Source organism: Nerophis ophidion, linkage group LG01, assembly GCF_033978795.1.
Source record: "Nerophis ophidion isolate RoL-2023_Sa linkage group LG01, RoL_Noph_v1.0, whole genome shotgun sequence".
NCBI classification, from domain to species: Eukaryota; Metazoa; Chordata; class Actinopteri; order Syngnathiformes; family Syngnathidae; genus Nerophis; species Nerophis ophidion.
In genome coordinates this window covers 29,118,624-29,181,623 of record NC_084611.1, presented here as the reverse complement: position 1 = coordinate 29,181,623, position 63,000 = coordinate 29,118,624, and the positions used below count along the sequence as shown (strand labels likewise).

The following is a 63,000-nucleotide window of genomic DNA, read 5'->3' as shown; positions in this document are numbered from 1 at the left end:
CCTTTACATACTGATGTTTTTTTTTTTGATGCAGTACCGCCCGAGGGATCGAAGGTCACGGGCATTCAATGTTGGTTTTCGGCTTTGCCGCTTATACGTGCAGTTATTTCTCCGGATTCTCTGAACCTTTTGATGATATTACGGACCGTAGATGGCGAAATCCCAAAATTCCTTGCAAAAGCTCATTGAGAAATATTGTTCTTAAACTGTTCAACAATTTGCTCACGCATTTGTTTACAAAGTGGTGACTCCTCAGTCTTTTTTGTCACTTGTGCCATCAAATTCCAAATGAGCTAATACTAGAAAAAATAACATTCTCTTGTTGGTTTTCAGCCTTGCCGCTTATACGTGCAGTGATTTCTCCAGACTCTCTGAACCTTTTGATGATATTACGGACCGCAGATAACAAAATCTTTAAATTCCTTGCATTGGCTTGTTGATAAATGTTGTTCATAAACTGTTCGACTATTTGCTCGCGCTTGTGTTCACAAAGTGGCGACCCTCGCCCCATCCTTGTTTGTGAATTACGGAACATTTCAAGGAAGTTGCTTTTGACACCCATTCAAGGCACACACATGTTCCCAATTAGCCTGTTCTCCTGTGGGATGTTCCAAATAAGTGTTTGATGAGCATTCCTCAACATACTCAGTCTTTTTTGCCACTTGTGCCAGCTTTTTTAAAACATGTTGCACTCAGAATAACATCTTTTACACACTAATGTTGGTTTTTGATGCAGTACCGCCTGAGGGATCGAAGCTCAAGGGCATTCAATGTTGCTTTTCGGCTTTGCCGCTTATACGTACAGTGATTTTTTCGGATTCTCTGAACCTTTTGATGATATTACGGACCGTAGATGATGAAATCCCTAAATTCTTTGCATTAGCTTATGGAGAATTGTTGTTCTTCCACATAAGTGTTTGATGAGCATTCTTCAACTTACTCAGTCTTTTTTGCCACTTGTGCCAGCTTTTTTAGAAATATGTTGCAGGCACACTAATGTCGGTTTTTGATGCAGTACCGCCTGAGGGATCGAAGCTCACGGGCATTCAATGTTGGTTTTCGGCTTTGCCGCTTATACGTGCAGTTATTTCTCCGGATTCTCTGAACCTTTTGATGATATTACGGACCGTAGATGGCGAAATCCCAAAATTCCTTGCAAAAGCTCATTGAGAAATATTGTTCTTAAACTGTTCAACAATTTGCTCACGCATTTATTTACAAAGTGGTGACTCCTCAGTCTTTTTTGCCACTTGTGCCATCAAATTCCAAATGAGCTAATACTAGAAAAAAATAATATCCTTTTCACACTGATGTCAGTTTTATGATGCAGTACCGCCTGAGCTATTGAAGGTCACGGCATTCAATGTTGGTTTTCGGCCTTGCCGCTTGTACGTGGTGTTATTTCTCCAGATTCCCTCAACCTTTTGATGATATTACGGACCGTAGATGATGAAATCCCTAAATTCCTTGCATTAGCTTGTTGACAATTGTGGTTCTTAACTTGTTCGACAATTTGCTTGCGCATGTGTTCACAAAGTGGCGACCCTCGCCCCATCCTTGTTTGTGAATTACGGAACATTTCAAGGAAGTTGCTTTCGACACCCATTCAAGGCACACACATGTTCCCAATTAGCCTGTTCTCCTGTGGGATGTTCCACATAGGTGTTTGATGAGCATTCCTCAACTTGCTCCGTCTTTTTTGCCACTTGTGCCAGCTTGTTTTAAAACATGTTGCAGCCAGATTATCATCCTTGACACACTGATGTCGATTTTTGATGCAGTACCGCCTGAGGGATCGAAGGTCACGGGCATTCCATGTTGGTTTTCGGCCTTGCCGCTTATACGTACAGTTATTTCTCCGGATTCTCTGAACCTTTTGATGATATTATGGACCAGAGATGATGAAATCCCTAAATTCCTTGCATTAGCTTGTTGAGAATTGTTGTTCTTCCACATAAGTGTTTGATGAGCATTCCTCAACGTACTCAGTCTTTTTTGCCACTCGTGCCAGCTTTTTGAAACATATCGCAGGCAGAATAACATCCTTTACACACTGATGTCGGTTTTTGATGCAGTATTCCCTTAGGGATCGAAGGTCACGGGCATTCAATGTTGGTTTTCGGCCTTGCCGCTTATACATGCAGTGATTTCTCCGGATTCTCTGAACCTTTTGATGATATTACGGACCAGAGATGATGAAATCCCTAAATTCCTTGCATTAGCTTGTTGAGAATTGTTGTTCTTCCACATAAGTGTTTGATGAGCATTCCTCAACTTACTCAGTCTTTTTTGCCACTCGTGCCAGCTTTTTGAAACACGTTGCAGGCAGAATAATATCCTTTACACACTGATGTCGGTTTTTGATGCAGTACTCCCTGGGGGATCGAAGGTCACGGGCATTCAATGTTGGTTTTCGACCTTGCCGCTTATACATGCAGTGATTTCTCCGGATTCTCTGAACCTTTTGATGATGTCACAGAGCAAAAGCTCATTGAGAAATGTTTGCCGCCTTCTTGCGTGAAGCCCAGCAGATGGTTATCTGCTGCTGCTTGGTGGGACGCACATGCAGAAGACAGAAGACGTGGTGCATTGGACGGGATGCTGAGGCTGCGCAAGGAGGCGAGAGGAGGACTCCGCACCGAGCTGCAGGAGTGAAGGTGACTTGATGCGGAGAAGAGGCATGCATCCTCCTCCTCTTCCTCCTCCTCCTCTTCCCGCTGCTGCTGTTCACCGTTTCTCATCCGGGCGCACATCTGGCGCCGCTCTCGGGAGGTGCAGCGAGGGAGGGAGGGGGGGAGGTCGACTGCCACAGAAGCCACGAGCGAGGTGCGAGTCCGGGTGAGTCGAGGGGAGGGACGGTTGTGAGCGTGGTGGAGTTGCGTGAGGAGCGGAGGGGAGGTGTGGCGGCGGTTATAGGCATTTAGAGCAAAACGGCGTATTACATGCGTGTGTATGCATGAGTTCTGCGTCGAACGGGCGCAAAAACCGCCCCAAATCGGCCGGGAACATCTTCCAGATCAGCAAGCCTCTGTACCGAGACCCCCAGCGGAGGGAGAGCACGGAGAGCAGCCGCAGAGCCCAGCGCGCCGTGGCCGACTGCAGGATGGTAGGTGGCGGACTCACTTCCACGCCGTGCACGGTGCTCATGCATGCACTTAATGACGGGATCATATCTGCACGCACGCCACTGTCTGTGTGAAATGTGACGTGGGCTTACTGCTGCAGTGGAGTTTCTGGGATGGTGCATGGATGAGTGTCAGGGCTGTGATGATGACAAACGCACAAAAGCATTTTAGCCCCTGCATATAGAGCAGCTTTTTTTGGTCAAAGTCAACCCAGTAATTGTAATTAAAGCATTCTCTGCACGGCAACTCATTGCTCATTTCGTCCTTTGACTTGTTATCATTGTTTTTCACAACTGGCCGCTCTGCACGTTCAATTGTGGGATTTTATTGCACTGTTTTTGTCCATTTTTTTTTTATTCGTACCCCAGTGTGAAGGGGAAAAAACCCAACCTGCACAATGAGAACAGCTGTGATACCAATAATTTGATTTATTTTTTTGTTGTTGTCATTATTATTTTTGGTACAGCTATTTTTTTAAGGGCAGCACGGTGGAACAGGGGTTAGCCTCACAATTTGAAGGTCCTGAGTGGTCCTGGGTTCAATCCCGGGCTCAGGATCTTTCTTTGTGGAGTTTGCATGTTCTTTCCGTGACTGCGTGGGTTCCCTCCGGGTTCTACGGCTTCCTACCACCTCCAAAAAACATGCACCTGGGGATAGGTTGATTGGCAACACTAAATAGGCCCTGGTGTGCGAATGTTGTCTGTCTATCTGTGTTTTCCCTGCGATGAACTGGTGACTTGTCCAGGGTGTACCCCGCGCCTTCCGCCCGAAGCAGCTGAGATAGGCTCCAGCGACCCCCCCGCCACCCCAAAAGGGACAAGCGGTAGAAAAATGGATGGATGAATGGATATTTATTAGTTATTTTTTCTATCGTATTTTTTTTAATTTACTATTATAACTATCAATAATATTGATATTACTTTTCATTATTTTATGTTGTTGTTTACACAAAAAATCAAGTCACAGCTTTCTTTCTTTAGTTTTATTTCGACCATGAACACACTTACAGCATAATTCATCGCACAATTTCCTATTATTTATTTTTAAATCGTGTCCGAAAAGGAGTAGGAAGAAGCAAAGCTTATTTAATCCTGCCCCTTTTCCCCCTGAGAGCGTTTATAAATACACACGTTCAGTACAATTCTACAGTACTATTTTGAAATGTATAACATATGTCTCTCATTTTATATGACAACAACTACTACTGATAAAATTACAATTTATTTTGTTCTTTTATGTTATTATTTGTTTATAAGTTGTTTGACTAAAGCGAGTTGTCGTCTTACATGCAACTTATTTGGAAAATATTTAAAATATTTTATGTAATATTTTTACTATACCTCAACTACTATACAACTAATACGATAAATATTATATTTTGTCGTTTTGTATGTCCCTATTACACTTTTTCAGAAAATACTGATTTCGGAGCCTTGAGTATTCACCGATTTAACCCGGTACGAAACTTACATACTTTTGTTTTTTTGTAGAGTGAAATGTTCATAAAGGTTTGGTCATGTGAAATTATTCAAACAGAGATTCATGGTAGGTATAAAAATCGCCAACCTATTTATTATGAACTGTCTGGAATGGACGTATGTTGTCTGTAAATTGAAGTGGAGTGGTAGTTTGTTGTTTGGTGGCACCGAGTGGCCAGAATAATTTCCTAAATTGAGCTCATGACGCAGTAAGTTCAACGATGTGGACACATTTGTTACTGGATACTTTCTAATACGCTTCTGCCCTGGACATTTTATTTGTAAGTAATATGCAAATATGAATATTTAACATTGGTTTGTTTAGAAAAAAATTGTGATTTAGTCTGCAATATTGCTCAATTCAGGACACTTATGACATGTGTCCTTGTGTGCTTAGCTGTTGTGTAGCTGCTAGCAGAAACTAGCTGTCCAGCTTTGCACAAGTACAAAACCCAAAACCAGTGAAGTTGGCACGTTGGGTAAATCATAAATAAAAACGGAATACAATCCCTTTCAACTTGTATTCAATTGAATAGACTGCAAAGACAAGATATTTAATGTTTAAATGGAGAAACATATATATATATATATATATATATATATATATATATATATATATATACATTTTTTTTAATTTATTTATTTATTTATTTAAATAATCATCAACTTAGAATTTAATGGCAGCAACACAGTGGGAAAAAGTTGGCACAGGGGCATTTTTACCACTGTGTTACATGGCCTTTGAACAACACTCAGTAAATGTTTGAGAACTGAGGAGACCCATTTTTGAAGCTCTTCAGGTGGAATTATTTCCCATTCTTGCTTGATGTACAGTTTAAGTTCTTCAACAGTCCGGGGTCTTTGTTGTTGTTTTTTAGGCTTCATAATTCGCCACGCATTTTCAATGGGACACAGGTGTGGACTACAGGCAGGCCAGTCTTTTTACTTCCAAGCCAGGCTGTTGGGACACGTGATTATGTATTGTCTTGCTGAAATAAGCAGGGGCGTCCATGATAACGTTGCTTGGATGGCAGCATATGTTGTTCCAAAACCTGGGTGGACCTTTCAGCATTAATGGTGCCTTCACAGATATGTAATTACCCATGCCTTGGGTACTAATACACCCCCATTCCATCCCAGAAGCTGGCTTTTGAACTTTGCGCCTACACCAGTCTGGATGATTAATTTTCCTCTTTGGCCTGGATGACACGATGTCCACAGTTTTCAAGAACAATTTGAAATGTGGACTTGTCAAACCACAGAACACTTTTTCACTTTGCATCAGTCCATCTTAAATGAGCCCGGGCCCAGCGAAGCCGGCAGCGTTTCTGGGTGTTGTTGATACATGGCCTTCACTTTGCATAATAGAGTTTTAACTTGCACCTAGAAATGTAGCGATGAACTATAGTTACCGACGGTGGTTTTCTGAAGTGTTCCTGAGCCCTTGTGGTGATATCCTTTATACACTGATATCGCTTTTTGAAACAGTTCCACCTAAGTTGAGTTGAGTGTAGTTTGAGTTTATTTCGAACATGCACGCCGACAACACGATAAATCACATTTTACCAGTTTCACCAGTTTCTCTAACCAAGGGATTCAAGGGATCGAAAATCTCTCGGGCATTCAATGTTGGTTTTCGGCCTTGCCGCTTTCGTGGAGTTATTTCTCCAGATTCTTTGAAACTTTTGATGATATTACTGACTATAGATGGTGAAATCCCTAAATTCCTTGCAATAGCTGGTCGTGAAATGTTGTTCCTAAACTGTTCGACAATTTGCTCAAGCATTTGTTCGCAAAGCGGTGACCCTCGCCCCATACTTGTTTGTGAATGACTGAGCATTTCATGGAACCTGCTTTTATACCCAATCATGGCACCCGCCTGTTTCCAATATGCCTGTTCACCAATGGGATGTTCCAAATAAGTGTTTGATGAGAATTTTTTTTAACTTTGTCAGTCTTTTTGCCACTAGTGCCAGCTTTTTTGAAACATATTGTAGGCATCAAATTCCAAATGAACTAATATTTGCAAAAAATAACAAAGTTTACCAGTTTGAACATTAAGAGTCTTGTCTTTGCAGTCTATTCAATTGAATATAAGTTGAAAAGGATTTGCAAATCATTGCTTTCTCTTTTTATTTACGTTTTAAACAACATGCCAACTTCACCAGTTTTGGGTTTGTAAACACACCACAGGATTACTTATATCGGAGCTTATATCAGGTAGTTTTGATGCAAGCCAATATAATCCCTTTTTTTTCTGTAATCGGACCGATATCAGAAGTCATAGTTTTATGTTCACAATTATTGTTATTCACAACTGTCATGTACTTATTTCCGCACATGGTGGAACAGTTTTAAATGTGTGGGTTACAGGATGTGCACCACATCATCCATCCATCCATCCATTTTCATCATATAGTTTCTGATATCATGTGTAGCAGCTAAGAACAGTCAAAATTGAGCAAGGATATAAATCAGGCCTGGGCAATTATTTTGACTCGAGGGCCACATTTAGAGAAAAAAATGTGTCTGGGGGCCGGTATATCTATTTTTAGGAACACTAGTACAAAACCTCACAATAATGTCTGATTGAATGCTAAAAACGGTATGACAGACCGCCTTAAAAAACGTGTTGGAATTTTACATTTTTCTTTGAACAATAAAACACAGAATATTGACAAAATATGAACGTCTCACCCCATTTCGATCGACATATTTTACAATCAAGTGAAACGCAACAAAAATGCAGCAAACACAGCGAAATATGAAGGCAAATAGTACAAAATAAACCCACCTACAATCTGATAAATCTGATACATCACTAAGCTTTAGAACTTTGTTGTGAAAATCTCCTACCGCGTCTGTGGAAACGCTTCCCACCCACACTGCTTGGTGGCTCGTCTGAGCTACTGTGACGTATATGACCATAATAACTAATTAGAATACCAAAGTAACTAATTAAATTACCATAGTAACTGGTATATCATCCAAAAGCGCAGATTCCAACCATTTCAATACTTTGTATAGTTGAAGACTTACGGTCATTAGAAAACATCACTGCATATCATAATGGCAGCTACTCTTTCCATTATAAAGATCTAAAAAAAATTATTTTGGAATGTCTGGCAGGCCAGATTGAAAAGCTTAACGGGCCGCATGTGGCCCCCGGGCCTTAATATGCCCAGGTTTGATATAAGTGCATTGGATCTTATTAAAAGACAAAACATGAGATAACATGTTAACAACCGCTATACGATTTGTATGGTGTGCTTGTCATAAACCCAGATCGTCCAAGAGTTCAACACACTGGTGGCGCTGTATCGTGAGCTGGTCATCTCCATCGGCGAAATCACAGTGGACTGTCCCATTTTGCGGGCCGAAATCCTGAGGACTCGGACCAAAGGATGCGAGATGGCAAGAGCTGCCCACCACAATCTGTCCATGATATCAGGGTGAGTGCTTCCTGTCATTGTATGTACAGTAGCTGTATAGATTTAAAACCACAATGTATGTGCGGTATGGCAGGAGGAGTAATGAGCTTAAACATTTGGAAGAAATTAATGGTTTTTGCTCTTGAGGCGTTGTAGTGTAAAATTTCAAATACTCCGGAAAAAACAGCATGCATTTATTTCAATATATCGTCCTTACAGTGACACATCAACAGGGTTTTGAAGCTGTTTACTCAATGTACATTATTTCCTATTGTTTCTTTAAGCTGCACCTTCTGACCCATTCCACTCAATTACCAAAATATGTTGCTGTGGAAGACTTCCTCCCTCTGGGTTTCTTGGACCACCAATGATGGACATGACTGGAGCAGTTTTGTGACTTTGTCTATTTCTCAATACACCTCAGTGCAGGTCTGGTCGCTTTTCAGCTCTTCCTCTTCCAACTGCTCGCTCTTTCGGTCGCTTTTCAGCCTCCCCAAACGTCGTCTGTGTCTCGCTCTTTGTCGCGTTCGCTCGTCATGCACCACTGGCTCTCCAACTCCTTCTCCCCCTCCTGCATCTCCTGCTGCCCTTTTACACATTGTGAGGTGATTACATAACTGCGCCCAGGGGGGCCATCTACGCACCTGACGCCCATCTCGGAGCCGGCCCCGGCGCTCCCCGCCTCACTGCAGGTCCGCCGGCCACGCCTCTCCAGAGACCTCTTCCTGTATAATATTCATTTTTTAGTAGTACAGTAGTTGAAGTATGGTAAAAATATGTAATAAATATTTGAAATATTGGCCCTGTGATGAGGTGGTGACTTGTCCAGGGTATACGCCACCTTCCGCTTGGGGGCGGCATGGCGTAGTGGGTAGAGCGGCCGTGCCAGAAACCTGAGGGTTGCAGGTTTGCTTCCCACCTATTGACATCCAAATCGCTGCCGTTGTGTCCTTGGGCAGGACACTTCACCCTTTGCCCCCGGTGCCGCTCACACTGGTGAATGAATGATGAATGAATGTTTGGTGGTGGTTGGAGACGCTGTAGGCGCAAACTGGCAGCCACGCATCCGTCAGTCTACCCCAGGGCAGCTGTGGCTACAGATGTAGCTTACCACCACCAGGTCTGAATGAATGATGGGTTCCCACTTCTCTGTGTGCGCTTTGAGTATCTAACAATAGAAAAGTGCAATATAAATCTAATCCATTAGTATTATTATTATTATTATTATGAATAAATAATAACATAAAAGAAAAAAAGAAATAGTAATTTTATCAGTGGCCAGGTCCACCGGCCACGCCTCCTCAAAGTCACCTACCCAAAAACTTCTGTAAATCCATCCATCCATTTTCTACCGCTTATTCCCTTTCGAGGTCGCGGGGGGCGCTGGCGCCTATCTCAGCTACAATCGGGCGGAAGGCAGGGTACACCCTTGACAAGTCGCCACCTCATCGCAGGGCCAACACAGATAGACAGACAACATTCACACTCACAATTTGTAAATATATTTTCATATTTTTTCAACTTTGAATGTATTTTATAATTATACTTATATTGTATGTTTGGACGTTTTAACAATTGAATGTCTGATAGTTGAGATAGTGTTACGTCTTAGCCCGCATTGTTGCGGTGGTCATGTCCCCAAGATGCAGAAAAGATGGCAGAAAATCAGCATGCAGATAAAATGCTTCTTTATTATCAATAAGCGTGTCAGAGTTATTTGTTGATGAACCCCAAGATGCAGAGATGGAGGCAGGCATTGGATATGAAGACATTATTTAATATAAATGATAGAACAAGAACAAACAAAAAGCACGCACGTGGGCGGAATAACAAACTAAGGGAGCTAGCACTGGAAGCTAGAAAACAAAAAGGAACTTTAGCATGGAAGCTAGAGGATAGCAAACAGAAAAACTGGAAATAACTAATGGCTAACAAGAACAGCTTACCGCTACGACGACCAGGAAAAAATGTAGCACGACAGGTAATAGCTGAAAAGAATCACAGACACGACAAGAGCAACAAATGGCAACGACAAGTCCCAATGAAAATACAATGATCCAGCAACTGACACAAGACAAAGCAGGTACAAATAGGAGCGGGCTGATTGGCCAATCAGCCGCAGCTGAGGAGGAACACAGCACTCAGGGAACAAGACAGGAAGCTGACAAAATAAGAGCACTAGACAGGAACTAAAGACAGGAGATACTAAACACAGAGGACACAGACAAATGCAAAGGAAAAAACTAAAACATAGACAAACTGTCAGAGGAAAGCCTGACAAAGCGAGGAGAAAAATACCAAAAAGGGAGACCTGCCGGTGGCACGGGAAACTTGAAGCTTTACCCAGGAACAATCAAAAGGCTAGTGACAAGTAGGAGAAACCAAAATGGCAGCTGCCGCATGAAGAGGGCAAGAGTGCCAGAGAGAGTGTGGCGCTAAGCAGGAATAGATAGATCTCTGATTAGTGACCGGGAGTAGGTGAGCATCTTGACCACTAATCGGAGGCAATGATGAAAATCAGCACCTTTGGCAACTAAGAAAACCAAATAAGGTTGCTGAAACAGAAACAAACAACAACTAAGGATATACTTAATTCAACATGACAATACCACCTCCTTAAGGGACGGATTCCAGACATCCCAAACTGAAAAAAGTCTATAGTCACAGGAGAATGGAAGGAGGACATGGTGGCGGGTCGCCTAGTGTCCCCGAAGCTACCGGGGACTAGTCAGGTGGCGACGGCGATTTGAATGCCGCTGCAACTGGCGAGGCAGGCGACCACAGAATGGTCATAATTGTGGCCGATGAAGAGGTAGATGTGAGCGGCGCCAGAACCTCAGCAGCCGATGAGCCTTATGCACGAAGTGGATCCTACGTTTCCAGCCCAACCAACACCTTCCGGCACCACTCATCCATCCACGCCACACTGTACCTCTCTAGAGCGACACCGGTAGATTGTGGTGCTGGAGCAGTACGCGGCTGGGCTAGCAACGAGGCTGCATGGGCAAGCTTGGCTGAAGCGGGCGTCAAAGCTTACCTATTTGGAGGCATGCATTGACTAGCTGCATTAGACTTATTAAAAATGTCCCAACTGTCAGCAGTCTTTGACTTAATGTTCTCAAGTGAAGGCTGCCTGGGAGACATCCATCCATCCATCCATTTCCTACCGCTTATTCCCTTTTGGGGTCGCGGGGGTGCTGGCGCCTATCTCAGCTAAGGTGAAAGAAAAAGTGACTGAATGACTTGTGAGGTCATTAAAGCGGGACGTCCTCGCGCTGTGACGGGTTCGAGTCCTGGCTAAGAGCCCACAAGGCGAGGGGGTAGAGGCCATCCGTTTTATTCTTCGATCCATGAAAATAATTGGTGGCTGACGAGTCGAAGCCGCTGAGGAGAGCACCCGCCTAGGTCGACCCGCACGGGATTGCGATGTGTTGTGGTGCCTGGGACAAACAGTGTCATTAAGGCTCAGGGTACCATCAGGACCCCAAATCAACGTCTCGTTGTCCTCTGAAGAAGGATGAAGGCTCTCCACCTCCATTGCTTTCAACACCCGCCGAATCCATACCTTCATTTTCTCCACGGTCAAGTCCTTGGTATTGCTTTCTGCGGGTAAACTTCATCCTGGCAGTTTCCTGTTACGTCTTTGCCACATGATTGCGATGGTTCTGGCGCCAAGATGCAGAAAGGACGGCAAGAAAGCAGCGTGCAGGTAAGATGCTTCTTTATCATCATTAAGCGAGGGACAAAAAATACAAAAAAGGGCACGGGAAACATTGGCAAAGCTTAACTCAGGAATGATCAGAGGCTTGTGACAAGTAGAAGAAACTAAAACGCAAGCTGTCGCATGAAGCGACCGATACTGCCAGACACAGTCTGGAATAAATATCTCTCTGATTAGTGACTGGGAGCAGGTGAGCATCCCGACCCCTAATCGGACGAAGGTGACGAAAATCAGCACCAATGGCAACTAAGAAAACAAACAAGGGTGCTAAAACAGAAATAAACAACAAGTAAGGATATACCTAATTCAACATGACACAGACAACGGATCATGACAAAATCCCCTCCTTAAGGGATGGATTCCAGACGTCCCAAACTGAATCAAATCTCTAGTCACGGGAAGGTGGAGGGAGTACATTGTGGGAGGTCACCAAGCCAAGTGTCCCCGAAGCCACCGGGGACGAGTCAGGTTGCGATGGCGAGTTGAACGCCGCTGCAGCGGGCAACCACAGAACGGCCATAATTGTGGCCGATGAAGAGGCAGATGTGAGTGGCCCAGAACCTCAGCAGCCGATGAGTCTTATGCCCAAGTCCCTGCTGATGGGGCAGAGAGCTGAAGGTCTAGCTGACTGCAGAGCCAAAGAGGAGTCGTGGAAAGACTCGCTGGAGACGAGGCGATTATTGTATTCTACATTTGACACACTTCCTTGTGGTCTAGAATGTATTGGATATGCTTTGGTGTAAATGTGTTTATTTTGTGTATACCAGGGTTCTACGGTATACCTGTACTAATAAAGTACCGTGATACTAATGAATTAAAAGCGGTACTATATTGCATCTGAAAAATACCGGTTCCTTTTTTTTTTACGGACATAACACCGCGCTTCCATCACGTCGTGACATTGCTGGTTTTACGAGCAGAGGAGAATGTTTGGCAACGCACACGCACGGAGTACTTACAGGCAGGCGCAATGTGTAAACAGAAAAGGGAGAATGAAGGTATTTTTGGCTAAAAGCTAATGACATAGGTGAAGCTAAAACACTGAAACGTCGCTCAGCAAGAGGTATTTTAAAACACAGCTAGCTAGCTAGCAGCTAACGTCCGTCCGAAGTCGGCAGTTTTTTAGCTACTTCTAAATCACTAATCCCCGCCTCAATGGCGACAAATAAAGTACTTTTCTTACAAGTATCATCCCTGCAGGACGACGAATAGCTAAACATGCTTCGCCGCAAATTGGAGGAGGAGACAATTGCTCACAGCTAACGACAAGCTAACGCTCCGGCATGTAAACAAATGCAATGGGTGGATCCACACCTAACATCCACTGTAATGATACCAAGTACAAGAGAATATCTAGTCAATACTACAATGATTACATTGATATTTTTTTATTGAAAAATTCATATTATGTTTATAAACTCAGAAAATATGTCCCTGGACACATGAGGACTTTAAATATGACCAAAATATAATCCTGTAACTACTTGGTATCGATTAGAAACCAAAATTTGTGGAACTAAGGTAAAGCATCCAAATAACTGAAAAATAAGTGTTTACTACTGTAAAGGTTGCCCTCTAGTAGGTTCTTCAGACCACTATACACTGCCCGGAGAGGCCTGAATTCTGGTTATAACACTGTTTTTTTTTTTCTCCAATCGTGGAAAGTATTTTGCTTTTCAGCAAAGTGTCTTTCCTGCGTCTGTGTCTCTCAGCAGCCCCTCCAACTCCAACTACTTGCCTCATCACGGCTGCTCCTAATAAAGGCGACAGGTGATTAGATAACAAGGCCCACCTGGGCCATCCACGCACCTGTCGCTGACTTCGAGGCCGGTCCTCACACACGCCGTTCCGCGGCAGACTAGCAGGCCATGCCCCCCTCCACAATCAAATTTTAACAGAAGATTAGATAGAACATATTCAAAAAGAAAATAAGCAGATATTAACAGTAAATGAACAAGCAGATTAATAATCAATTTCCTGCCGCTTGTCCCTCATAATTTTGACAATATAATAGAATGACACAATATGTTACTGCATATGTCAGCAGTCAAATTAGGAGCCTTTGTCTCCTTACTACTGTATGTTTAATGTACCGTAGGATTGTTGGTTAAAATAAATCCAATAATGCATTTTTTATGGGTGCCTTTATTTAGAAAAGTATAAAAAAATATCAAAATAAATTTTGGAAAAATATTGGTATTGGGGCAACCCTTGTGTATACTGGCTGTCACCATGGAGACACTCATTTAATGCACACCTGTTGTGTCATATGCTGCGACATTTAGTGTTTTGTGTTGCTGTGAAAAAAAATCCAGCACAAAAATATAATGTGTACCATCTTTTATGGGCTTGATAGAAGCCGGATCAAGACAACAAAATCTTGTCACATTCTAATTTCGCGAGATCTTGCCAAACCCCTACCAACGACCGATTCTGAAACCAAATCGGTACTTTTGAAATGGTACCACTGCTTAAATGATGGCTGAAGCAGCACTTACAAGATGGAAAACATAAAAAATATAAATACTTTTTTTTTTTACAGAATTTTGGGACATTCAGTTTGAATGGCTTTTGAATAAATTATTACGTTATTATTACGTTCAAAAATAAGAAATACACTCATTAAAATTGTTATAATTATTGCAGCAAAACCAGACACAATACAGAAACACAGAGAATGTGAAAAACGAAACAACTAGTTTGTGCTGATGGTCACAATTCTGGGGATTATAAATGCATCTCCCTTGCCTTGACAATGATTGGTGCATAATGAGGAACTACTTTGTGTTTATTGTAGTTATTGATGCGATGACATTGTCATCCTCTACGGCAGCTGTTGAAGTTGTTGGCTTTTACCCACATTTTTTATTTTGCTGAACAGTCATAGCCTCGTTCCATCTTCTGGAAATTTCACATGCATTTATTTAAACAGGTCAAAGGTGAATGTTACAGCATTGGTCTCACTCCCACAAACACATTGTTGATTGTGTATGTAAGCGTGTCCATGGTCAAAGGGTGTTCACGAGGGTGGGGGGTTAGTTTATACAAATCAGGCTGATGACAAATGAAGGAGTGGTTCAGTATATTTCTACAGTGATACCATATAAATAAACGGACGATATCAGGTCAGAGATATTTTACTAAAAATTAAATAAATTAAATACCAAAAAATATGATTTCAACCATAAAGTGTACTGAATTGTTCATCAAAAGTCAGGCTTTTGTCCGCAACGTCCAGCAGTCAGTAAGTCGTCCTGTCAGTAAATGATGAATTCGTTAAGGTCAGGTGATTACTTTTATTTTAGTTGTTTTTTTGTTTTGTTTTTTAATTTAGTTTATTAAGGATCCCCATTAGTATACACCGCAGTGGAGACTATTCTTCCTGGTGTCCAGGCAAAAACATCACACAATCACAAAACAAGAGATTACAATGCAGTACAACATGATCCAATAATAAAATGTTGTAATACAAAAATAGCAACAACAAAGAACCAAACAACTAATAATAACTTTGAGTTTACATAATAATGTTCATACCAAAGATGAAAAGAGCAATATATATATATATATATATATATATATATATATATATATATATATATATATATATATATATATATATTTATTTTTGGGCAAAAATAAAACAAAGAACCAATGACCTAAAATATACACATTAGTGTACCAAAGACAAACAATAACTTTTGGTCCATTTCAGCTATAAAAAACATTATATATGAATTATAAATGTCGGCGTTTATCTCACGCCGACAATATTAACACATTCGCTTTAGTGTTAGCTTGTTGGCGTTAGCATTCTGTTTACTTGGTTTGAGGCTAATAACTACACAAATAAAGTCTCACTGACTACTTTTACAAAGTGTAATAAAGTAAATTGTTAATATTCAATGTTATTCACTAGAGATGTCCGATAATGGCTTTTTTGCCAATATCTGATATTCCGATATTGTCCAACACTTATTTACCGATTCCGATATCAACCGATACTGATATATACAGTCGTGGAATTAACACATTATTATGCCTAATTTTGTTGTGATGCCCCGCTGGATGCATTACACAAAGCATTAAGGTTTACCAAAATAAGAGAAGAACTTCAACTCCAGTTATGGAAAAAAGTGCCAACATGCCACTGCCATATTTATTATTGAAGTCACAAAGTGCATTATTTTTTTTAACATGCCTCAAAACAATAGCTTGGAATTTGGGACAACCTTTCGCTGAGATAATCCTGATACCTATTACAACTATGAGAAATACTATACTTGGACTTTCACAAAGTGCATAATTTTTTTTTTTTTTTCAAACTTGCCTCAAAACAACAGCTACAAAAACAATGAAGGCACACAGCTTCAGTCCAGAGTATACTAGAGTAATAGTAAAGTACACAATAACATAGTCCTCCTTTAGTGCAAGACTGCCTGGTATAATGTAAAACAAGAAATTATAAACTGGGCTCAATCTGCCCTGCTCTAATGTATTTGTATGAGTAACACAAATTTGCTGCAAACTGGTGGTGAGTGCTTGAAGTGGCCTACCAGTCAGCCAGATCTTCTGAAATGCTGCGATGAGACAGGGCAGCTCCGCACACTGCAAGCTGCAAAGTGCGCCATGCAGGGCAGACTATTCACACCAAACCACCGTAGTTTTTGCCATATTGCGTGGGCTTTCGCCTTGGGGTGGCTATTGTTGTATTTTTGTTTTTTCTCGGCGGAGTCTTTAAGTGACAACTGTGTGGTAATATTTTTTTTCGGTGTTTGCTTTTCATCCATCTTCCGCATGTATTCATCGTGTATCTCCTTATGATTCTTGAAGAGGTGGGAGATCAAATTGCTCGTATTAAAGGAAGACGTCTTGGTTCCTACTCTCATAACCAACTTTTTGCAGTCATTGCAAATTGCCAGTTGTTTATTCGTCGGACAAACTTTGAAATAATCCCAAACCATATACATGGTGTCATTAGTTAGTCACCGAGCGAGCTCGCTTGTTAGCCAGGCTACAGCACCGGTAACAACACATTCTTGTTGTTGTTATGCTGTGCTCGCCGCTGTTTGATGAACATCAAGCGTCGCCAGTAAACCTCTCATGCTGCAGTCGTCAACTCCTGTGTTGTGTGTGGGAGAGGGGAGAGGTGAGGAGCTGCTGACTGGGAGACGCAACAGCTTCTCCCTAAATCCGTGTTTTATCAGATATATACAGCGGCATTTTAAAAAGTCATTAATTTTACTTTTTGAAACCAATACTGATCATTTGCGATATTATATTTTACAGCATTTATCGGCCGATAATATAACATCTCTATTATTTACCTTCGTCCCACCGTCAACATCACGTCATGACATTGCTGGTTTACGAGCAGACAAGCATGTTCGGCAGCACACAATCATGGAGTACTTACAAGCAGACAGTGTGTAGACAGGAAAGGGAGAACGGACGCATTTTGGCTTAAAATCTAACGATAAAGGTGAAGTTATAACACTGAAACACCCTCAGGAAGAGGTGTTTTAAGACATGGCTAGCTAGCTAGCGGCTAACGTCCATCCCCGGTCTGCAGTGTTTTAGAGACTAAATCACTAATCCTCGCCTCCATGGCGACAAATAAAGTATGTTTCTTACAAGTATCATCCTTGCAGGACGAGGAATAGCTAACATGTTTCACTACACCTCGTAGCTCACCGGCGTCAAAATGTAGACAAACACCATTGGTGGATCGACACCTGCCATCTACTGTAATGATACCAAGTACAGGAGCGTATCTAGTCGATACTACTATGATTGCATCGATATTTTTTTTGCATCACAAAAGCTTTTTTGTTATTGTCCCTGGACACATGAGGACTTTGAATATGACCAATGTATTATATGTAACTACTTGGTATGGGATTGATACCTGAATTTGTGGTATCATCCAAAACTAATGTAAAGTATCCAAACAACAGAAGAATAAGTGATTATTACATTTTAACAGAAGTGCAGATTGAACATGTTAAAAGAGAAAGTAAGCAGATATTAACAGTAAATGAACAAGTAAATTAATAATTCCTTTTCTACCACTTGTCCTTAATAATTTTGACAAAATAATAGAACGGAAAAGGACACAACATGTTACTGCTTATGTCAGCAGACTAATTAGGAGCCTTTTTTTGCTTACTTACTAATAAAAGACAAGTTGTCTTGTATGTTCAGTATTTTATTTAAGGACAAACTTGCAATAGGAAACATATGTTTAATGTACCCTAAGATTTTTTTTGTTAAAATAAAGCCAATAATGCAATTTGTTGTGGTCCCCTTTATTTAGAAAAGTACTAAAAAGAACTTAAAAGCATTGAAATACTTTTTTGTACCGGTAGCAAAATATTGGTATCAGGACAACACTAGTCAGTAGGGCTGCGAATCTTTGGGTGTCCCATGATTCGATTCAATATCGATTCTTGGGGTCACTATTCGATAATATATCGATTTTTTCTTTTCGATTCGATTCTCGATTCAAAAACGATATTTTTCCGAATCATAACGATTCTGTATTCAGTTAATACATAGCATTTCAACACGATCTACCCCAGTCTGCTGACATGCTAGCAGAGTAGTAGATTTAAAAAAAAAAAAAACTTTTATAATTGTAAAGGACAATGTTTTATCAACTGATTGCAATAATGTAAATTTGTTTTAACTATTTAATGAACCAAAAATACGACTTATTTTATCTTTCTGAAAATATTGGACACAGTGTGTTGTCAAGCTTATGAGATGCGATGCAAGTGTGACACTATTGTTCTTTTTTTTTTTTTTTATAAATATCTAATGATGATGTCAATGAGGGATTTTTAATCACTGCTATGCTGAAATTATAACTAATTTTGATACTGTTGTTGATAATATTCATTTTTGTTTCACTACTTTTGGTTTGTTCTGTGTCGTGTTTGTGTCTCCTCTCAATTGCTCTGTTTATTGCAGTTCTGAGTGTTGCTGGGTCAGGTTTGGTTTTGGAATTAGATTGCATTGTTATGGTATTGCTGTGTAGTGGTTTGTTGAATTGATTTAAAAAAAAAATAGATTTAAAAAAAAAATGAGAATCAATTCTAAATCGCACAATAGATTTTTTTCCCACACCCCTACTAGTCAGGATAGTACATCACTACATTAGGATGTTACTTGTATAATATCACCGATGCTGCAGCAGAATGCAGGTCAATAAAACATAATCCGATGGGATTTTATGCAATTTTATGTGGTATTATTCAAATGATTCTAATGCATGAAGTAATATGGAGGTGTAGAATGTTTACCACATAGCTACTTATTTGTTGATGGTATTTTTTGACTGAAATAATGCGTGATTATGCATTGTTTGTGCTTCAAGGCCAGAGGATGGCGAGATCCACCCTGAGATCTGCAGACTCTTCATCCAGCTGCAGTGCTGCCTGGAGATGTACATCACCGAGATGCTCAAATCTGTCTGCTTGCTGAGCTCCCTGCAGCTCCAGAGGAAAGGTATTAAATGCACACACAGGCAATTCTGATTTCTTTCTCATGTCCCTTGCAGTTGTACATATATATATATATATATATATATATATATATATATATATATATATATATATATATATATATATATATATATATATATATATATATATATACATCTTTGTGGCGCCCCCTGCTGGTTTTGTGCTCCAGGTAAAGAGACTTGCAGCCCCTCCGCAGTGGACAAAAAAGCAGAGGAGAGCTCAGACATCCCCATCCTGCAGGACGACACATCCTCCTCGCCGACTGACTGCCCTCAACTCTGTTGGCTGGTGGCCACAGATATAGAAAACATAGAAAAGTAAGTAAAACTGCACTTTTTGAAATTTGGGTATAGTGTTGTTTTGTTTTGCTTTGTAAACACTGACTGTACATTACACAAAGTGGTGATAAATAGAGTGCATTTGAAAAAGTATTCATTTTTTTCCACATTTTCTTACGTTCCAGCCTTATTACAACATGGAATAAATTTGTTTTTGTCCTCAAAATTCGACACACAATACCCTATAACGGCACTGGTTATTTCTACAGATTTTTGAAATTGTATTTAAAATGAAAAAAAACAACAACGAAGAAATTACATCTACATAAGTATTCACAGTCATTGCCATGAAGCTCAAAAGTGAGCTTAAGTGCATCCTGTTTCAACTGATCATTCATTGAGATGTTCCCACAGCTACATTGGAGTCCACCTGTGGTAAATTCAGTTGATTGTACATGATTTAGAAAGGCACACACTCTGAATATAAGGTCCCACACTTAGAGTTAAGGTTAAAGTACCACTGATAGTCACACACACACTACATGTTGTGAAATTATCTTCTGCATTAGACCCATCCCCTTTTTCCACCCCCTGGGAGGTGAGGGAACAATGAGCAGCAGCGGTTGCTGCGCTCAGGAATCATTTTGGTGATTTAACCCCCAATTCCAACCCTTGATGCTGAGTGAGGTCGTGAGTCCCATTTTTATAGTCTTTGGTATGACTCGGCCGGGGTTTGAACTCACGACCTACCAATCTCAGGGTGGACACTGTCAGGTTCAAACACTGATGACATCTATTAAACAGGGCAAGAAGCAAAGAATCAAACACAGACAGAATTAAATTTGGCTCAATTTGAGGAGAGACGCATGGACACTGTACACTCGGCACGCTCTGCCAAAAGATTGTACGCCTTCTTCTTTTATTTGGACTTTCCCTGACCACGTGGCAACAGCTGCTTCCAAAGGGACAGGGTCGTAAACAGCCATCGCTTTTGGTTACAAAACAGTCAAAAAGAAAAGGTCGGTTCAAAAAAGAGGTCGTAAAAGAGTTCAAAAATGCGGTCCAAAAGAATTCGAAAAAGAGGTTCGTAAAAGAGTCCAAAAAAGTGTTGCCTGGAGGGGAGTCTGATCCTGCTTCCTCTTTGCTTTTGTAGTTCTTGGGTCAGATAATATCTTTCTGTTGATTACAATACATGAAAGAAACAGATACACCTTCATTTTGTTTCCCCTCCCATACACAGTGGAGTTTTACAAGTCTTCTTCTTGGTAGGTTCAAAGACAGCTTTTGGTCTTATTGCTGTGAACTCATTTGAACACAAAGTTTTTGTGATAACTTAGATACAATTATTCCAAAAGACACTCTAACCACAAGGCCACTGGGCAGGTGCTTGACAGTGCATGGCAGAGCACAAACCAAGAATGAAGTCGAAGCAATGGTCTGTAGACTTCTGAGACAGGATTGTCTTGAGGCACACATCTGGGGAAGGGTACAGAAAAAGATCTGCTGGCTTGAAGGTCCAAATGAGCACAGTGACCTCCATCGTCCGTAAATGGAAGACGTTTAGAACCACCAGGACTCTTTCTTTGGTCGGCCCTCTAAACTAAGCAATCGGGGGAGAATGTCTCCTCTCAGGGAGGTGACCAAGAACCCGATGGTCACTCCGTCAGAACTATCCATCCATCCATTTTCTACCGCTTATTCCCTTTGAGGTCGCCGGAGGCGCTGATGCCTATCTCAGCTACAATCGGGCGGAAGGTGGTGTACACCCTGGACAAGTCGCCATCTCATTGCAGGGCCTGTCAGAACTACAGCATTGGTTATCTACAGAGAAGATAACCTTCCAAGAGAACAATCATCTATAACAATCTACTAATCATGCCTATTTTTTATTCTATCATTATAATGTAATGTGTACATTTTATCATCAATCAATCAATCAATCAATGTGTTTATATAGCCCTAAGTCACAATGTCTCAAAGGGCTGCAAAAGCCACAACGACATCCTCGGTTCAGAGCCCACATAAGGGCAATGAAAAACTCAAAACCCAGTGGGATGCCAATGTGAAGGACTATGAGAAACCTTGAAGAGGACCCCTCGAGGGGAGACCGGATGCAATGGACGTCAAGTGAGTCTAACATAATATTGTGAAAGTCCAGTCCATAGTGGATCTAACATAATGGTGAGAGTCCAGTCCATAGTGGATCTAACATGATAGTGAGAGTCCAGTCCATAGTGATCTAACATATTAGTGAGAGTCCAGTCCATAGTGGATCTAACATAATAGTGAGAGTCCAGTCCATAGTGGATCTAACATAATAGTGAGAGTCCAGTCCATAGTGGGGCCAGCAGGAGACCATCCCGAGCAGAGACGGGATGATCTCCTGCTCATCAGCTCAGCTGATCATGCAGGTGTGCAATTTTCTTAGACAAATAAATTATTGAAAATAATAATAATAACAATGTGCAGTGCATAAAATATATGTGTATGTTTATGGTCTGATTAAAAGTGTTATTCTATATTATGTGTAACTACAGTGAGTGTGCACAGTAATTTATTATTATTATTTTTTGCCTCAGTCCTGTGCAAATACAGCAACCAGTGTTATGCAACTATATATTTCTCACAAATATGCGGCATCATGGTCTGCTACAAAAGTAAGTATTTATCCATTTTTGGACATGTGATAGAGTCTTGCTCCTGCTCTACCATCTTTAATAGTAATGGTAATTCAGTACATCCATCCATTTCCTACCGCTTGTCCCTTTTAGGGTCGCGGGGGGGTGCTGGAGCCTATCTCAGCTGCATTCGGGCAGAGGGCGGGGTACACCCTGGACAAGTCGCCACCTCATCGCAGGGCCAACACAGATAGACAGACAACATTCACACTCACATTCACAAACTAGGGCCAATTTAGTGTTGCCAATCAACCTATCCCCAGGTGCATGACTTTGGAAGTGGGAGGAAGCCGGAGTACCCGGAGGGAACCCACGCAATCACGGGGAGAACATGCAAACTCCACACAGAAAGATCCTGAGTAGAAGTAATTTCTAAATGATAGCATTTGCCTACCTTCTGTTGCGTAGATGTCCCGAGTCTGCATGAGGTGCTTCAGGTTTGTAGTATTTTTCCTAAGAAAATCGAGCCACGGGGTTCACAACCTGTTTTGTTGTCTACCGCGACAAATGTGAAGTGCATACTGTATGTCTTCTCTTCTCTTTCTTGTATTGATGTCTTGTATTGACTCTTGCTTTTCTTGGTGAAAAATCAAAACAGTGAGTCTTACAAAGAGGCTAATTCTGATTGGATATGCATTGTGCATTTCCTGCATGCACCTGCTTAGAACCAAATTACACATGATTGGGTTTTGTCTCCGACAACATTTTTGTCTCGTTTTAATTTGTTGACTAAGTTGTCAATTAATTTGGTCACTGTTTTATTCAACGTGCTTTTGTTTTTTTGAATACGAACATTTTTAGTAAACAGAAATAACACAGTTGCCAAACACGACCCAACGGTAGGAGGTAGGTGAAGTGCCGTGACTAGAATGGCGGAAGCTGGATTCGATCAAGGGACCCTCAAGTTCCTGGCACAGCCACTCTAACATCGGAAGCACGCTGTTCTCAGTAATTGTCCTGGAATGCTGTTCTAAAGCCAACAATTATTCCAAATAAATATTACAATTCTGGTTTTAAGTACCAGTAGAAATTGCCCCCCCAAAAATTATAAAAATCAACATTTGTTTTTTGCCTTTTTAGTGATAAACACATAAAAAGTTGCCCAATATACAATTATGTTGTATGTCATCCATACTGTATGTCTAATGTCCTAAAAATAATTACCATATATATATATATATATATATATATATATATATATATATATATATATATATATATATATATGTATATAGTCATACCAAAGACTATGAAAAAATGGGACCCATTGCCTACCTGCTTGGCACTCAGCTTTAAGGGTTGGAATTGGGGGTTAAATCCACATAAATTATACCCGGGCGTGGCACCGCTGCTGCCCACTGCTCCCCTCACTTCCCAGGTGGTGATCAAGGGGATGGGTCAAACGCAAAGGACAAATTTCACCGTGTGTGTGTGTGACAATCATTGGTACTATAACTTAATATATATATATATATATATATATATATATATATATATATATATATATGTGTGTGAACTGATATTTTATAGTTATAGCCTCTGCAGGTAGGTAGGTCTTTATGACTTTGCACAAGTACAGCAAAACTTTTTTCTCAGCACAAACCCGTTCAAGATTAGACAAACAAATAGTGTTCAGGGTTACAGAACAGGACCGCTGATGGGTCGCCGCAAGGTTTCCCGTAAAAGATGGGAAAAAGGTCAACGCTGCGGGAGGATGGGTAAAAAACTACCCAAGGGGGGCCAGTCTGGCATGGGAAAAACACTTCCATAGCAAAGCAACATACAACTCGAGACTTGCAACAGAGGGGAGGGAGTGGGGGCGACGGTAAAGGGCTGCAGCTCTTCAGGCGCGGCCCAGTTGTCCATCACGCCTAAGGGATTCTAGTCAAGGGCCTTGGATGCGGGGTGGGGTACGTGTGTGTGGCGTATATTTTTTGTGGATGCATGTGTGTGTGTAAGCCTGCCGCGTGTCTCTGTTCCACGACTTTGGCATCAGTCAGTCCAAGGTCAACAACAACAGGTGTGTGTCCTTGAGAGACAGGAAGGGGGTTTGTTGCGTCTTCGCCGAAGCCAGGGAAACAATCCAAGTTATAATATTTTATATGCGAGTGAAATAAAATTGTCTATGAGTGGTCCTCAAATTCATCCGGCAGGGCAGATGTTATCCAAAACACAGAGTCTCCACAGTTCTGCCCGCATCCTCCGATCATTTGTGGCATTTGTAACTCAATGACTCATGGACTTTTAGGTGTAAACACACAACCTAAAATGCAAAATAACCTTTGCCATAATATATTTATCGTGTGGGTCTTTTTTGCAGGGATATGAGGGACATGAAGAACCTTCTTAGTAAACTCAGGGAGACAATGCCTTTACCACTGAAGAACCAAGGTAACAACTTAACTTATACAACTTTTAAATGTTGCAACATAAAAATAAAATATACCTCCCGTGTGTTTTTAGATGACAGCAGTTTGCTCAACCTGTCTCCCTACCCACTAGTCCAACAAAGGAAGAGACGCTTCTTCGGCCTCTGTTGCTTGGTGACCAGCTGAGGTCTCGTGGAAACAACGAAACATCGTCCACTGTCCTCCACCACGTGTCTCCCTCCCCCTATTCTGCTGCCATTTTTCAGATTGACAAATTGCCCTTTTTTTTATTTTGTTGTACAATTAAAATCTATTGCATAATCTGTATTGAGCAACTATCGGGGTATAACAAAAAATATGTTAATGTAAAAGAGAACCCTTTTTGAGAAGACTGTATTTCCTGTGATAAACCAGAAGACAAAAGAGTGTAACTGTCTATTATGTCAAAATATTGCCTAAAATTCACCTGATTGTGAAAGGATGGCAAAGACAAGGACGTCATTTTTACATAGTCTGTTCCCCCCCCCCTCGGTGTACCTAATTTAGTCTTCCATAAAGGATAAATCTGTGTTCACTTTCCGGCTTTCAAAGTGCAATATTCTGTATGATACAATATGGAGAACTGTCTCTGCACACTCTCTCTCTCTATATATATATATATAAATATCTAACTTTAGACTTTATTGTGTCTGCCCTACGAATTGTTAGGTTATTGGTCGGTGCTCAGCATGGCGCCCCCTTGTGGTTGATGCTTGTTATTAGTGTTTAGGGCCAGGTGAAGGCTGATGATTTAGATCATTTTGCATTGTTAATAAAACTTTTGTTATTGAAATCAATGGACTAGTAGTTTTTGTTTGTATTTTAATCACATGCAGTACTATTAAAATCCTCTAGATAGAGAAAAATCGTCACAAGACATCCATCCATCCATCCATTTTCTAACGCTTGTCCCTTTCGGGGTCACAGGGGGTGCTGGAGCTTATCTCTGTGGGGCATAAATCGATGCAACTCATAACAAAAAATATATTTTTAATGTAAAAAAGTATTTATTTAATTAATAAAGTTATTGTACCGATATATCTTATTTTCTTCAAGAGGCCGAAAGAGAAATATTATATAAATCTGTCAAGACTCAGACTATGGTGTGGATTGTTTTCCAGAGGTGCGAAGCAAATGGCTCGGACATGGCGTGAAGGTAATGACATCTTTTAATTTTACACTCAAAAGTACTACAAAAACAAAGGGTATGAACAAAAACTCGCACAAAGGGCAGAACTATGGACATAAAACAAAACTTGCAAACTATGGCATGAATAAAGGAAACTTACTTGGAACGAGAAAAGAGCATGAAAAAGAGCAGCATGGATCATCAGCATGAATAACAAGGGTGTATAGAGCAGGGGTCGGGAACCTTTTTGGCTTAGAGAGCCAGGAATCCAAATATTTTGAAATATATTTCCGTAGGAGTCATATCATCTTTTTTTCAACACTGAACACAAATAAATGCGTTAATTTTTAAGTAAGACCAACATTTCTAGAGTATAGTAGGTCTCCTATTCCTTGTAAATAACATTGTTATTCTGAAGCTAGCTGTGGAGGGGGCGTGGCCTGCGGGCCTGCAGTGAAGCGGGGTGCTGCCAGGACCGGCCTCGAAATCAGCGACAGGTGCGTAGATGGCCCACCTGGGCCTTGTTCTCTAATCACCTGTCGCTCTGTTATAAGCAGCAGCCAGGAGGAGAGTAAAGGGTTAGGGCTGGAGCCAGAGCGCGAGCGAGAACAAAAAAAGAAAAAGACAATTGCTGGAAAGTAACTGAGAGACTTGTTGAAAAATAAAACAATCTTGTAAACCCGAAACAGGCTCTCATGTCGGTGCTTGGTGGTCTGAAGAACCCCCAGGTGGGCAAGCCCTACCCTAACCAATAATAAATAAATTACTTCTTACCCTTAATGCAACTTCTTGAACAGGTGCGGTAGGAAAAATGGATGGATGGATTAAAAATGCATGAAAATGTTTTATATTTTGAACGTTATTTTTAACACTGTGATAACAAGTGGAATTGTTCATTACTTATCGTGTCAAGCAATGTCAGCTCAGATTTATCCGAGAGCAAGATGCAGTAATCAAAAGAGCCACATCTGGCTCGCGAGCCATAGGTTCCCTACCCCTGGTATAGAGGGTGATGTCGCCAGGCTGACTGCCTGGCACCTATAGGCTTAAAGGCCTACTGAAATGAGATTTTCTTATTTAAACGGGGATACAGGTTCATTCTATGTGTCATACTTGATCATTTCGCGATATTGCCATATTTTTGCTGAAAGGATTTAGTAGAAAACATTGACGATAAAGTTCGCAACTTTTGGTCGCTAATAAAAAAGCCTTGCCTTTACCTGAAGTAGCAGACGATGTGCGCGTGACATCACGGGTTGTAGGGCTCCTCGCATCCTCACATTGTTTATAATCATAGCCTCCAGCAGCAAGAGCTATTCAGACCGAGAAAGCGACAATTTCCCCATTATGCAACCATCATTCGCCCACTCCGCCGTTGAGGTCTTTTTCGACGAGGTAGACGCACAGATTCCAACATCACTTCTTCCCTGTGGGGTGCTGTATCCGGTGGCAAAGAAAACCCAGGACAACCGGCACCTCCTCACACCTGCAGGAGGACCGCCTATGGTGCGCTTACCAGCACTTGCTTTTCTCTCAGGGTGTGAGTCCCTAACCTTTTGTCTTCCGAGACTAACCCACAAGGCAACAGGGGCTGCAAACAACACTCTCAGCTTGTCACACTAAAACCCATTCTTAATACCAACCACAACCTTAACACAAACCCTAACCCTAATTCAACTGTAAGCCGAACCCAGTTCTTCTCAAATAGGTGTGTGACCCTCGGAACGTGCTTTATTAGCATCATGCAGTATCGTGCTTCCAAGCCCACTTGGAAAAAATCTGCACTACAAAACATGCTCATTCTAGGCAGTAACCCTGATTTTCTCATTTTGATTAAAAAATAAAAAAATAAAAAAAATAAACATAAATTGTTTAATTCATCGACAGGCGGATCGGTGCGGCGTCTTCAGTTATGCGGACAATGTACCGATCCGTTGTGGTGAAGAAGGAGCTGAGCCGGAAGGCAAAGCTCTCAATTTACCGGTCGATCTACGTTCCCATCCTCACCTATGGTCATGAGTGTCATGCCGTAACTGTGGTTGTTTGTGCTTCCTCGATGCAAGGGTGATGTGGGACGAGTCAGGCATGAATGTAAGTACATTTTATTTATTACTAAAATACAAAAAGGCAAAACGGTGGCGGCTAATAATCTATACTAAAACTTAAACAAAAACAGCACAATGGCATGGCTATCTATAAATAAACAAAAGATGCTAACAAAGATACTCAATAAACCAAAAACTTGCACTTAGACGAAAAAATACACAGATCTTACGTGGCGTGGTCCAAAGGTTTAGCAGCGTGGCAAGGCGTGAAGGTTTGTACGAGAAATGCAGGCATGAGGCAGAATGTAAAAATCCCAGAACGATAAACAGAAAGCAAGTGACATAAATAGTGGCCGTGGTAACTAGAAACAGGTGTGAGAGGCTGATGATCGGGGCGTGACTAGGGGAAACAGGTGGAAACTAATGAGTAGCTATCCATCCATCCATTTTCTACCGCTTATTCCCTTTCGGGGTCGCGGGGGGCGCTGGCGCCTATCTCAGCTACAATCGGGCGGAAGGCGGGGTACACCCTGGACAAGTCGCCACCTCATCGCAGGGCCAACACAGATAGACAACATTCACACTCACATTCACACACTAGGGCCAATTTTAGTGTTGCCAATCAACCTATCCCCAGGTGCATGTCTTTGGAAGTGGGAGGAAGCCGGAGTACCCGGAGGGAACCCACGCATTCACGGGGAGAACATGCAAACTCCACACAGAAAGATCTCGAGCCTGGATTCGAACCCAGGACTGCAGGACCTTCGTATTGTGAGGCAGACGCACTAACCCCTCTGCCACCGTGAAGCCCTAATGAGTAGCTATGGTAACAAAAACAAACCAGGAAGTGAAAAAACGGAACAAGAGTCGAGGAAACAAAACAAAACATGATCAAATATAAAACCAGATTTACAGGCGTGACAATGAGCTTTGGGTCATGACCGAAAGGATACGATCACGGGTACAAGCGGCCGAGATGAGTTTCCTCCGCCGTGTGGCAGGGCTCTCCCTAAGAGATAGGGTGAGAAGCTCTGTCATCTGGGAGGAACTCAAAGTAAAGCCGCTGCTCCTCCACATCGAGAGGAGCCAGATGAGGTGGTTCGGGCATCTGGTCATGATGCCACCCGAACGCCTCCCGAGGGAGGTGTTTAGGGCACGCCCAACCGGTAGGAGGACACGTTGGGAAGACTATGTCTCCCTGGGAACGCCTCGGGATCCCCGAGGGAAGAGCTAGAAGAAGTGGTTGGGGATAGGGAAGTCTGGGCTTCCCTGCTTAGGCTGCTACCCCCGCGACCCGACCTCGGATAAGCGGAAGAAGATGGATGGAATGATGGATGTTTTGTAGGTTAAAGTGTTTTATATATTGTGTTCCTAAGTTAATGTTGTTGATCAATCGGAATGTTTTATAATTTATTGAGTTTATGTATTTTAATTTGTCTGTATCAAATGGTTCACATCCGTCAAAAAATTGTATGGTTGAAATTAGGATAACTTTATTTTTATTTTCCTGCAATCAATCAATCAATGTTTGTCAATCAATGTTTATTTATCTAGCCCTGAATCACAAGTTTCTCAAAGGGCTGCACAAGCCACAACGACATCCTCGGTTCAGATCCCACATAAGGGCAAGGAAAAACTCACAACCCAGTGGGATGTCAATGATTATGAGAAACCTTGGAGAGGACTGCAGATGTGGGTGACCCACAACGCCCCCTCTAGAGGAGACCGGATGCAATGGACGTCGAGTGGATCTAGCATAATATCGTATAAGTCCAGTCAACAGTGGATCTAACATAATATTGAGAGTCCAGTCCAAAGTGGGGCCAGTAGGAGACCATCCCGAGCGGAGACGGGTCAGCAGCGCAGAGATGTCCCAAACAGATGCAAAGGCAAGCAGTCCACCCCGGGTCCTGTCTCTGGACAGCCAGCGCTTCATCCATGGCCACCGGACCTGTGCCCCCTCCTACCACAAGGGAGAGGGGGGCAGAGTAGAAAATAAAATAAACGGCAGATCAACTAGTCTAAAAAGGGGGTCTATTTAAAGGCTACAGTATACAAATGAGTTTTAAGATGGGACTTAAAGGCCTACTGAAATGAGATTTTCTTATTCAAACGGGGAGAGCAGGTCCATTCTATGTGTCATACTTGATCATTTCGCGATATTGCCATATTTTTGCTGAAAGGATTTAGTAGAGAACAACAACGATAAAGCTCGCAACTGTTGGTCGCTAATAAAAAAGCCTTGCCTGTACCGGAAGTAGCAGACGATGTGCGCGTGACGTCTCGGGTTGTGGAGCTCCTCGCATCATCACATTGTTTACAATCATGGCCACCAGCAGCGAGAGCGAGTCGGACCGAGAAAGCGCCGATTTCCCCATTAATTTGAGCGATGATGAAAGATTCGTGGATGAGGATAGTGAGAGTGAAGGACTAGAAAAAAATAAAATAAAAGACAGGGCAGTGGGAGCGATTCAGATGTTATTAGACACATTTACTAGGATAATTCTGGAAGATGTATTATCTGCTTATTGTGTTACTATTGTTGTAGTGAGCTTATACTGTCGTACCTGAATGTCAGAGGGGCGTAGCCACGGGTGTGGTGACTGCCAGTGTCTCTGAGGGAAGCCACGTTTCTCGATGAGGAGAAGCAAAGGCAGCCGGTCGGGACGGGCTTAGCTTTTTTCCCCCTCCTCCACGGTGGAAGCATTTCGGTCGGAGGAGGCAAGACAGTCAGCAGCTGCCTCTTTGACAGGGGCATAAGGAACGACTCAAGCTCCGCTCATGTCTATGGTAAGAGCCGACTTATTACCACCATTTTCTCACCGAAACCTGCCGGTTGACATGTGGTCGGGAACCATAGTCGCTTGACCACTCTGTTCCATAGTAAAGCTTCACCTTCGGGAATGTAAACAAGGAAACACCGGCTGTGTCTGTGTTGCTAAAGGCAGTCGCTATTAAAATCGCTTCGCAGCTACATCTTTCTTCTTTGACGTCTCTATTATTAATTGAACAAATTGCAAAAGATTCAGCAACACAGATGTCCAGAATACTGTGTAATTGTGCGATTAAAGCAGACTACTTATGGCTGGGATCGGGCTGGAAAAAAATTTCCGCTAGAATCCGAGTTGTCACTCGCACGCGTCATCATACCGACGTTTTCAACAGGATACTTGGCGAAAAATTTTAAATTGCAATTTAGTAAACTAAAAAGGCCGTATTGGCATCTGTTGCAATGTTAATATTTCATCATTGATATATAAACTATCAGACTGCGTGGTCGGTAGTAGTGGCTTTCAGTAGGCCTTTAAATGCTTCTACTGAAGTAGCATCTCTAACTGTTACCATGCAATTTTGATGCACTTTAAATATTTCCTGTTGCAAACTAAAAAACAATGTTTATAAAGTTATTTTTTTTTGTAAGTTGTATATTTTTTATTTTGTTTTCTTTAATGCTCATCAGAATACATTGTTATAGTGTAATTTTAACAATTTTACAGCCAAATTATACCATTTGTAGTCAATGCAAGAGAGGCACTAAATGTTTTCTTCGTCCTAACATAAGAGAAAATAACTGAAAAGCACTGGGCTAACCTGTGAACTGTAAAAGTGCAACCCAGGACTTCTTGTCCATAAATCTTACCTTGATCACAGCCAGCTGTGATATACTATAGCAAACACTGGGGGGCAACAGAGATGTACCAAAAATTGCCACGATATGGAAGATATGCCTAAAAAAGACAATAAAAACACTGTCATTTCCCTTTCAATTTGCTGAAGGAAAACCTCTTTAATATGTCAAATATGTGCCAAATATGTCTCGGTCCGTGTATTATTTCCTCCATGCCAATGCTGCTGTCATTGTGGTGGACTCATGCAATTCACAGCAATTACAAGCTGTCAGCTGTAGACCCAAAGAGCTATAGGGCAGATTAGGTTGCAACAGCATAGGACGATTCTTTCCATAAATAAACGACATGCCATACCTGCACATCGAGGTTGTCGAAATAACCAATTTAGAAGAGGCTGCAAACGGAAGCAGGGAAGGGTTATTGTTTTAATAGGGCAGCAATTTTAATACATGTTTTCAACTGATAGCACTGGCATATAACAGAGCCAATTAGGACACAGAGGCGCAGAACAAACAGTGCCAGCCACTCACACTGGAGGAAATCGAACATCCTTGCATCTTGTCAGAGAGACATTGTGAAGCCACACAGAACTTGTCACCTGAGATGATGAGGGAGCGAGGACGTTTCCATTTTACCATATTTACCGGCATTTATAAATATTATTTTGCAGTGCTAGGTAGGTATCACGACACAGAGCCCAAATGTATTAATAACAACATATACAAACACTTTATTAGGTACAATTGCATAGTGCAATGAGACCCAAAAAGTCCGTCTTTAAGCACATAACAAAGCTCATCAGTTTTATTAGGCGCTTTTTTGAATAATAATTCTTTATGTGTCCAAACGCTGTGTTACAGGTCTCACAGGCGTGCGAGTTCAGTAGACAAAAAGGTTGAGTTCACTGTCTAACACCTGGAAAACACAGGTATTGTTTAAGGAGAGTCAAGACACAAACTATCTTTAAAGCTTCCCAAGTTTCTTCACTTCATTACACATTGTATATTTCCTATAATCCACGATAAGAATAGAATTATTATTCTCTAAATTCAATAAAGAATAAGGGGCCCGCTCCATACTGTTCCCACAAGGTTGGGAGCATGGAATTGTCCAAAATGTTTTGGTATACTGGAGCTGTGGAGAGGGGCGTGTTCCACGCGTCCCCTGCGGGCGGGGTATGTGCAGGGGCCGGCCATGAAGCAGCCAACAGGTGAGTGGATACCTCAGCTGGAACGAGTTATCTAATCACCTGTTACCTTTATTAGCAGCGCTGGAGACCATGAAGCGAGAGAGACATGAGGACGCAGGACAGAGGCACAGAGACGAACAAGAGACAGCTGAAAAGCTGGACAGACGGACAATTGTGTAAAGTAAAAGATGTACTAAAGACTGTATCAAACCTGAGAAGCTGAACAGACGGACAATTGTGTAAAGTAAAAGATGTATTAAATACTGTGTCAAACCTGTATCCTGAGCTGTGTGATACTGTGGTCAGAAGAAGCCGGGCGAGACGCAGGAAACGTCCACGACTGGCACCCAACTTAAGCGAACCACGACGATGTCCACTACATCACCCCTGGAGGTGCTCGGGCAAGTGCTTGCCGAGGTATCGGCAGCAAGCCGGCAACAGACGCAGCTAATCCAGAGGCTGATGGACGGATCCACGGTAGGAGGGGGAGCAGCGCCATCCATGCAGCGAATGGGGGAGGCAGAAGATCCCCACACCTTCCTGGATGTCTTCGAGGCCACGGCGACCTCATGCGGATGGCCAGAGGCAGAGTGGGGAGAGAAGCTGCTGCCGCTTCTGGTGGGGGAGGCACAGCAAGCGGCGTTGGCCCTCCCGGCAGCCGCCAGGATGCAGTACGACAACTTACGCCACGCCATCCTAGATCGGGTCGGCAGCAGCTCGGAGGATCACCGGAGGAGATTCCGAGCGATGAAATTGGGCCAAGAAGACCGACCATTCGTCCTGGCGCAGCAAATGAGGGACGCGGCGAACAGATGGCTTCAATCAAATGGTCAAGATCTTCGAGTGGTTGAAAGAATCCTCCTGGAGCACTCTGTCGACGCCCTCCCGCCCAGGACCGCAGCATGGGTGAGATACCACCGTCCAACGGAGGTAAAAACAGCAGTGGCACTGGCTGAGGACCACCTAGCGGTCCAGAGGGACAACACACCGAAGGCAGCGGAAAGGCCCATCACAGCTCCACGCCGACGACTCCCACCACCAGACCGACGGGCACTGGAGTGGCGCCCTCACCTGGCCGGAGGACCGGGAAGCAAGGATCAGGTCCCCTCTTTGAACAATCAACACAAGCACACACACACACACGCACCCAGTCACACACACATGCACATCCAACAAGGGGGGGGAACCGGGGAGCTAATCCACTGTCTCCTTGTCTGTTTCAGGGTACCAGCGCTGTCCAGAGAGGGCTTCCCTCACAGAGGGCGCCTCAGACGCCCGGGCCGGTGTGCTGGGGTTGCGGTCAACCCGGTGACGTTCGCCGGAAGTGCTGATAATGGAGGTGGGGCATGTGATGCGGGTTGTCGGGATCCCAGCACCCGCCCCCGATCGACGTATTGTGTCCCAGTAAGAATACAAGGGAGTACTTACTGGGCAATGGTGGATTCGGGCTGTAAACAGTCCATGATGCACCAAAACCTGGTTCGACCCGGGGTGTTGAGGCAGGCGACACTGGGAAGAATTAGGTGTATTCATGGGGATGTGCACGAGTACCCGATTGTGCCAGTGGAAATTTGGTATGAAGGTCAAAAGCATAATGTTAAGGTTGCCGCAAGCGCGCACCTTACGCATCCCATAATTTTAGGAACAAATTGGCCGGGGTTTAACCAGTTAGTGACACAATGTGTGGGGATGCGTTCACGGACTGTAGGACAGGGGAATATCCGCGCAGTACTCGCTGGCGACGCGGATTCATCCGGCACTGACATGCGGGAACCGGCAGGGGCTTTGCGGGAGGCCCCACCGGCCCTCCGCTGGCAGTCCACGGAGGATTTTCCCCTTGAGCAGTCCCGCGATGAAACTTTGCGCGCGGCCTGGGACCAGGTGGTTTGCATAGACGGTCAGCTGGTGCACCCGGGGAAAACGCAGGTATTCCCCCACTTTGTGATTATTAGGGATAGGTTATATTGAGTGAGCCGTGACACTCAAACAGGTGAGGAGTCCACCCAGTTGTTGGTAGCAAAACCCCGCCGGGAAATGGTTTTCCAGGCGGGGCACTGCAATCCCCTCGCTGGCCATTTGGGGTACGAGAAAACACTCAATCGGGTCATGGTGCCTTTCTATTGGCCAGGCATCCGGGCTGACATACGCCGCTGGTGTGCTGCCTGTCCGGATTGCCAGCTGGTAAACCCGGCGGCCGTCCCAAAGGCCCCTTTGCGCCCATTACCACTCATGGAGGTCCCGTTCGAAAGAATTGGGATGGACCTCATCGGACCATTTAACCCAAGCACACGGGGATATCGCTTTGTGTTAGTTCTGGTGGATTACGCAACGCGGTATCCCGAAGCAGTGCCCCTGCGCTCCATCTCTGCCAAGAGTGTGGCGCAAGCACTCTTCACGGTCATTTCCCGCGTCGGAATCCCGAAAGAGATTTTGACGGACCAAGGCACGTCCTTTATGTCACGCACGATTAAGGAACTGTACGGGTTATTGGGGATTAAAGCGATCCGCACCAGTGTATACCACCCACAAACTGACGGGCTGGTGGAACGGTTTAATAAAACGCTGAAAACCATGATCCGTAAGTTCACTCACGAGGACAAACCTAATTGGGATAAATGGTGGCTGGATCCCCTAATGTTTGCGAAGCGGGAGGCACCCCAGACCTCTACCGATTTTGCACCGTTTGAGTTATTATACGGCAGGAAGCCGCGCGGCGTATTGGACCTAATTAAAGAAAGCTGGGAGGAAGGTTCAAGCCGCAGTAAAAACGAAATACAATACGTTATGGACCTGCGAGCAAAACTCCACCAGGTGGGGCACTTGTCACGCGAAAATTTGCTCCGCGCCCAGCAACGGCAACAGCGTACGTACAACAAGGGAACCCAGCTGAGAAAATTTTCACCGGGAGAAAAAATACTTGTACTACTCCCAACTTCCAGCTCAAAATTACTAGCAAAGTGGCAAGGACCCTTTGAGGTCACACGGCAGGTAAATGATGTGGACTACGAGGTTCGGCGCTCGGACCGAGGTGGAGGCTTACAAATTTATCATGTAAACCTACTGAAAGCATGGAGGGAGGCCGAGCCTGTCTCCATGGTGACAGTAGTGAGAGAGGAGGAGCAATTGGGGCCAGATATCCCGCACTCTGCTTCTTCTTCTTCTCTTCCCTGTGATGACCAGCTCACATTGGCTCAAAGAGCGGAGGTTGCTGAATTACAGCGGCACTATGCAGATGTGTTCTCCTCGCGGCCCGGGCGCACGGATCTCATCCAACATCATATTGAGACCAGCCCGGGGATTACGGTGCGTTCTCGGCCATACAGGCTTCCCGAGCACAAACGCAAAATAGTGCGGGACGAATTAAAAACCATGCTGGAGTTAGGAGTAATAGAAGAATCCCACAGCGCATGGTGCAGTCCTATCGTTCTTGTAGGGAAGAAGGATGGGTCTGTGCGGTTCTGTGTGGATTACCGCAAGGTGAATGAGGGGTCACGTTTTGACGCGTACCCAATGCCTCGGGTCGACGAGCTTCTGGATCGGCTGGACACTGCTCGTTTTTTCACGACACTGGATTTAACCAAGGGCTACTGGCAGATTCCCTTATCACCAGAGTCCCGGGAAAAATCGGCCTTCTCCACTCCGGAAGGTTTATACCAGTTTGTGACGCTCCCGTTCGGGTTGTTCGGTGCGCCTGCCACGTTCCAGCGCCTCATGGACCGTGTGCTGCGACCCCACGCTGCATACGCGGCTGCCTACCTGGATGATGTTATCATCCAGATTAGCAGCTGGGAAGATCACCTGCGGCGGGTGGTGGTGGTGCTCGAGTCCTTGAGGCGGGCAGGTATCACCGCCAACCCTGCGAAGTGCGCGGTTGGCCGGAGGGAGGTACAGTATCTGGGGTACCACTTGGGGGGGGGGGAGGCTTCAGCCACAGGTTGACAAGACCGTGGCAATTGCGGCCTGTCCACCCCCCAAGACTAAAAAAGAGGTGAGGCAGTTTTTGGGACTGGCGGGCTACTACCGTAGATTTATTCCCCGGTTTGCAGACCTGACCAGCCCACTGACGGACCTCAACCGAAAGGGTGCTCCAGACCTGGTCCAGTGGACGGAGCGGTGCCAGCAGGTGTTTGAGGAGGTAAAGAAAGCACTCTGTGAGGAGCCGGTACTGCGCATGCCAAATTTTAACATTCCTTTCTGTCTGCAGGCGGACGCGTCGGGCCGGGGACTGGGGGCCGTTTTGACTCAGCGGGTGGAGGGCGTCGATCGCCCCATACTGTACATCAGCCGGAAATTGTCGGATCGGGAGGCGAGGTACAGTACGGTGGAGAGGGAGTGCCTCGCCATCCGGTGGGCGGTCGGGGCCCTCCGCTACTACCTGTTGGGGCGGGCCTTCAGTCTCTGCTCGGATCACAAACCTCTCCAGTGGCTCCACCGTATGAAGGACGCCAATGCGCGGATCACCCGGTGGTATCTCGCATTACAACCCTACAACTTCCGGGTGGTCCACAGGCCGGGAGCGCAGATGGCCGTGGGAGACTTCCTCTCTCGCCCAGCTATGGGGGGGGGGGGGGGGGGGGGGGGCTGTGGAGAGGGGCGTGTTCCACGCGTCCCCTGCGGGCGGGGTATGTGCAGGGGCCGGCCATGAAGCAGCCAACAGGTGAGTGGATACCTCAGCTGGAACGAGTTATCTAATCACCTGTTCCCTTTATTAGCAGCACTGGAGACCATGAAGCGAGAGAGACATGAGGACACAGGAGGACGCAGGACAGAGGCACAGAGACGAACAAGAGACAGCTGAAAAGCTGGACAGACGGACAATTGTGTAAAGTAAAAGATGTACTAAAGACTGTGTCAAACCTGAGAAGCTGAACAGACGGACAATTGTGTAAAGTAAAAGATGTATTAAATACTGTGTCAAACCTGTATCCTGAGCTGTGTGATACTGTGGTCAGACGCAGGAAACGTCCACAGGAGCATTCAAAGGAACTACGGGGCCAAGCCCAACTCCTGAAAAAAAACCCCACACGATAATTCCTCCTCCACCAAAACATCTCTTCTCTATAGCACAATAGCTATTAGTACGGTATGCACTACTGCAGTGGTTCTCAACCTTTTTTCAGTGATGTAGCCCCTGTGAATATTTTTTTAATTTAAGTACACCCTAATCAGAGCAAAGCATTTTTGGTTGAAAAAAAGAGATAGAGAAGTAAAATACAGCACTATGTCATCAGTTTCTGATTTATTAAATTGGAAAATTTGTAGTGTTTTTTTCTTGAACTCTTTGGAAAAAAAGATATACAAATAACTTAAAACTTGTTGAAAAATAAACAAGTGATTCATTTATAAAAAAAAAAAGATTTCTACACATAGACGTAATCATCAACTTAAAGTGCCCTCTTTGGGGATTGTAATAGAGATCCATCTGGATTCCTGAACTTAATTCTAAACATTTGTTCACAAAAAATCAGTCTTTAACATCAATATTTATGGAACATGTCCACGAAAAATCTAGCTGTCAACACTGAATAATGCATTGTTGCATTTCTTTTCACAGTTTATTAAATATATATTTTTTAAAGATTTTTGAATTGTTGCTTTTTGCTTTTTTTTTTTTCTTTGCTTTTTGTATCGAGAGGAGCCAGATGAGATGGCTTGGGCATCTGGTCAGGATGCCAACCGAACGCCTCCCTAGGGAGGTGTTTAGGGAACGTCCAACTGGTAGGAGGCCACGGGGAAGACCCAGGACACGTTGGGAAGACTATGTCTCCCGGCTGGCCTGGGAACGCCTCGGGATCCCCCGGGAAGAGCTAGACGAAGTGGCTGGGGAGAGGGAAGTCTGGGCTTCCCTGCTTAGGCTGCTGCCCCCGCGACCCGACCTTGGATAAGCGGAAGATGATGGATGGATGGATGGATACTTTTTTTCAATAAATATATTCATAAAGGATTTTTGAATTGTTGCTATTTTTAGAATATTTAAAACAAATCTCACTTACCCCTTTGCATACCTTCAAGTACCACCAGGGGTATGCGTAACCCCATTAGAGAACCACTGCACTACTGTATATTCACATTTCCATATAGTGCTGCAACAGAAACATATTGAACATCTGAGTGATGGACTTGTTTTACAACTGGATTATTATAATTTTGAAATGAAATGTCCTTGGGAAGTATATCTGTAGTCAAACAAAGTGCATCCTGTGATGGGGCGTGGCTTGCGGACCTGCAGAGAAGCGGGGTGTGCCAGGATCGGCTTCGAGATTAGTGGCAGGTGCGTGGATGACACAGCTGAGAGTGTTTGTCTGATCACCTGTCGCTCTGTTAAAGAGAGCAGTCAGGGAGGGGAGGAGGGTTGGATGGTGGAGAACAAAGCCGAGCACGAGCGAGACACGACACTGGAGAAAAAACATTTGCGTGCTCACTTGAGAAAAAAGACAACTGCTGAAAAGCACCCAGAAGACTTTGCACATTTATTAAAACATAAAACTATTTTGTAAACCTGGAAGAGCCTGGGATGTCGATGATTAGTGGTCCAACGAACCCGGAAGAGCAAGACCTCCACACATTCACATCACTCAGTCCACAATGTATTTATACATATAAGAAATAACAATAATATATTTAAACAGAGAAAACTATAACCTTGTGTGAGTGAGAGATAGCTAGTTGGATGCTCACACACACTGTTGTGTTAAAATCTAAAAGCACTAAAACATAAATTGCTGTCGCTGAACCATATTACATTTAATTTATAGGATGTTTATTTATCAACCGTTTACATTTGAGATACTTCACAACATTACTAACCTGGAAAACACAGCCAAGGTTTAATGAGAGTGAAGACACGAATGTCGTAACGTTGACTATGGTGTGATTTGTTTTGCCGGAATGCAAATGAACTGGATTGGACACGGCGTGAAGGTAAATACATGATCTATTAATAACTGTAAAAAGTGAAATAAAAAAAAGGCGCACACCATGGGGAGACAAAACTTGGATAAGGAGACAAAAGGCACTTTGACGTAAACTAAGGACATAAAACAGAAGAGACTAACTTTGGCATAAATAAACAAAAACTTACTTGCGGTGACGTGAGCAGGGAAGCATGAACTATAACATGAAACAGGCATGACACGGTGTGGTCGTAAACAGGGTGATGACGCCAGAACGACCAACTGAAAAACCAGGCTTAAATAGTGACATGATTAACAACGGGTGCATGATTTCAAACAAATGAGGCAGGTGAAACTAATGAGTGGACGTGGAAACCAAAACAAACCGGGGTCTGCAAAAACAGGAACTAATGGAGTCAAAAACAAACAGAACATGATCACAAGACATGACAACGAACAATCTTTGAAGTTTCCCAAGTTTCCTCTGAGGGGTGGGGGAGGAAATACCCACACCTAAAAAGGGACCTACGGGCAACTACTTCACTACAGGATTTGTATAGTTAGGTTTGGATCATCATTGCCTGTCAGGTTAACGGTAAATTCCATCCACCCATCGTAGGGGATTGCTCATCCATTTACCACATAAGCATCAAAGTTCTCCTCAATAAGTTCCTGTAGTGGCCTTACTGCGGAGTTAGGAACGTTTGTGCCTGCCCAATCACGATCAACTATGCTCACCTGGGAGCCTGAATCAAATAGGACACTTACGGGATAGTCACTTATTAGCAGTGGTGGGCCACCAAGGCCAGCAAAGCCTTCTCTGCTGGCGTAACATAACCAGTAGCGTGCAAGTGTCTTTCTGTATAGTATCTCCAGCCGTGTGGTGACATAAACTACGGTATTTTGAGAGGGACTCAGTAGGACATCACTAAAAGCCTAGGTGAGAAACGCACAGCCTGCCACTGCTTATCAGGCAATCCAACAGACTGTTATTACCAACAAAAGGTGCTTTTGAAATTGGGGTACCATGGCATGAAGCCCTTTCTGTTTTTCCTTTGTCACTTTTGGTTCTTTGTGTTAAGAGTTCAGTGGCTGAGCGTATTGGTGGGGACTGGAATTGTGCATTGGACTCCATCTGTCCCTTGACAGACACCGCAGTTTATTTAACTGAAACTGAATCCACTTCAAACATCCCACTGTTCTGTGCCTAGCTTGTGCATGTGAAACAATGCTTACACTCGGGCATTTACAACAGAAAGCTGTCCTTATTTTGCTTTGAATTGGATTTTGAGCCGGGGGTTGTTGGGGCTGTCGATTGACTGGAGGTTGAGAGATAATTAGACGGGGATTGTGGTCGGATTGGCAGTGCAGGGGTATGGGTGCTAACAACATGATGTTCCATCTGTGTTGTCACCAGGTGTCTCATTTTGGTGACTTGGTTTCTGAGTTTCTCCACTGTCTGTGTGTTTGTGCTATTTATAGTTGCATCTCTACCTTGTTCATAACAATGCCGGCCCTCTGTGTCCACATTGTATGGAGTATGTAGTTTTCTGACGGGGTGGCCAAGTCTACGAAGGTATTCATGTTCATTAATTATGATTTTCATGACATAGCTGAGGATTTCTTCATCGCTTCTTTGATGGTATAAATGAGCCGCCTCAGTCTCTGGACTTCCTGGATTGACTGCAATAACGCGATAAAGGAACTGTTGGGGTGACTCATGTTTAGTTTGTCGAGCACACATTAGCTCCTGGTGTCATGTCCTGGTGATCATGTTTAGTTTGGCTATGTTCTGTTTGGTTTTTACACTCTGTCAGTTCCTGTTTTTTCACTCCCTTCTTTGTTTCCATGACAACCCATTAGTTTTCACCTGTCCTCATGTCACGCACCTGATTCATTTGGAATCGCACACCTGTTGTTAATCACGTCACCTCTATTTAAGCTTGTAGTTGCCAGGCAGTCAGCCTGGCGACATCACCCTCTACACACACTTGTTGTTCATGCTGAGGATCCATGCTGCTCTTTTTCATGCTCTTTTCTCGTTCCAAGTAAGTTTTCTTTCTTCATGCCATAGTTTGCAAGTTTTGTTTTATGTACATAGTTTTGCCTTATTGAAAGTTTTTGTTTTCATAGCCAAATTTTGAACCTCCTCTATGAGCGCCTTTCATTTTTACCATTTTTTGAATTATTAATTAAAATATGTTATTACCATCACGTCGTGTCCGGTCCAATCACTTTGCACCAAGGGAAAACAAACCACACCAAATTCCAAGTCATGACACCTGGGACATTTCGGTGGTTGCTTTTTGACCTAGGTGGGACCTTAGGAAGCCCTTGAGTTCAGGGTGGCTGATTTAATCTTTGTTTACAAGCATGTCTGAAAAAGTGCCTGGTTTAACAATTCTTAAACCCCTCTGACTACTTCTGGCCCTGTAAAACCCTCTTTAACCCCTTCATACATTTATTTGCAAACATTGTTGTAGCCGATGTCTGATGTATGATCTGCGATTTATCCAGCATGTACTTTAAACTCTCAACATTGAAAATAAGTGAGGTTGTTAAAGGGAACCAACGTCTCAGTCATCTGCTGTGGTCTTAAAAAGGTTGGGTGTAGTGGGTTGAGCAATACCTTCAGCCTCATACTGTCCAAGCCTTTCACCGAACTCTTCATACACTCTCCTAAATTATCTTACTGACTTGGTTGTCGTGCCACAGCTTATGTTGGTAGCATTCTTAGCATGTAGCTTTGTGATTGTATTGTGGGAATGTTGGTATGATGATGGTAATGTAATGCCTGTAGTTACAGTGAGTGGGGAGGAGCGAGGCAAAACGTGTGCAACATCATTGTCTACATTTACAGGTAAATCAACAGAAAAAAATGCAATCATCTTACAGATTAAAGGCCTACTGAAATGAGATTTTCTTATTTAAACGGGGATAGCAGGTCCATTTTATGTGTCATACTTGATCATTTCGCGATATTGCCATATTTTTGCAGAAATTATTTAGTAGAGAACATCCACGATAGATTTTGCAACTTTCGGTGCTAAGAGAAAAGCCCTGCCTCTACCGGAAGTCGCAGACGATGACATCACATGTTTGATGGCTCCTCACAGATTCACATTGTTTTTAATGGGAGCCTCCAACAAAAAGTGCTACTCGGACCGAGAAAACGACAATTTCCCCATTAATTTGAGCGAGGATGAAAGATTTGTGTTTGAGGATATTGATAGCGACGGACTAAAAAAAAAAAAAAGCGCGATTGCATTGGGATGGAGTCCGATGTTTTTAGACACATTTACTAGGTTAATTCTGGGAAATCCCTTATCTTTCTATTGTGTTGCTAGTGTTTTAGTGAGTTTAATAGTACCTGATAGTCGGAAGGGTATCTCCACGGGTGTCTTGACGCGCAGTGTCTCAGGGCAGTCGACGGCAGCTATGGACGGCACAAGCTCAGCTTTTCTCCAGTAAGAACTGACTTTTTAACCACAATTTTCTCACCGAAACCTGCCGGTTGACATGTGGTCGGGATCCATGTTCTATCGACCGCGCTCCGATCCATAGTATAGTTTCACCTCCAGGAATTTTAAACAAGGAATCACCGTGTGTTTGTGTGGCTAAAGGATAAAGCTTTTTAACTCCATCTTTCTACTTTGACTTCTCCAATATTAATTGAACAAATTGCAAAAGATTCAGCAACACAGATGTCCAAAAAACTGTATAATTATGCCGTTAAAGCAAACAACATTTAGCTGTGTGTGTGCGCAGCGCTCATACTTCCGAAAAACCTGTGACGTCTTGCGTACACGTCATCATTACACGACGTTTTGAAGGCGAAACTCCCGGGAAATTTAAAATTGTAATTTAGTAAACTAAAAAGGCCGTATTGGCATGTGTTGCAATGTTAATATTTCATCATTGATATATAAACTATCAGACTGCGTGGTGGGTAGTAGTGGCTTTCAGTAGGCCTTTAAATAACTGTGTATCAAGAAATTGCCCATACCTTCAACTTCCAGTTTTATGAAGGCAGGAGACTGAAGATGGGTGATGATCAAGTCCATGGCACTCTCATCATCGCCACCACTATTGTAAATGTGGAACCCGACTTAAACAAGTTGAAAAACCTATTTGAGTGTTACCATTTAGTGGTCAATTGTACGGAATATGTGCTGTACTGTGCAATCTACTAATAAAAGTCTAAATCAATCAATCAATCAATCAATCAATGTTCCAGGTCTCAGTGAGATCAGTAGACAAAAAGGTTGTGTTCATTGTCTATCTCTAACCCCTGAAAAACACAGGCAATGTTTAAGGAGACTGAAGAGAAAAACAACCTTTGAAGCTTCCCAAGTTTCCTCTCTTTATTGCACAGTGTATATTTCCTATGATCCACAAGAAAAATGTAATACATATTCTCTAAATTAAAATATTACATTCTCAAAACATATATTCTCCATAGCACAATAGCTTTTTAAGAAATCTTTTCTTGCGGCCCAGCCTCATCCGGTTTCTGCATCCAGGAGACCCCTGGTATATATATAATTAATAATACAGATGCATCTACATAAAATGGTACTGTATATATTTTTTAAATGTCATTTATTTCTGTTGTTCTATTACATTTTAGTAAGGTTAACTTTGTAATTATCAGTCATATCATTATGTGGATTCGCTACACAAACAGAAACATTTAAATAACGTCTTTATCTATTAATTAAGTAATAATTATAATTACAGCACGTAGCTTATTTAAAATGTTACCATTGTGTTAAAGGTCTGTATTGTTAATTAGTTGTGTGACGCTCTTATCTGCAAATTAACTGCAATGACTTTGTTTGCTTTTAATGGTCTGTTGGCCTGAAGGAAACTCCTAATTCCCTTTTGCAGAATATTGTAATTTATTGACAAGTACTAGTATATTGTCCTCAAATAGCCAAACAAACACGTTCAAATACTGTAATAACATACAGCAGTGCAAACTTCAACCATAATATTGAACATATTGCAAAATGAATAACTTAGGAGCACTGTTTTGGCATTCTTGTGTTAGATGCAGGTAAAGATGGAGAGCGCCATTTCGATGATCTGTATCACCATCGCCCGTCATCTGTCAGTGACTCCATTACTGTACTGCAGCAACAAAGCCAAGTCTCATCACCTCGGGCTACAATAACAGTTGGCTCAGACACAACAGGCAACCAGACCGTAGCCTCCATTAGTGTCGCCACATGATGGTCACATGTCCCCTTTCGACCGCCATCTGTGCTCCAAAGATGGGTGTGCCAGAAAGCACTATTCCTCCTTTGTTGATGCGATGAAAGAAATGAGTCAGCTCGCGAAGCTTGTGAAAGGTCAAGTGCGTACAAATGAGCCATAGAGCGTTGCAACATGCATGCAGGTTTCGTCGCGGTGCAGAAAAAGCAGTCGGTATCTGGTGTGAGCACATTTTGCATCTCGCAGTGCAACACATCGCCTTCGCATGGAGTTGATCAGGTTATTGATTGTGGCCTATGGAATGTTGGTCCACTCCTTTCCCATGGCTGTGCCAAGTTGCTGGATGTTGGCAGGAACTGGAACACGCCGATCCACAGCATCCCAAACATGCTGAATGGATGACATGTCCGGTGAGTATGTTGGCAATGCAAGAACTGGGATGTTTTCAGCTTCCAGGAAAGGTGTACAAATCCTTGCAACATGGGCCCGTGCATGGTTATGTTGCAACATGGGCGATGGTCTTGGGTGAAAGGCACAACATCGGGCCTCAGGATCTCGTCACAAAAGGCCATCAATAAAATGCATTTGCGTCCGTTGCCCATACCATAACCCCACCCCCACAATGGGCCACTCGATTTACAACATTGACATAAGCAAACTACTCTCCCACACGACTGCCACACACGCTGTCTGCCATCTGCCCTGAACAGTGAAAACCGGGATTCAGCCGTGAGGAGAACGCCTCTCCAACTTGCCAGATGCCATCGAATGTGGGAATTCGCCCACTTAAGTCGGTTACGACGACAAACTGCTGTCAGGTCGAGAGCCCGAAGAGGACAACGAGCATGTAGATGAGCTTTACTGAGACGGTTTTTCGTACTTTGTGCAGAAATTCTTCAGTTATGCAAACCAATTGTTGCAGCAGCTGTCCGGGTGGCTGGTCTCAGATGATCATGAATGTGGAGGTTCTGGGCTGGTGTGGTTACACATGGTCAGCAGTAGAGATGTCCGATAATGGCTTTTTTACTGATATCCGATATTCCGATACAATCCAGCTCTTAATTACCGATACCGATATCAACCGATACCGCTATATACAGTCGTGGAATTAACACATTATTATGCCTAATTTTGTTGAGATGCCCCGCTGGAGGCATTTAACAATGTAACAAGGTTTTCCAAAATAAATCAACTCAAGTAATGGAAAAAAAATGCCGACATGGCACTGCCATATTTATTATTGAAGTCACAAAGTGCATTATTTTTTTAACATGCCTCAAAACAGCATCTTGGAATTTGGGACACGCTCTCCCTGAGAGAGACTATGAGGAAGAGTTAGTACAGCAGGGGATTCTGGGTATTTGTTCTGTTATGTTTATGTTGTGTTATGGTGCAGATGTTCTCCTAAAATGTGTGTCATTCTTGTTTGGTGTGGGTTCATTTTGTAACAGGTATAAAGTTGTTTATACGGCCACCCTCAGTGTGACCAGTATGGCTGTTGATCAAGTATGCCTTGCACTGACAAATGTGTGAAAAGCCCGAGTTATTTTGTGTCAGAGCTGGCACGCAAAGGCAGTGCCTTTAAGGTTTATTGGCGCTCTGTACCGCTCCTTACGTCCGTATACAAAGTCATATATTTTACTTTTTGAAACCGATATGATAATTATGAAACCAATTCCGATATTACGTTTTAAAGCATTTATCGGCTGATAATATCGGCAGTCCGATAATATCAGACATCCCTAGTTAGCAGTTGTGAGGCCGGTTGGATGTGCTGCCAAAATCCTAAAGCATACCCGCGCAATAATCATGCTATTTAATCAGAATCTTGATACGCCACATCTGTGAGGTGGGACGGATTATACTGGCAAAGAAGAAGTTCTCAATAATAAACATTTAGACAGATTTGTGAACAATATCTGAGAGGAATTGGTTTTCTGTGTTTATAGTAAAATTTTTAGATTTTTGAGTTCAACCCATGAAAAATGGGGGCAAAAACAAATGTATTGTTTATATGTTTGTCCGAAAATGGTTTAGAAGAAGCAATTCTTATTATTTTATAGATGTTTTCTTTTCTTTTTTTTTAATGATACATAGAGGTGTTTCTAATATTTTGGTTACTATTGCACTGCTGCAATTTCACCAAACTCATATTTCATGTGTGAGTGAACATATTCATTGGTTCTGTGGCGGAGCTCTTAACTCCAAACACTTGCATCTCAAATCAAAATTTCTCATTGAAATGAATCGGAATCGATTTAATTGGTACTTGGGCTCCCTCCACCCCCCACTCCCGCCCACACACAGCCAAAAAGCACAATTTACCTTTTGAATATAGAAATACATTTTTGTCTAAGCGACTTTTTTGTTATAAACAATACATTACAATATACTACTAACGAGTCGACTATAGTAGTTTTATGAATTAATGCAATAATAATGTATGCTATTTATCTTGGAGAAGGGACTTCTACAGTATCTCCATCCAGCTGCTTCTCCATCAGCAGCTTTTCCGTATTTTCATGGATTAATGTCCGCTGTTTCGATATTATTTCAACATTTTTAGCTGGCGTTAGACTCATGGTGCAGTGAGAAGATCCAACAGCTTCATCAAGTCATGTTTTTGATGATTTGTTGCTTTAATTCAATGATTATTATCCACTTCTTCCAATAGTTTAGTTAAGATTGCGCTGCTCCACATCCACCTTATGCAGAATTCGTGTGTGAGTGAGCATACAAATGCTAACTGTTCCCACCATGTCCCCCATGGGTGTAATAATTACCTCTTAATCCTGGCTAATTTAGCTAATAAACATCTACCCAGAATGCCTTTTGCGAGCTGCAATTAAAGTTAAATGGCGCAGCCCCCGTTTACTATTGCACCTTTGTGTCCTGTAATTGTACACCGTAGTTGATGCTCGTAATGAGATGTATCCTATAATAATAGTGTCATTCAACAATGGGCTCCCGTTATTGTCACCCAAAAGACATACAGTATCTCAAAGTCTTTCTTTCATGTTTTGCGTTGGAAGCCATCCACATCACTGAGACATCTATAAGTTGGCTTAAGGAAATTCATAAAAGTTTGAGCCGTATTGGAAGTCCCAAGTAAAAAAAAAAAAAGGGTGTATATATTTACATATATATATATATATATATATATATATATATTCAAGGTTTCTGTGGTTTATCCATTATACAGTGCGGGTAGAGTGGAATATACTTTAGGTCAGGTGTGACGCGTTGGTCGCATGGTGATGCTGGTTTTGTTCTCCCAAGGATGCAGGGGGGCTTTGGACACAGCGTGCAGGTAGGAAATGATTTATTTAAGAATAATACAGACTTTGACAAAAACCAAAAGAGCTAGTGTGGGAACTAGAAAACACACAGAGCCTTAGCATGGAAGCTAGCATAAACAGAACCGGGAACCAAAGTCGTCACTTGTTGCGTGTAGCAAATTAGGAAGCAAGACAGACTGACGGAAGAAAGCAGACTAAATAATGACAGTAATCACAAAACAGGTGCGCGTCAGGAGCAAGCGGCAGGTAAAAATAATGAGTTATTATGGAAAACCAACAGAAAACACAAACAGACTCAAAAATCTAAATGATAATATGATCCGGGCAGCGGATCATAACAGGACCCCCCCCCCCTTAAGGGACAGATACCAGATATCCCCTGGAAAAACTTAAAATCCCCCGACTATAAGGCAGTTCATGAGTCAAGGGAGGGCGGAGGGAGGACATGGCGGAGGCTCGCCAGGCCACGTGTCCCCGAATCCACTGGGGACAAGTCAGATGGCGGCGGCGAATGGAACGCCACTGCTGCAATTGTTGAGGCGGGCGACCTCGAAAAGGCCACATTGGTGGCCGCCGAGAAGGTAGGCATGAGTGGCGCCAGAAGTTCAGCAGCCGGAGAGTTCTAAGACAACGTCTTGGGTGCCACTGCTGTTTGCGCCACTGGCATCCATAAACTGATCTCTGAGAGAGCCGCTTGCAGGCCCCTGATTGCTGCTTAAGCAGCAGGCCAGCTCAAGCCCGCTGAGACGTCGTCGAGGAAGCAGGAGGCGGCGCCGTCCTCGTCGTAGAAGCAGGTGGCGGAGCCGTGGACGTCGTAGAAGCAGCCTGGTGTGGAAACCAGACTTGGAGCAGGTGCTGGTGTGGGAACCAGACTTGGAGCAGGTGCTGGTGTGGTAACCAGACTTGGGGCAGGTGCTGGTGTGGAAACAGAGCTTGGGGCAGGTGCTGGTGTGGAAACCAGACTTGGAGCAGGTGCTGGTGTGGAAACCAGCTGTGGTGCTAGCCTTGGACTTGGACTTGGTGCTGGTGGCCTAGCCGGAGGTTGCAGCTTGGCGGGCCGAAAGACTGGTGGTGGTGGCCGCGCCAGAGGTTGCGGCTTGGCGGTTCGAAAAACTGGTGGTGGTGGTTACGCCGGAAATTGCGGCTTGGCGACCGGAAAGACTGGTGATGGTTCCGCGCCGGAGGTTGCGGCTTGGCTGGGCGCAGCTGTGCTACCTCTGTAGCACAGCTCCCAGCACTAGCCACCCCCTCAAGAAGCGTATACCAGATGCGCTCCCCGTGGTCTGGAATTGTCCTTAAGGGTTGGTAGAGGGAGATCAGGAGGGGGGTAGACTCCTCCCCTTTAGATTGTCCAGAATGTCTATTATGCTCCCCAATAGCAGGCAGAGTGTACTCTGCCGATTGGGATTGTTCCTCCAGTTTCAGTTCAATTAGAACCCTCCGGTACCACTCATCCATCCAAGCAGGTGTTCTCGAGGTGTGTCTTGAAAGATGGCTGAGTTGGAGCAGGAAGTGCAGTGGACAGAGGAGTGGGCAGAGCTTGAGCCATAGGGGTCGGGGCCAAAGTCATAGAGGTCAGAACTTGAGAATCAAAAGGTGACTGGGACTGACTAGACTTACAATTAACAAAAAATTCCTGATAGTGTTTAATTGTAGCGTCAAAGTCATTTGCAACTGGCTGACAGAAAGAATTTGCCGAATTAAATAAATTGTCCTTGTCTCTGACGTCATCAATCGTGGACGGGAGGACGTCATCGGGGGGCGTCAACGGAATGACGTCATAGCTGCTGTCCTTGTGATTGACATGACAGCCGGAAACAACTTTGGCAAAATGATAAATTTAATTACCAGACACCTGAGTGGAATCCTGGACGGCTTGTAGCTGGCTGTGTTCCGGAGGGGAAGAATTGTGAGGTTTGCGCGTCTCTTTCACGGGTCAAAGCCTTCTTGAGAGGCTTCCGCTTTCGCAGACGCGTGCGAGCGGGCTGAGTGGACCTCCCTGGGCCAGATGGAGTTAATCAGGACCAGAACACCTCCAGGTCCCCACATCATGTCTTCATTTGGCGCATAGCGGAGTGTCTCTGCCTCCCTCGCTCGGAGGACAATCCACGCCCTTTCATCGACCTCCAAAATGCCCGAAGCGAGAGAACTTTTTCTTGCCTGCTTCCTACTGTGACGCGTTGGTCGCATGGTGATGCGGGTTTCGTTCTCCCAAAGATGCAGACGTGCTTCGGACACAGCGTGCAGATAGGAAATGATTTATTCAAGACTAAAACAGAATGACAAAAACCAAAAGAGCCAGCATGGGAGCTAAAAACATAAAGGGCCTTAGCATGGAAGCTAGCATAAACAGAACCGGGAACCAAAGTCGTCACTTGTTGCGTGTAGCAAATTAGAAAGCAAGACAGACTGACGGGAGAAGGCAGACTAAATAATGACAGTAATAACAAAACAGGTGCGCATCAGGAGCGGCAGGTAAGAATAATGAGTTACTATGGAAAACCAACAGAAAACACAAACAGACTTAAAAATCTAAATCATAACATGATCCGGGCAGCGGATCATAACATCTGGAAAAAACACAAGAGGCAATATCATTCCTACAAACCTGTTTTTCGCAGGTTTCCCTGCTCGACAAATGATTTTTTCCCCGGACGAAAAGGGAAACCTTGTAGGGATGATATTGCCTCTTGTGTTTTTTCCTGACCTAATGTTTATTCCACTCTACCCCGGTATTGAGCACCGTATAACGGATAAACCACAGAAACCTCGACTCTACATATATATATATATATATATGTATATATATATATATATATATATATGTGACTCTACATATATATATATATATATATATATATGTATATATATATATATATATATATATGTGACTCTACATATATATATATATATATATATATATATATATATATATATATATATATATATATATATATATATATATATATATATATATATATATATACATATATATATACTGTATATATATATATATGTATAAATATGAATATATATATATATATATATATATATATATATATTTATGTATATATGTATATATATATATATATATATATATATATATATATACATATATATATATATATATATATATATATATATCAGGGGTCGGTAACCTTTACCAAGCAAAGAGCCATTTTTAACCCGTTTCAAAAAATAACGAAGACAATGGGAGCTGCAGTAATTCTCGCAAATATCAGCTGATGGCCACCCACATAACAATAATAAGGGCGTGCTATGAAGCCGTTGCCTTTGACGCCTTCTACGACATGTACAAACTCTTTGCCAATACAGAAACATGTTGTAAGTGGCTTCCGCTGATACACGTACACAACTGCAAGACATACTGGGTGATACAGTTTACATTGAAAGTTGTAAAATGAACAATTTTGACACTCTTACTAATATACACCACACTGTGAACCCACACCAAACAAGAATGACAAAAACATATCGGGAGAACATCCTCACAGTAACACAACATAAACGCAACACAATAAATACCCAGAATCCTTTGCATCCATGACTCTTCCTCATACACCCCCCTAGCACCAACCCCCCCGTGCATCGGTTGAGGTGGGCGGGGTTGGTGGCGCGGGGGTGTAAAATATAGTCATGAAGAGCCGCGGGTTGCCGACTCCTGATATATATATATATATATATATATATATGTATATATATATTTAGTTATTTTATATTCATTTATATTTATTTATTCTTTTTTTTTTTTTTTACTTGGGACTTCCCGTAGGCTGAATTTTGGACGCTGGTGGGCGCCCGGTTTAGGATTTCATTTTGTTGAGAAAACAACAAAACTTTGAAGACAAAATGTTTTTACACCATTCAAAACCTTTTAAGTCCTTTTTGGCTTTGATGATAATGAAATCAAATGTCCCCTGAGGTTTAAAATAATCAATCAATCAATCAATCAATGTTTACTTATATAGCCCTAAATCACTAGTGTCTCAAAGGGCTGCACAAACCACAACACAAACCACTACGACATCCTCGGTAGGCCCACGTAAGGGCAAGGAAAACTCACACCCAGTGGGACGTCGGTGACAATGATGACTATGGGAACCTTGGAGAGGACGAAAGCAATGGACATCGAGCGGGTCTAACATGATACTGTGAAAGTTAAATCCATAGTGGATCCAACACAGCCGCGAGAGTCCAGTCCAAAGCGGATCCAACACAGGAGCGAGAGTCCCGTCTACAGTGGAGCCAGCAGGAAACCATCCCAAGCGGAGGCGGATCAGCAAAATACTACATTTAGAGGTTGCCTACAGCCACAGCTGTTTACGCCAATGTTTTATCACCTTGCACTAAATACTTAAAGGCCTACTGAAATTAAATTTTCTTATTTAAACGGGAATAGCAGGTCCATTCTATGTGTCATACTTGATCATTTCGCGACATTGCCATATTTTTGCTGAAAGGATTTAGTAGAGAACATCCACGATAATGTTCGCCACTTTTGGTACTTCCAGAAAAAACCTCGCCTTTACCGGAAGTCGCAGACGATGACGTCGCAAGTGTGATGGCTCTTCACATATTCACATTGATTTTAATGGGAGCCTCCAACAAAAACAGTTATTCGGACCGAGAAAACGACAATTTCCCCATTAATTTGAGCGAGGATGAAATATTCGTGTTTGAGGATATTGATAGCGACGGACTAGAAAAAAAACGAGTAAAAAAAAACAAAAACACGATAGCATTGGGACGTATTCCAATGTTTTTAAACACATTTACTAGGATAATTCTGGGAAAATCCCTTATCTTTCTATTGTGTTGGTAGTGTTTTAGTGAGTTTAATATTACCTGATAGTCGGAGGGGTGTGTCCACGGGTGTCTTGACGCCATGTCTCACGGGTGTCGACTGCAGCTGTACGGACGACACAAGCTCAGCTGATATCCGGTAAGTGGCGACTTTTTAACCACAATTTTCTCACCAAAACCTGCTGGTTGACATGTGGTCGGGATCCATGTCTGCTTGACCGCGCTCTGATCCATAGTAAAGTTTTAGCTCCGGGAATTTTAAACTAGGAAACACCTTGTGTTTGTGTGGCTAAAGGCTAAAGCTTCCCAACTCCATCTTTCTACTGTATATAAATTGAACAAATTGCAAAAGATTCAGCAACACAGATCTCCAAAATACTGTGTAATTATGCCGTTAAAGCAGACCACTTTTACCTGTGTGTGTGCGTAGCGCTCATACTTCCTAAAAACCGGTGACGTCCTGCGAACACGTCATCATTACACGACGTTTCCAAGACGAAACTCGCGGGAAATTTAAAATTGTAATTTAGTAAACTAAAAAAGCCGTATTGGCATGTGTTGCAATGTTAATATTTCATCATTGACTGCGTGGTGGGTAGTAGTGGGTTTCAGTAGGCCTTTAAGAGACCCACTCCCCCCTACCCCCAGGTTATTTGCCTTCGTAGAACATGTACTCTGTGGTTAAATACATAAAGCCGTTAATCGGAGCGTTTATTGATTGTTCTTATCACCATGAACTGTAAAAGCCAGTGGAAACGGAGCCGATCCGGACCATGTCGGTTTACACGATTCAACACCTGGCCTCTCGGTGGCTCATTACATCCTGAATTATAAAACACAGTCTGAGCAAGGTCACCCCCATGTGCCGGCACCCACCCACTTCCATTCTCATCACCGTGGTAACGGGGGGATTTATTTTTTATTTTTTTTAGGATGCAAGAATCAAAGCCCAAAAAAAGATGTGACTGTCTAGTGCAGATTAGCCTGCGTGTCACAGGATTATCATCGAATACCTTGAAATGACTCACTCACCACGATGATGCAAGCCAGACACAAGACGTGAAGCCAGGGAAAGACACCATATGGCGTTGAGGCTTTATTTTACTGGCCACTTTCAGTTTTACAACAGCAAATCATCTTTTTGTTGGATTTTTTTTTTCTTGTTTTCTTACACCAGAAGAAAAAAAAAACAATGACAACAACTTTAACCAGGGAAGACAATTAGGTTCTCACAACAACAATATTAAAGTCAATGCTCTTTCACCCTTGACTGCCATCAGAAACTGTAGTGCAAAAAAAATAAATCAATTTGGAGATGTTGTCTTTGAAGTCATGCGTGCAATAACAAACTGTGCATCAAGGGGTGTTGAAAAAAAATGCATGCACATCACTGCTATATTTGTGTTTTAAAAAAGAAGTATTTAAGAAAGTGTTGTCATGAGCCTTTGCCGTACAGTAAATTCAATACTTACAATTTTGTGGCGAGGTTTGTTCTCCCGGGATGCAAACAGATTTTTGCGGACCAGGGTAGCAGGTAGGAACATATTTATTAATCTAACTCAGGAAATCTTGCCTGGGCATGAGGTAAACAAACATAAACTATGGCGTGGAACAAACACAAAACCTGTGGCATGAAACAAACAGTATAAACTATGGCTTGGAACAAACAAAACTTACTTGGACACGGCATGAAGCAAACAACATGAACTATGGGTATCGCGTGAAAACAGGCAATAACGCCAGGACCACTCACTGGCAAAGACAGGCTTAAATAATGGTCTCTTGATTAGAGCAAGTGCGTGTCCCGAACACCAGAGGCAGGTGAAACTACTAACAAGGGTGCACGAAAACAAGAACTAATGGGGTCTTAAAACTAACAGAAAAAAACAAAAACATAATCCACACCTGTTTTTAATCACAGAGACTATTTAAGTCTGTCATTTTGTGTTGGTCGTTCTGCCGTCATCACTCCGTTCATGCTCACTCCCACTCCGCTTCATGCCGTTATTACTCTTTCTTGCAATTTCATAGTCCATGCTGCCCTGCTCACATCACCGCAAGTAAGGTTTTGTTTATTTACGCCAAAGCTAGTGTCTTCTGTTTTATGTATTAAATCACGTATTCCCCTTCACGCCATGCCCGGTCCAGTTCTTTTTGCATCTCGGGGAAACTATCCACGCAGAAAACTGCACCTTAGTGTAGGTTTCGACAATATTTTGCAAAAGTTGAAGAAGAGCTGCAGAAAAAAAAAAAAAAAAACGCAAAAAAAAAATCTCTACCCCTGATTTTTGAACCGTCCTCTGACTTGAAAGAAAGTCCACCTCCAAGGTGTGCGTTAGGAGAAAAGACTGAGGGTGACTCATGCACGGCAGTACATACAGACCAACTGTACAAGGGGGTGGGGGGGTGGGGGGGTGAGCGCTGAGAGGATAAACAGATGCTGGATGGACTCTTGTGAGCAGTATTTTTAAACATCACGACTCAGCACCCACCATAAATTCATATCGAGAGACTTTTCCCTCTACAAACCTTTGCAGCAACACTGTTCGATTTTTTTATTTGACTTTTTTTTTTTTTTTTTGAGAGAAATCATGTTAAGGGTTTATCACACCGTCTCTCAATGATGAAGGCCTGTTTAATAAAGAAAATGTTTAAAAAAAAAATATATATATATATATATGACATTTATTGATTTTTACAGGTTTTACTGCATACTCTCAATACTGCAAAGTGGATTTAATCAATAAATAATAACAAAAAGTAAGTTATTCGATTCGACATACATTTTTTTTTAAAATAACAGTTACAGGAGTGCCTCAACATACGAGCTTAACTGGTTCTGTGATGGAGCTTTTTACGCAGAGCACTCGTTAAAAAAAAATAATTTAAGTGCATGCCCCCCCCCAAAAAAAACCATCACCATTTTACCATGAATCATATTTTTTTTCAAATAAAAACTAAAACAACACTACAATAATAATGTTAAAAAGTTAAAGTACCCACACACTAGGTGTGGCGAAATTATTCTCTGCATTTGACCCATCACCCTTGATGAACCCCTGGGAAGTGAAGGGAGCAGTGAGCAGCAGCGGTGGCCGCGCCCAGGAATAATTTTTTGGTGACTTAGCCCCCAATCCCAACCCTTGATGCTGAGTGTCAAGCAGGGAGGTATTGGATCCCATTTTTATAGTCGTTGGTATGACTCGGCCGGGGTTTGAACTCACGACCTACCGATCTCAGGGCGGACACACTAGGTAGCATGTACTACAAACAGTATTTTTGATGATACAATGCAAAAATAATGTACAGTATTTACCTTGGAGAATGGACTGCTACGCTATCTTCTTACAGGTGTGTGTCAGTCAAACACACCATCCGCAGCTTTTTTCCCTAATATCGTGGATAAAACATCTGATGTTTAGATATTATTTTAACACTCTTGGCCGGCTTTAGACTCACGGTGCATACCAGCAGTGATCCGCTCCAACTGCTTCTCCAAGTTAATAAGCGACACGCTCGGTCGTGTTTTGGATGATTTCTTTCTTTAAATCAATGAATAACATCCACTTCTTATTCTCAGCATTCTCCTTCACATTCACTTTCTTCCTTCCCATTCTCAGAAAAAACAAAATCACGTCCAACGAGTGAGACCAGGTGTTTTGGGTGGATCTTACGGGGTTCGCTGTAACATTCTCTACGCCAACTAATGGAATGTAAGTCAAATTTTTGCTGGTAATATAAAGCATAATTAGTTCTTATCTTAAAGCATTTAAGTTGAAGTACCACTGTACATATTATTGTTGAATTGATGATTTGGAGGTTTTACTACATACATACATATCCAAACAATAAATCGGAAAAAGCACACAAATGCCCAATAAATAAATAACATATATAAGGTTTACTCTCAGTGGTGAGAGGTAGGTTTCACCAATAAACAAATTACAATAACTTAATCAATTCAGGAGTAATACTCATCCATCCATCCATTTTCTACCGCTTGTCCCCCTCAGGGTTGCGGGGGATGCTGGAGCCTATCCCAGCTGCATTCGGGGGGAAGGCGGCGTACACCCTGGACAAGTCGCCACCTCATCGTAGGGCCAACACAAATAAACAGACATTATTCACACTCACATTCACACACTAAGGCCAATTTAGTGTTGCCAATCAACCTATCCCCAGGTGCACGTTTTTGGAGGTGGGAGGAAGCCGGAACATCCGAAGTCACGGGAGGACATGAAAACTCCACACAGAAAAATCCTGAGCCTGGGGATCGAACCAAGGACCTTTGCATAGTGAGGCACACACACTAATAACCCCTGTTCCACTGTGCTTCCTTCAGGAGTAATACATCTTAAACGATGACAAAATATTAAAATCTGGTTGAGGATTTGAGTATTTTGGAGGTTTTTTCACATACTGTGCTGTCATTGGTTCAAATTCGGTTTATTCAGGTAAAAAAAAAAAAAAAAATCTATAATTGAAAAAAATTAATAAGTAAAAGGTTAATCACTAAATAAATATTAAAAAGTCAGTTAATTCATGAGAGTTAAAACTGAACCCTTGTGGCTTTACTGACTGTTTTTAATTTTTTTTTTAATAAATACTCCCAAGCTAATTTTTTGGGTTTAATCCAGGGGTCACCAACCTTTTTGAAACCAATAGCTATACTTCTTGGGTACTGATTAAGGCAAAGGGCTACCAGTTTGATACACACTTAAATAAATTGCCAGAAATAACCAATTTGCTCAATTTACCTTTAAATATATTTTATTATTAATAATTAATTATATTTATCTTTGTGGAAACACTGCTCATCTTAATGATTCCTCACAATAAATGTATATAGAAACAGATAAATATCAATGTGCAACACTTTATTTTTATATTTTCTCTAAGTGCACATTTTTCAAATTGAACATTTTCAAATGATCACTTCTAAGACAGTCTTGTGAAATCACAATATCCCATTTTAACTAGCTATCCACTAACATTGTTTAACAAATCATGAATTACTTTGCACCATGTTTGTACGAATAATAACTCATGTAAAATACAAATGTCAACTCTCAAATTTTCAAACAAATCATGTCACACTTTGAAATGGACACCAAATCTGTTATCTGTTTCTTTGTCAGTTAGTGGGAAGCCTGGCATTGCATGCTGTTAACTCGTGTGTTGTACTCTGGTGTGTAACTTGACACTGCAACTCTGACTGAGTCTTGCAGATGTGCATCAGTGAGGCGTGTTCTGTCTTTGTTCTTGTTGAAGTTCATGTCAGAAAAGGCAGATTCACAAAGATAAGTTGATCCAAACAGGCTTTTAACTTTCATTGCTGCTGCGCATACACCACTGTACTTTTCTGTGTCAACAAGGAACCAAAAGTTTGGTGCAGCCTGGTGGGCTTTAAATTTTAAATTGTCAGGAAAGAAGAGGAAGGAATTTAAAAGGTAAAAGGGTATATGTGTTTAAAAATCCTAAAATCATTTTTAAGGTTGTGTTTTTTCTCTAAAATTGTCTTTCTGAAAGTTATAAGAAGCAAAGTAAAAAAAGAAATGAATTTATTTAAACAAGTGAAGACCAAGTCTTTAAAATATTTTCTTAGATTTTCAAATTCTATTTGAGTTTTGTCTCTCTTAGAATCAAAAATGTCGAGCAAAACGAGACCAGCTTGTTAGTAAATAAATAAAATTTAAAAAATAGAGGTAGCTCACTGGTAAGTGCTGCTATTTGAGCTATTTTTAGAACAGGCCAACGGGTTACTCACCTGGTCCTTATGGGCTACCTGGTGCCCGCGGGCACCGCATTGGTGACCCCTGGTTTAATCAATAAATAAATAATCAATCCAAATCAAATGTTACAGTTAAATGTATTTTTATTTTTTTCTCGGGCAGAGCACACCTATTTTCAATGGTACAAAGCGGGTTTAGTCAATAAATAAATACAAAATAAATTAATAAATAAAAAAATATTGACTATTCTGTTATTTTCTCTTCGTTGTATAATGTGGGTTTGAATAATGAATAATAATCAGTTAATAGTAATCTATTTATTTATATCTGCACCTTTTTTTATCCTGCACTACCATGAGCTAATGCAACAAAATTTCGTTCTCATCTGAACTGTAAAGTTCAAATTTGAATGACAATAAAAAGGAAGTCTAAGTCCAAATGACAAATGTCTTTATGTATTAATAAATTCAAACTAAAACAAAATATTCTAAATCTTATTGTTAATTGACTTTTACCCCCGCATTGTCTCAATTTTAAAGAATATATACACATGCTAACAATAGTGAGCTCCAATGTGTCTTGAAAAAACTGCAAAATGGTTGCATTTTCACTATGGCCTACATAGATTAGACATTAATTACACAGAGATCAGCGCCATGTAACGACACAGCCAGCAGAAAACATATAATGATGATGCCAAGGACCTTTACAATTGCATGGGAAAAGCAGCCATTTGTACAGCATGGGAGGTAAAGAAAATGTACCACTCACTTAAAAAAGGGGAGGGGCACGTTGAACCTCAAAGTAGGAGGCAGACATCATCATCATCCTCATAGCCCTCGGATCCCACACATCATCACATCGTTGTTGCTCTCAACGCCATCATTCGCCGTGTGACGGATCACTGCACTAGAGCCCTAAATAAAGTGAAAGGAGCGGCGCGTCTCCTCTCAAACAAATGCCAAGGAGAAAAAGAGGCGGAGCATGAAGCCATCCCCTCCCAGCAGCTGCAGCTGGCGGAGGGGCGCCAACGCTCCCCGACAGCTCTCAGGTGGCGTCGTCGTCGTCTTCATCGTCCAGGTGGTAGTTGAGCGTGATGACGGCACTGATGAACTCGCCCAGCTCCACAAAGTCTGCAGTGATGATGTTGATGCCGCTCTCGCCGGGTCTTTGCGACCTGATCCACTGCATCATTCCTGGCAGGGCCCTGGAAGACCAAATAGGACATTCTGTTGGCCACGCTAAGAGGACGGATTTTATCCAAGAGGAGTCTGAGGGCAGCAAGAAAACAGTCAATGGTATTGGCAATTTTATTTTTTTATTTATTCAATAAATATAGAAAAATTGTGAAATAAATACAAAATGTTGCGGTATAATTGACCATGAACATAATTTAAAATGAATAGGTAGATTAACTCAAATAGAAATGTGTTTTAAAAAGTGAGTAAAAAATATATACGGTATATATAAATAAATAAATAAATAAATAAATAAATAAATAAATAAATAAATAAATAAATAATAAAGAAAGAAAAAAAATTAAAATAATAACATTACATGGGTTTATTGAAAAAATAAATAGATAAAAAGAACAAAAAAATAAGCATCACGTATTAGAAATATGTCTTTTTCCAAATACTACAAATATTTGGTGGTTTTAATCAAGAAATAAAGTTAAAATACAATTTAAAAGTGAAATGTATTTGTTTGTTTACTTTGGATGTTCTCAATGGTAAGATATGTAAGTATGAAACATATTTAAAATAGAAAACATGACTAGTCTGTTGTTTTGTTCCATATATATATATATTGGGGGTTCACGGAGGCAGAGGGGTTACTGCGTCTGCCTCACAATACGAAGGTCCTGAGTAGTCAGGGTTCAATCCCGGGCTCGGGATCTTTCTGTGTGGAGTTTGCATGTTCTCCCCGTGAATGCGTGGGTTCCCTCCGGGTACTCCGGCTTCCTCCCACCTCCAAAGACATGCACCTGGAGATATGTTGATTGGCAACACTAAATTGGCCCTAGTGTGTGAATGTGAGTGTGAATGATGTCTGTCTATCTGTGTTGGCCCTTTTATTTTTTGTCATTGTCATTTTCATTTGAGTGTGCTTTCATGTTTCTGAGACCAGCAGAACAGGTACATGAAATACTACCTGCTAGTACCCGCTTTTATCAATGCAAAAGTGTCAAAAGCCCCTCAATGTAGCCCGAATGAATGAAAAGCACCTGAAAAGAGTTAACTGCGACGTGGAAAGGTAAAACAAGGTCAGGGTTAAATGCCTGAGGAAATACACCGTGCTAATGATAGGAGGACTCTATACTCCTGTCTGGGTTTGTTTCAACCACTGCCGCTTATCAAAGCATAGATGCAAACTATATCACCCGCAGTGCTATCATGTTTCTCTTTTTAAAACTCCAAAGTTTGCCATTTGGAACATAGCTTCAAGATTGGTTAAAAAATACATGGCCAAGCAAAATTGTTGTGGCAGGTGGTCATGATTTTTGTAATAATGATGATATCTCTTGTACATGAAAGCTAGCATTTATCACACCTAACTGTTCTGTAGGTGGCGGCAATGGCTACTAGGTGCCTGCTTATTAACTAATTAACTCACGACAAACCTGGTCAGCGTCAACACCCACCTTCCATATTCTGTGCTTTATTCGTAAAAATAAAAATAAAAGTCCTGGCTTCCTTTTTTTATCCGATCTACATGACAATTTGATGTGTTCCTCCTGAGTTTATGACCCTAACCCTCGCAATGTTGATGCTTTTTTATTCTTTTATACTGTATCAGCATTCTCTTTCAACTGTGAGAAAGAGCCGCCAGACAGTGTGGTGGCAACAGTGAGTTTTAAAGGGGTCTGTGTTTTAGACTTAGACTCAGACAAACTTTAATGATCCACAAGGGAAATTTTTCCACAAAGTAGCTCAGTTACAAAGGATGGAAAGGGTAAAGATGGACAGGATAATGCAAGTATAAAGTAGACTAAAAATATACCACAGTAGCAATGTAAAATATAACATCCATCCATCCATTTTCTACCGCTTTTTCCCTTTTGGGGTCACGGGGGGCGCTGGCGCCTATCTCAGCTACAATCGGGCGGAAGGCGGGGTACACCCTGGACAAGTCGCCACCTCATCGCAGGGCCAACACAGATAGACAGACAACATTCACACTCACATTCACACACTAGGGCCAATTTAGTGTTGCCAATCAACCTATCCCCAGGTGCATGTCTTTGGAAGTGGGAGGAAGCCGGAGTACCCGGAGGGAACCCACGCATTCACGGGGAGAACATGTAAACTCCACACATAAAGATCCCGAGCCTGGATTTGAACCCAGGACTGCAGGACCTTCATATTGTGAGGCAGACGCACTAACCCCTCTGCCACCGTGAAGCCTAAAATATAACATATATGTAATATTTACATCTTATATATACAGTAAATAAAATATACTGATATATCCATCCATCCATTTTTCTACCGCTTATCCCTTTCGGAGTCGTGGGGGGTGCTGTAGGCTATCTCAGCTGCAATCGGGCGGAAGGCGGTGTACACCCTGGATAAGTCGCCAACTCATCGCAGGGCCAATATTATTATTATCCATCCACCCATCCATTTTATACCGATTAAATTATTCATCCATCCATTTCCTACCGCTTATTCCTTTTTGGGATCTCCGGGGGCGCTGGTGCCTATCTCAGCTACAATCAGGCGGAATGCGGGATACACCCTGGACAAGTCGTCACCTCATCGCAGGGCCAATATTATTATTATCCATCCATCCATCCATTTTCTACCAATTAAATTATATTTGTATATAATATATACAATTTATAACAAATCCCAATCACCATGTACAACATTACAGTACATGCAACAGCTGCAGCAAAAAAAAAGGGCAGCATAAAATAGAGTAGATCCAGCAGCAAATATGCATTATAAACAAAGAGAGGTAGCTAACATAAAAGTGGTCGAAAAGGCAAAACTTTAAAGGCATCGACACAACATAACCTCTGAAAAGGCTACCAATTGAGTCAACGCATGTTACTGTTATTTTTGTACAAACCCCTGCCAAATCACCCCGAAAGGTATAGTCTCTGCACACCTTTCCGTGATTGTCTCTCGGAGTCCACTCGCCACACCCTTCATCACGGTGCTGGCCTTTGGTGTGAGAACCACCTGGGACACAAAGAAAGTCCCCTTCCTCCTGTAGGACACAAAAATGACATATATTCCGGTACTGTATTGGGTGATGAAAAGATGGTCAGCGCCTGAGAGCTGCGGCCTACCACCATGACCCCGCACTCCCTTCCCTCTGTTGCTAGATATCACGAGATTGATTGATTGATAATATGTATATGTGCTTTGCTATGGAGGTTTTTTTCCC

The 63,000-nt window shown here is 42.4% G+C and overlaps 2 protein-coding genes across 3 annotated transcripts in view; one reads left to right on the top strand and one right to left on the bottom strand.

The window, feature by feature from the left end:
* Positions 1-2,604: 2,604 nt before the first annotated feature.
* rgs7bpa (regulator of G protein signaling 7 binding protein a) lies at positions 2,605-25,419 on the top strand. Of its 2 annotated transcripts, none has more exons than XM_061919707.1 (6): positions 2,605-2,657; positions 7,889-8,055; positions 19,134-19,264; positions 19,451-19,598; positions 24,558-24,628; positions 24,701-25,417. In XM_061919707.1, exons 2-6 carry the CDS (start codon positions 8,015-8,017, stop codon positions 24,790-24,792), a joined length of 483 nt encoding a protein of 160 aa, XP_061775691.1. In that variant the 5' UTR covers positions 2,605-2,657; positions 7,889-8,014; the 3' UTR covers positions 24,793-25,417. The 2 variants fall into 2 exon arrangements, with proteins under 2 accessions (XP_061775691.1, XP_061775611.1); XM_061919627.1 differs by lacking the exon at positions 2,605-2,657 and adding an exon at positions 2,675-3,106 and having other exon boundaries at positions 24,701-25,419.
* Positions 25,420-53,953: 28,534 nt separating this feature from the next.
* plcxd3 (phosphatidylinositol-specific phospholipase C, X domain containing 3) overlaps positions 53,954-63,000 on the bottom strand; it is a 65,983-nt gene continuing 56,936 nt past the window's right edge. Inside the window, exons 5-6 of the mRNA XM_061900391.1 lie at positions 62,719-62,820; positions 53,954-59,809 (exon numbers count right to left, since the gene is read on the bottom strand). Of these exons, the coding sequence (XP_061756375.1) occupies positions 59,650-59,809; positions 62,719-62,820 (262 nt within the window). The 3' untranslated portion in view covers positions 53,954-59,649. The remainder of the gene's footprint in view (positions 59,810-62,718; positions 62,821-63,000) is intronic.

Bases quoted from the DNA above. Each gene is read 5' to 3' on its own strand.
- rgs7bpa (XM_061919627.1), top strand. From the start codon at position 2,957: ATGAGTTCTGCGTCGAACGGGCGCAAAAACCGCCCCAAATCGGCCGGG. The intron at 3,107-7,888 runs GTAGGTGGCGGA...TCATAAACCCAG, and splicing joins CCGTGGCCGACTGCAGGATG to ATCGTCCAAGAGTTCAACAC. The intron at 8,056-19,133 runs GTGAGTGCTTCC...TTGTGCTTCAAG, and splicing joins AATCTGTCCATGATATCAGG to GCCAGAGGATGGCGAGATCC.